The 71,629-nt window shown below is 32.0% G+C and overlaps 5 protein-coding genes and 1 long non-coding RNA gene across 12 annotated transcripts; 2 read left to right on the forward strand and 4 right to left on the reverse strand.

Moving 5' to 3' along the window:
- Positions 1 to 5,943: 5,943 nt before the first annotated feature.
- LOC125197495 (uncharacterized) lies at positions 5,944 to 7,271 on the reverse strand. The gene is made up of 2 exons (XR_007172076.2): positions 6,966 to 7,271; positions 5,944 to 6,097 (listed from the first exon to the last, which is right to left on the reverse strand). It is a non-coding gene; the product is annotated as an uncharacterized LOC125197495 (long non-coding RNA).
- Positions 7,272 to 26,997: 19,726 nt separating this feature from the next.
- LOC125196951 (uncharacterized) lies at positions 26,998 to 28,388 on the forward strand. 2 transcript variants are annotated; one of them, XM_048095616.2, is made up of 2 exons: positions 26,998 to 27,306; positions 27,920 to 28,388. In XM_048095616.2, exons 1-2 carry the CDS (start codon positions 27,114 to 27,116, stop codon positions 28,240 to 28,242), a joined length of 516 nt encoding a protein of 171 aa, XP_047951573.1. In that variant the 5' UTR covers positions 26,998 to 27,113; the 3' UTR covers positions 28,243 to 28,388. The 2 variants fall into 2 exon arrangements, with proteins under 2 accessions (XP_047951573.1, XP_047951574.1); XM_048095617.2 differs by having other exon boundaries at positions 27,004 to 27,306; positions 27,929 to 28,388.
- Positions 28,389 to 29,703: 1,315 nt separating this feature from the next.
- Positions 29,704 to 34,317, reverse strand: LOC125192435 (basal transcription factor complex subunit-like protein). Of its 3 annotated transcripts, none has more exons than XM_048090001.2 (12): positions 34,146 to 34,317; positions 33,922 to 33,966; positions 33,708 to 33,802; positions 32,983 to 33,232; positions 32,806 to 32,852; positions 32,130 to 32,167; positions 31,999 to 32,044; positions 31,162 to 31,215; positions 30,980 to 31,048; positions 30,705 to 30,781; positions 30,298 to 30,393; positions 29,704 to 30,006 (listed from the first exon to the last, which is right to left on the reverse strand). In XM_048090001.2, exons 2-12 carry the CDS (start codon positions 33,950 to 33,952, stop codon positions 29,928 to 29,930), a joined length of 882 nt encoding a protein of 293 aa, XP_047945958.1. In that variant the 5' UTR covers positions 33,953 to 33,966; positions 34,146 to 34,317; the 3' UTR covers positions 29,704 to 29,927. The 3 variants fall into 3 exon arrangements, with proteins under 3 accessions (XP_047945958.1, XP_047945959.1, XP_047945963.1); XM_048090002.2 differs by having other exon boundaries at positions 34,104 to 34,317; XM_048090006.2 differs by lacking the exon at positions 34,146 to 34,317 and having other exon boundaries at positions 33,870 to 33,966.
- A 17,486-nt stretch (positions 34,318 to 51,803) lies between these two features.
- On the forward strand, positions 51,804 to 54,092 carry LOC125196711 (E3 ubiquitin-protein ligase RMA1H1-like). Of its 3 annotated transcripts, XM_048095325.2 has the most exons (3): positions 51,804 to 51,956; positions 53,152 to 53,717; positions 53,806 to 54,092. In XM_048095325.2, the coding sequence occupies exons 2-3, from the start codon at positions 53,157 to 53,159 to the stop codon at positions 53,824 to 53,826; spliced, it is 582 nt and encodes a 193-aa protein (XP_047951282.1). In that variant the 5' UTR covers positions 51,804 to 51,956; positions 53,152 to 53,156; the 3' UTR covers positions 53,827 to 54,092. The 3 variants fall into 3 exon arrangements, with proteins under 3 accessions (XP_047951282.1, XP_047951280.1, XP_047951281.1); XM_048095323.2 differs by having other exon boundaries at positions 53,152 to 54,092; XM_048095324.2 differs by having other exon boundaries at positions 51,816 to 51,961; positions 53,152 to 54,092.
- Positions 54,093 to 55,017: 925 nt separating this feature from the next.
- LOC125191601 (polyubiquitin-like) lies at positions 55,018 to 56,944 on the reverse strand. 2 transcript variants are annotated; one of them, XM_048088990.2, is made up of 3 exons: positions 56,796 to 56,944; positions 56,227 to 56,686; positions 55,018 to 55,248 (listed from the first exon to the last, which is right to left on the reverse strand). In XM_048088990.2, the coding sequence occupies exons 2-3, from the start codon at positions 56,680 to 56,682 to the stop codon at positions 55,150 to 55,152; spliced, it is 555 nt and encodes a 184-aa protein (XP_047944947.2). In that variant the 5' UTR covers positions 56,683 to 56,686; positions 56,796 to 56,944; the 3' UTR covers positions 55,018 to 55,149. The 2 variants fall into 2 exon arrangements, with proteins under 2 accessions (XP_047944947.2, XP_047944949.2); XM_048088992.2 differs by having other exon boundaries at positions 56,205 to 56,686.
- Positions 56,945 to 57,882: 938 nt separating this feature from the next.
- LOC125196508 (protein FAR-RED ELONGATED HYPOCOTYL 3-like) lies at positions 57,883 to 59,547 on the reverse strand. The gene is made up of 2 exons (XM_048095041.2): positions 59,419 to 59,547; positions 57,883 to 58,867 (listed from the first exon to the last, which is right to left on the reverse strand). The coding sequence occupies exon 2, from the start codon at positions 58,814 to 58,816 to the stop codon at positions 58,067 to 58,069; it is 750 nt and encodes a 249-aa protein (XP_047950998.1). The 5' UTR covers positions 58,817 to 58,867; positions 59,419 to 59,547; the 3' UTR covers positions 57,883 to 58,066.
- Positions 59,548 to 71,629: the final 12,082 nt, after the last annotated feature.

The raw sequence follows: 71,629 nt of genomic DNA on the forward strand, positions 1-71,629 counted from the left end.
TCTCAATTATCTACTTTTAATTAATAATATGTACTCTCTTCGAAATAGGTCAACAAATTATTAAAGGTAATAGAATTTGGATGCCGGAACATGTTTATGAAGAAATTGCCAAATATAGACTATGTTTTAACTAGTTCTGGGTTGAGTTTAATATTTATCCACATAAATAAAGTAAAAAGGAGATTTACCCTTTGTCTTACAGTATATTTGGTGTGGACACTTATTTTAAGAAATGTAAAGAATCGTGGCTTTGAAAAAGCTAGTGAAATATGGATCCATTTTTTTATATTAATTTTATAATAAAATGTGAGTAAATGAAGTTATTGAAATGTGAGATATACTTACCATTTAAATAAAAGTGAAATGTGACTCATATTGTGAAATATGTCAATGTGATAAAATATGACTTTTATTGTAAAATAAAGAGAGTAACTTCCTCAAAACTGAAAGTAGAAAACCTTAGAATGACAATACAAAAATGATTTAAAAGAGAGTCAATAATTAAAGAAGAAAACAGCAAAATCAGCATATTAATAAAGTAAACTATATCAAAAACAGTTACAAAAGAAATACAGCGGACGAGTACCAAAAAAGAAAACAGAAATAAAAGAGCAGCATTATTTGTAATCGTCGTCCACCGTCATAGGCATATCTGCAACAAAACAATAAAGACAAAAAAAATTATAATTTTCATTAATATTTTACAAGTACGTCAACCCATACACGTCGACCCACCTAAGTTTCTATTGTAGCTAGATAGGACAAATTTACAATCCAAGTCAGCATATTTCCTATAGTCGGCTTCACATATGTTATGGAGATTAATTTCTTTCATTCCATCACTTGTAATCTTTGATCGATTAATTAACTAGAAATAAATTGGCCATAGAATTTTTTATTCTTTACTCAAGATTCCCCCCTCAAATAAATTTTCCATGGATAACTTACATTTTCTCTATGAAGGTAGCTCCATTGTTGACTCTTAGAAAACAAGATCATAAATTAAACTAAGACTTAATTAACATAATAAAAAATTTGGGACTTCGTCAAAATATAATTTGTTTGTAAGGGAACAAAAACAGCCTCGAGGTTAAGCACTTGATTAACGTTTTCCTTATGCAAATTTTGTTCACCATAGAATCCCATCATAGATAGAAAAAAGGCAGGAAAAAAAAGGGAAGATGAATGATTTTGTATTCGTAAAAAAACGGTGCATGATCGATGAACTTACTATTTATTTAGAGGCCGAACCGATGATGTGCGGGATTTTGATGGTCTTTGGAGCTCCAGACGTCGTGCCCGCAACTTTCTTGTTTCCAAAAAGATAATTAGCAGCACTGCTCGTGTTACCTTTGCCTTTGGCACTATCCATCTTTGGGAAAGATTGAGCTATAATTGATTGACTCTTTGATTTCCCACCCTTGGTGGCTTCCTTTGCCTTAGGCTCACTCTTCTTCCCAAAACCTAAAGCTTTTGCTGCCCCGACATTTTGTGAACCTATCAAGTTGTGATATTTCATCCCAACTTGATTGTTCGTTTTATAGGGCATGAAATTCAATTAAATATATTTTATTGATTATAAATTTATAATAGTCAAATTGGGTAAGTAAATTCAAAGAGGGCAGATGAGCTCATAAGCAAAATGCAACAGCATGCATGTTTGGAATCATACATTGTGACACGTATTTTTGAATTATTCATCACCCTACTACTTGTAGTATTAAAATATAAAGGTAAAAACTAAAATAACCATTTTTTAACATTATATCCCTACTCTTCATCTTAATTTTCTAGAATCCAACTTTTTATGCATTAAATCCAGCTATATATATACACAATATATGGAATAGTATTCATATGTGGGCTCGGTCTATGAAATTATGCTTACGTACGGCTAAACCATCGTTTAATCTTTTCATGACTCTTTCAAATTAAATGGTGAAATATTAATTTGAATGGTTGATATTTGATGCTGATTTTCTTCTCCTCCTTTTATTCATTCATTAATTGGTGTTAGTTTTTCATTACAATTATATTAGAATTGTATACGACTTACAAAAGTTGATTAAACTTTTGGAGACTTCCTACGACGAAATTTAATAGTAATGATTTTTTTCACATTAATCTATTTCTACATTATGGGTCTAAAATGTGTATCAGATATTACTCCATCCGTCCCCGAATAAGAGTAACACTTTTCTATTTTGGTCCGTCCCGGATTAAGAGTAGCACTTCATTTTTACCATAAATGGTAAATAGGTCTCACGTTCCACTAACTTACTTCACTCACATTTTATTATAAAACTAATATAAAAAAGTGGGTCTCACATTCCACTAACTTTTTCAACTAACTTTTCTTTACATTTCTTAAAACTCGTGTCCGGTCAAAGTGCTACTCCTAATCGGGGACGGAGGCAGTATATCGCAATTTTAGTTCACTGATCATTTTGTCTAAACATATAGACATTAGATTCCCACAACAAATATAGTTAATTGTTTAGAAAGTGTTTTACGAGAAATTAAGGAATGGAATATAGGAGAGTGAGTAATATCTCTTCCGATTTATAAACTTCTTCAATGTATACCATATACTATGTTTCGAACAAACATACTGTTTAATAAAAATCATACAGACAAATGATATTGAAATAAATTAACAGTACAACAACAAAAAAACCCATTTGGACGTTTTTTAATATGTTTAAGGATGCTAATTTGTGTTTTCAAAGATACAAGCAACGATTCAAAAAGCATCATTATTGTTATTATTGTTGGTGTCTCAACTAAAATTAGAGTACGCAACTAAAAGGGTCCTAAAAGATAAAATTAGGTTAATTTATCATTAATTTAAAGATCTTTTTTTTCATCCTTAGTTATTGTTATTTTTTTTAAAAATTAAATGCAATTAATTCCATCTCGATTTTTTTTATCCTTAAAAAAATAGTACTAAATTTTTTATAGTGAATGTAGAGAGTGAGAGGGGCAATCTAGAACAACGACATGCGTTTGACCACTAATTTGGAAAATTATATATAATGGTTTACCCCGCCACATGAGATTCATATAGATATTGCCAATAACCAGATTAAATATAGATGACTGCTTTCCTTTTCAATTCATCACACGAATGATGTGTATCTTTTATCAACCTTTTCACCAACTTTTATTTGTCATTTCATTTTTTGGGTGCTTCAGTTTTATAATTTACAGTACATTAAAAATCCTCTAAAACAAAACGATATGATATGGTTAAGATCCCCCATAACTTAGTACTTGAGCATTGTAAATGGTACTATTAGTATTTCATTGTACAAATATATATATGAAAATTGGTGGAATTTGTTTGTCACAAATGTCAAAAGTCAGTCGTTTGAAGTGAATGGCTACGTAGCAACATACCAAAAGTTCTCTTGGTCAAACTTCAAAAGTTGTTACAATGCATTAATGTGGTGTTTTTTCAAAAGCATGGAAATTAAGAAATAAAAATTTTACTCGGATAGAATAAAGTAAATAAACAATGAGAATGAAATAGATGAGATTAAAGTAAGAAAAAGAATAAAATAAGAAAAATTAAGTGTTTATTTTTTTGCTAAAAATAAAAATAACTCAATTGTAATGCGATGGACATAACAAGAACATGACTCAACATTAATGGAATGGAGCAAGTACTGATTATTGACGTTATATAAACAACTTTAAGAAACTTATAAACTCACTCTAACGTCATCGTGATCTTACCTAAAACCCAATATTTGGTCATTTTAATAGAATATAAATATAACATTAATTTTAGAATATCAATTTTGTTTTCTTTTTCCACATGGAACCCCGTATTTGGTCGCGTTAATAGAATTGTACACTAAATATCAATTTTGTTTTCATACATAAGTAAACCTATTTACGTCATCACATTTTCTCTATCAACTCTAATTAGCTAATAAAAAAGGATTCCAATTTCCATGATTGCTTTACATGTCATCCAATTAATGTCTTATAGTATATTGTTGACCAATTGATACTAATTGATACTTCTAAACATATATAGCTTGGCCAATTCTGATGGTTTTTCAAAGTGGTTGAAAGATATTGTAATGACTATATTAATAATTGTGACATTTTTCCTTCCTCAAAGATAAATTATGAATCAACTAATCGAAATCGAGAAGATCATTTTGATTATTTGTTGATAATACACAAAGCAAATTATTATTATCAATTAAATATTAGTGTAGAAAAATGAGTAATCATTCATGTTCCCGAGAGTGCATCCTATAGTTACTCACGGTGACCTAGTATTTTTTTAAAATCTTTTTATGCATTGATCATTTACTTTTTATATAACCTTTTTATATAACCTTTTTATATAACCACTAAACTACATATATTCTTCAAAAAGAGTTTTAAAAATAGCACAGTAGTATTTTACTTTTTACATTAAAAATAAACTTATACGGTAGTAATATTTACGTTGAGTCGATTTCATAAGGAACATTGAATCTGTTCCAAATTAAATTCCAAAGACTATGTATAATTAACACCCTTTTGCTACCTTTTAGTTGTTCTCAAAATGACATCAATTTTTTATAAGCGCCAAATTTTTGTTGAATCCTTGTCTCTTTAGCGACTAAAATTTTTCGGTCGAGCAAAAGGAGTGCCAGCCGGAGACGGCGCTGAGCTGTGACAGAACGAGAGTTGGCGTTTTAGGGAGATAGCTACTGTTTTGATCATTCCTTTTTCATTTTGGTGGTCGGGCCTTAGTTAATTATTTGATGGTTGGTCCAACAATGAAAAAAAGTTACAAATGGGAAAAGAAATGGACTAGATTTGTTTGCACTAAATGGACCGATGGAAATAGAGGAGTTGGGCTGAAGTTTGGGCCCGAGGAGTAGGATTTCAGCAAAATATCCAAGGAAGATGAAGACGGCGTTCTAAAGTCACCGAAATTTTTCAAGTTTACTAAGAGAGATGTTAAGGTCGGACCAAGACATTTGATTAAGGAAAATACTGAGCTGTTGAAGTGGGCTTTCTTTCAAAATATTTTGAAATATTTTGCAAATACATTATGTCCTGCCTTATTTTGGCTTTTGATGGAGCTGCCAATTTAATTGTGTATTGGGTTCGATTCCCTCTAGACTTTGATAGTTAACGAATTCGGGTTTGACTAGGCGGTGAGCCCTTACTCAGGCTAGTGTATACAGATAGGGATTGTGAACCGTCTTTTGGGTCGGCCGGTCCAGTGATTGAGTTTGTGGCCACATCCTCATTGCAAAAAACTATACTTAATTTCTCTATTATACTTTGTTTTTTCTTCGCTTTCTTTAGACATCGATTTCTTAAATCACGAGTATAAAAAACCCTAAGCTCTACTATGTAGTATATATTTTGTTTAATTGATACTCCATCTCTCTCTGTCTCATTAAATATGAAATATTTAGTTTTCATTTTATGTTTGAATATTATTAGTATTTTATTAGTAATTAAGTGAATAGAGAATATAATAGCTTAGAAAATGAACTGAAGATAATATTTCTATTTCAGTAGTTTTAAATATTAAATTATTTCTATTTCAGTAGTTTAAATATTGAATTATTTTAGGTGTGGCTGTATGCTAAAAATAAAGTATGAACTGTATAGATGAAATCATGTATGAAATGTCTTAACTAACCTTACTTAAAATTGGTTAAAAACACACACCACGTGGACATAATCTAAACCCACTTGATAGCATGACCTAAATATTTGTACTTCTAAATAGGTCAACGAATTAAGGCAGTTGAATTTGGATGCCGGAACATGTTTATTTATGAAGAAATTGCCAATATAGGCTCTAAGTTTTAACTAGTTCTGCGTTGGGTTAATATTTATTCACAGATATAAAGTAATAAAGAGGTTGTAGTTTTTTTAGTGCAGGTATATGTTCAAAACTAACACTGGAGAACCATAGAATGACAATGCAAAATCAACATATTGATAAAAAGTAAACTCTTTATCAAAAACAGTTACAAAAGAAATACAGCCAGTACAACAAAACACAGAAATTAAAGAGCAGCATACACTCTAGCATTATTTGTAATCCTCGTCCACAGTCAAAGGGCACCTGCATATAATGGAAAAAAAATAGTAGTATTAGGACTAGTATTTAACAAGTCAATACATAGGCCCACCAAAGTTTCTATTGTAGTAGATAGATAGTTACACTCCACATCAGCATATATATTACCTAATATACCTACTGACATGCTATGGTCGGTTTCAAATATTTTATGAATTTTATGGACATTAATTTCTTTCATTCCATCACTTTGATCGACTAATTAATTTGAAATAAATTGGCCGTAGAATATTTTAATTCTTTACTCAAGATTCCCCCCTCAAATAAAACTTCCAATAACTCAATTGTTAGCTCTTAGGGGAAAAAACAAAAATCAAACTAAGACTTAATTTAGAATAATAGAAGTTTCAGAATTGTCAAAATTTTCCATAACTCAATGTTTGTAATATACATTGGTCTTTATTGGAACGACTTTGCTTAACACACTGTTCTATTTATTTATTTTTTTAAAAAAAAAAAATTTATCATAACTTGACGATAAAAAAAGAGTTGAGCATCTGATATATGATCACACTTATATACCACCGATCCTTCTATTAAGGGAACAAAAATGAAAAATATAAAAGGGAAAATGGTAAGAAATAGTCCTTTTATATGTGAAACAAAATTAGCCCTTTATATTTTTCATTTTTGTACAAAAATATTCCAGTGTACAAAAACAGCCCTTAATTATATCTAACCCTGGCCAGATCCAAAATTAGCCGCTATCAAATTAAAGTTTTTCTTTTGCAAATTTTGTTCACCATGAAATCCCATCATAGATTAAAATATAAAAAATAAACAAACAGGAAAAAAAGGAAAGATGAATGATTTTATATTTGTAAAAAAAATTGTGCATGATCGATGAACTTACTATTTAGAGACCGATCCGATAATGCGCGGGATTTGGATGGTCTGTCGAGCTCCAAATGAAGTTGTGCCCGCAACTTTATTGTTTCCCAACAGATGATTAGCAGCACTGGTGTTGTTATCTTTGACTTTGGCACTATCCATCTTTGAGAAAGGTTGAGCTAGAATTGATTCACTCTTTGGTTTCCCACCCTTGGCCTTAGCCTTCGGGGCTTCTTTTGGATTAGCCTTAGCCTTAGTGGCTTCCTTAGGCTTTGCCTTAGCCTCACTCTTCCTCCCAAAACCTAATGCTTTGGCTGCCCCCCACATTTTGTGAACCTATCAATATGTGATAGTTCATCCCAATATTATAGGGCATGAAATTCAATTAAATATATTTTATTGATTATAATAGTCAAATTGGGAAAGTAAATTCAAAGAGGTAAGATAAGCTCATAAGCAAAATGCAACAATTAAAAGCATGCATGTTTGGAACCATACATACACGTGTGCGTTTCTCCATTGTGACACGTACGTCTTATTGTTGAATTATTCGCCACCCTACTACTTGTAGTATTAAAATATAAATATAAAAACTAAATTAACCATTTTTAACATTATACTCCCTACTGTTCATCTTAATTTTCTAGAATCCAGCTTTTTATGCATTAAATCCAGCTATACACATTCACAATATTTAGAATAGTATTCATATGTGGGGTCCGTCTATTAAATTGTGCATAATCTTTTCATGACTCTTTCAAATTTCATGGTAAAAATATTTTGAAGGTTGCGATTTGATGCTGATTTTTCTTCTCTACCTTTTATTTATTAATACATTGACTAATTGGTGTTAGCTAGTTTGTCATTAATCTATTTCTACATTATGGGTCTGAAATGTGTATCAGAAATTATATACTCCACTGATCATTTTGTCTAAACAATAAACATTAGATTCCCACAACAATATGAGTTAATTGTTTAGAAAGTGGTTTACGAGAAATTAAGGAATGGAATATAGGAGAGTGAGATATTTCCGATTTATAAACTTCTTCAATGTATACCAAATACTATGTTTCGAACAAACATAATGTTTAATAAAAATCTAACACACAAATGACAATGGAATAAATGTCATTTCATTTTATGGGTGCTTCAGTTTTATTATTTACAGTACATTAAAAATCCTCTAAAACAAAAAAGATTTGTTAAGATGCCCCATAACTTAGATAGTTGAGCATTGTAATTTGTACTACATGTTTTTCATTGTACAAATATAAATGAAAAATGGTGGCATTTGTTTGTCACAAATATCAAAAGTCATTAGTTCACATGAATTGATGTGATTGGCTACGTAGTAACAACGTACCATACCAAAAGTTCTATTGGTCAAACTTCAAAATTCGTTAAAATGCGTTAATGTGGTGTTTTTATAAAGCATGGAAATTAAGAAAAAAAATACTACTAGTATTCAAGAGTAATTGAACTTGAATAGAATAAAGTAAATAAAGTATGACATTAAAGTATGAAAAAGAATAAAATAAAATAAAAATTTATGTGTTGAATATTTTTGCAAAAAATAGAGATGAGTCAACTGAAATGTGATGGACAACCAAGAATACGACTCAATACTGATGGAATAGTACTAAATTATAAATTAGAGAGATAAAAGTTGAATTAGAGATATGTAATGAAACAGAAATGAAACTTAAATTAGTAGTACATAGTAATAAAAATAAGAAATCATACTAATTGTTATTGCAAATAGATTATAAGTTCAAAATAATAAGTTTGACTTAATGAACTTTATTTTGGGTCATTTAATTTTGCTAAACAACTATAGGTTGGTTAGAAATTCATTTTGCTAAAAGACTTTAAGGAACTTATAAACTCACCCAAACGTCATCGTGAACTTATAAACACCATATTTGGTCGCGTTAATAGAATATAATTCTCTATTAAATTTAGAGTATATTTTGATTTCTTTTCCACTTACATCACCTTTCTCCATGGTTGTGTCATTACATATCATCTAACTATTTTGTTGACCAACTAAATATAGCCGGAAAAGATGAGTACTATTGACATAAACTTTCAAAGTTGTTGAAAGATATTGTAATGAGTAATGACTATATCAATAATTGTCACCTTTTTCCTTCTGCAAAAATTATGAATCAAACTAATCGAACTCGAGATGGTAATTTTGATTTATGTTGATAATACACGGAGCAAATAATTATTATTATCGATTAAATATTAGTGTAAAGAATGAGAAACCACTCGTGTTCGCGAAATTGCATAAAATAAATCCTTTAGTTACTCACGGTGACCTTTACTTTTTATCCACAGTATTTTATTTTAATCATTCTAATTTTTTTATAACCTAAAATGCTTAAGTCAAAACAGGGACGACAAGCCAAAGAGTACAACAGAAAAATCCCGCAACAAACGAAACTAACAAAGACGAGTCAAACAAGAGCTCAACACCACAAAAGGAAAAACTCTATCAAAATAAAGAGGTCCTTGTAAAACGCACACCCAAACACAATGCCAGATCTACGATTTTCAATGTGGGGGAGCAAAAATAATTATAGCGACGTTGAGCTTCAATATTCGAATAAGCCTTTTTGTTCTCTGTCATTTTTCTGAATTAGAATTTTTATCTTTTTTTTCACATCAAACCCTTCATTGTAAATAAAAATAAATTATTTTTCTGATGATTTCTACTATTTAAAAAGAAGGTTCTTTACGTAGTTTATGTTGTCTTCATTTTATTTGAAATGAATGTTCTTAAATGTCTTATGGAAAATTTGCTTCAACTTTTGCAGAGTGTGTTAGCTTTCTTTTTTTTTTAAATTAAGTTTCGATTAGTTCACGTTAAAAATTCAGTATTCTTAAACAATTAATTCAAATTGAATTCATCCATTATAGACGATAGATTCTGTAATTAGATCTTAATTTGTTTTTTCTTAATATTTTTTTTTAAAGTATGAAAAAATCATACTATAGTTTTTACCATTTATTAAATAATAGCTACATAAGTATCTGTGAAAAACAAAGTAATGAAACAAAATATAACTGAAAACAAAATTAAAGAAATTACATTTTTTAATAATTTAGCTATATGAATATTTATCAATGAAAACAAATTCAAACTGAAAAGGCAAATAAAATCAGTGTATGAATGAAAACAAAAATAAATTGAGAAGGACAAGTCAAGTTAATGTAATAATGAAAACATATTTCTAAAAAAATAAAGTACATAATAAAAATATAATTGAATTGAAAAGGATAAATGGGTATCAATGAAATATCATGATGGACCAATAAATTTTCACAAAAGTTAGAACACATAATATTAAAATTTTTATGACAAGGGATTGATCCAGGACTGTGGCTGAGGCAAAGAAGCTTTCTACCGCTAGGCTACTGATGCCAAAAAGTTACTTTGTCCACTAATACCATATTAAACCGATATATTTTGGGGGCACGGTTGTACCCCTTCACTACGAAAAAAAGGGTGTTCACATAATACATATTTCCGAACACCAGTATGTGCTTGGAATTTTCCTAGCACTTTTTTGAGCACACGAGCCTGTTGTCGGAATGTTGAAGAAAATATGCATAATCCGAGCACAGTCAACGTGCTAGGAATATGTTAAGGACCTAAATCACTAACGAGCAAATAAAATGGAAAATAACAAGATAAGAGAACCCAGCGCCCGTGAGGGTCGGCAGGGATAAGGATCTGGGCGGCTGTGCGCGGGTTCCAACCCGTCGGGCAACGGCTATAGATCAGATATACGTTCCGGCTGTCCGCAGAGAGATTCCGTCGGTCAACAGGTAGCGTAGGGAATTATGGATTCAAAGCATTACGCAAGACATTTGGCCAAAATAATATATTCATTGAATGATTAAAATGATAATAAGTTCACCTATTTATAATACTAGAATACTAATACCCTAACTTATTGAATAAGAAACAAATATCTAAATATAAATTGGGAAGATATGGTGAATCAAATAGGCAACTAAATAATTGGAATATGATCGTATCAGAATATCTATTACAAATTGCGAGCATATTCCGAGCACCGTTAGAATGTGCTAGGAGACATCTGAGCACCGGTGCTCGGAATCAACATCAAAATGTTTATATGAGGTGTGCTTCCACCAACGTTTTACGAGCACAAATTGAATGTGCTCAGAAAAATTTTCTAGCAGAAATTGACTTTGCTCGGATAAATTCCTAGCACAATAACTGTGCTCGGAAATTCCTAGCACAAATTGACTGTGCTCGGAAATATTCCTAGCACTTGAAAGGTGCTCGGAAAAACGAGGATATTATTTTCAAAACAGATCTAGATCTCACTTCTATCATTTTACTTCTTCCATTTTCTCTCCAACTCAATTTCTTCAATCTCTTCCTACATATTTCCAAGCTTACCATGTTATTTCTTCGAATCAAAGAGTCTCTTTGCCCGTTGCCACCCCGCCTCGTTATCTTTTTGTTATCTAAAGGTATAATTTATATTTATTAGTTATTCTCTCTAACTTCTATGTTAAATAATTCAAAATATTATTATATCTGCTATAATTTATATTAATTTTATGCTATTGGATAGTAAAAATGGATAGGTTACTTTAATTTATTTTTGGATCTAATGACCAATATATAGTGGACTTACCCATAAAAATGATGGATTAGCTAACTATTCTATGCCAAACTTCTCTAGATAAGAAATTTGAAAATTTTAATAACTTAAAATAATATTTTTGTTCAAGTAATATTTTGATGATCAATAGTATAATTTTTATTTGCTAATTGTTTTATCTAAACTCTTTATTAATTTATTAAAAGTATTATTTTATTTGTTTTGATTTCATGCTATAGGATAGTGAAATGGATAAATTCTGGGACGAGAGTGGATGTATGCGAGAAAGTATCCCACCAGAGAATTCAATCGTGATTTTATCGATGGGTTAGATATGTTTATGAATTTTGTTGTGTCAATTCCCTCTAAAATGGACGGTTCGAAAATTAGATGTCCATGTGCACGTTGTGATAATAGCAAATTTTTTTCTACTGATACGGTGAAAGAGCACCTTGTGAGAAGGGGGTTTACTCCAAATTTCTATGGTTGGAGATTTCATTGTGATGCAGAAGCGTCGTCCAGTTCAATACCGACTGAATCTATGCATTTAGATCCATCATCGGATCCATACCAATAGATGTTACACAATGCGTGGGACAGACAGCCAGTTACGAGCCTTATCATTTCCAGACGCAACTTCTGAACAATATCTCCCGCCTACTTACAAGCCAGAATCCCCCACTAATGAGTCGCAGCAGGTTGTGATTATTCTAGGTTGTCAATAAATGTTCGACCGGTGACTATGAAGTCTGAACATCGATCGTCTTAATGAGCTATTGAATAGTCAACACCAAACGAAATGTGATAAATTTATTTTCATTCTTAAATAGAGAGTGTGCTCCATAGATGTATGAAATGCACATGCCTTTCATAATAGGCATTAAACAATAATACATGTATTATGAAAAAATACTGCATAAATTCAACCTTTCAAATAGTGACATAATTCAAGCATTTAGATGACCTCATTTTTAAAAAAAAATCCAAAATTCTGTGTGGCAACTATGCAGATTATTCAAATTGACGAAATTGGAGTATCAATTAGGATTTAGGCAAAATAGATCTGATTCTGGTCACCAAAGTATAGTTTGTGGAAAAAAATGGAAAAACAGGAATCAGATTTATTAAATTGCTGATGTTAAGATGAAAGTCTTAAACATAAAAGTGTTACGTGAGAATTAACCATAAATTTACTAATTACCAATCATAAGCGCATTTTGATGATTCAAGGCATCTATACAATGCTAATAGACTTTTATTTGTAATAGTTTAAGAATCCATTCCTCATAATTTGATGTGTTTTGAATATTTATTGTCAAACTAAATTAAATTGAGAATAAATGGAGAATGACAGAGATGAGTTACGAGAGTCCATAATATGAAAAAGAAGGAAATGGGAAAAAAAAATAGAGAAGGAATTATAGATAAATATTAAAAATAAAGGCCAAAATATCCCTTCAAATAAAAAGAGAAAAAAGGCAAAAACAAAGTCTGAAAATAATGCAAAAGTACCTCAACTATAATTAAGTCTTAATCCATAGACCCTGGTATATTTATTTTTTTTACCATCTACAATTCTTCTTAAAGCTGTAGCCTCTAAGCTCAATTAATCATGAAGGATCAAGAATTCTAGGAAGACGGAGACAACAAATATTTTTGCAAGAGTTTATCTAGTTTGTTTTTATGTTTACCATTTCTTTCCATTATTTATTTAAGCTATATGTCTATGAATTGTTAAACTTCTTGCACTCTCATTCTACTTCTAATTAATCATAGTAGTAACCTACAAAAATTATATCCACACCTATTATCTTTAAAAATCAAATAATTTCTTTAAATTCGTGTCAAATTTAAACATATGGAGTAGAATTCAAACAACTGTGAGTAATCGACTCAAGTTATGTTTCTTAATACTTGTCTAATTTACAAACTCTAATTAATAGTAATTCATAACGATTACACATGAGTTTCTTCGATTAATAATTGATTGATATTTGAGTTACCAAAGAACTCAAGAAATAAGTATTTACAATTTCAACATAGAAACTATTAACACCAAGCTAATAATAACCTAGCCAATAATAATCAAGGATGTTTGACATTAAGTGTGGGGACACAAGAGATATTAGGGGATTTTAGATAAGGTCAAAGTTATTAGATTTATAAATTGAATTACATCAAAAGGCGATGAAATCAATAAATACTCTAGAATTCCCCTTTTTACTTGAGAACATTACATGTTTGTTTTAGTTATAAAAATCTAATTCTAAACCATTCTTTTGTGATCTAAATACTACAGTACTAATATTTAATGTTTAGTTGCAACACTTAGAGCATACATTTGAGCCGATCTCCTCGTTAATTCTTTCCAACACATGAGGAGTACTCCAATATTCTGAGTTAAAAAATTGTATTAACTCAGAAACTCAATGTTTTAGAGGATTTTTAATCTTTCCAACACATGAGTAGTACTCCAATATTCTGTTAAATCTCAATTATCATTTGATCACATTAATTCTGGGTTGGGTTTAATATTTATTCACATAAATAAAGTAAAAAGAGATAATTTTTAGTACAAGTAAATGTTCAAAACTAAAAGTGGAGAACCTTAGAATGACAATAACAAAACGATTTAAAAGTAAACTCTTTATCATAATTAAAAGAAAAACAGCAAAATCAACATATTGATAAAAGTAAACTCTTTATCATAAACAGTTACAAAAGAAAACTATCTTGTGGTGAAGGAATATCATTTTTGCTCTGCCACAATCAAGGTGAACACAAAAAACTATTGTAGTAGAAGCTCCTCCATATATATATTTTGTTTAATTTATACTTCATATCTCTATCCTATTAAATATGAAATATTTACTTTTCATTATGAAATTTTATATAAATAAAGATAATATTTCTATTTCAGCAATTTCAAATATTGAATGATTTTAGGTGTGATCGTATACTAAAATTAAGGAATGAACTCTAAGAATGTTGTTGAAACACACACCACGTGGATGTCATCTAAACCAAACGATTGCATTATTGCATAACCTAAAGCTCAAGACTTGGTTAAATGGGTTAATTATGAAGCCTAAAGTATCTCCTATCATATTTACGATTTGTTTCTTTAAATATATTTTCTTGTGATAAATTTATTCAATAGAAGATATTTCCTTATGGAATATGTTTCTTAGTTTTATTAGAATTAGGGCTCTCTATTTTGCTTATAAATAGAGGTGCTCCCCCATTGTAAATTCATCTTGAAATTATATAGTGAAATCTCCGGCTTAGCATCGCCCCCAGACGTAGATACACTTTGTATCGAACTAGGTAAACAATTCGTTGTGTTCAATCTCCTTTATATTCGTGATTGTCGGTGTTTATTTTCCAACAACTGGTATCTAGAGCCTAAGGTTTAAGAGGCAGAAATCACGATGGGGATCGACAGGAAGACTGTTGTATAGAAGTTCGACGGATCTGATTTCGGATTTTGGAAGATGTAGATTGAGGATTACCTGTACGGTAAAGATCTGTGAAAACTTTAAAAGCCAAACCTGAAAACATGGAACCGGAGGAGTGGGAGCTGCTGGACAGAAAAGCGATGAGTGCGGTTAGGCTATCGTTGTCCAAGGAGGTGGCTTATCACACGACTGCAGCAAAGTCAACGAAGGAGATGATGAAGATCTTGGAGGATATGTATCAGAAACCATCAACGGCAAACAAGGTACATCTGATTAGACGATTGTTTAATTTTAGAATGCAAGAGGGAAAGCAGGTGCAACAACATCTCAACGAGTTCAACATTCATTACTTCGTAACTGAACTCGGTTGATATAAAATTCGCTGATGAAATTTGTGCTCTAATTTTGCTATCGTCCCTTCCTGAGAGTTGGGCTGGCACAGTGACAACAGTTACTGCTACAGAGACAAACCTAACAGTTGACAGAGTAAGAGATCTGATGATTGGTGAGGAAGTTCACCGGAAAGAATCAGGATCTTCTACTTCTGGTTCAGTATTGAGTATAGTACAGAGAGGCAGATTGAAGGGAAGGCAAAATCGTGGAAGATCAAAATCCAGAGGAAGGAGCCAATCCAAGAAGGATTTGGATCAAGTTAAATGCTGGAATTGTGATGAGTTTGGGCATTTTAGAAATCAGTGTGAAGCACTGAAGAAGTATAAGAATAAGGATCAGAAGGACAAGAAGACATCAAACGCTACCATGTCTGATGACGAAGGCGAGGCGTTGATCTTGAGTGTGAATAGTCCGATGAAATCCTGGGTATTGGATTCTGGAGCGTCGTTCCATTCCTGCAGCAATGTGGAGATAATGGAAGACTACGTTTCTGGCGATTTTAGGAAAGTACATCTGACTGATGACGAGCCCTTAGATATCGTGGGAAAGGGAAACGTGAAGGTAGCGACATCCAATGGATCCATGATAAAACTGAATGGAGTCAGACACATTCCTGGATTACAGAGAAATTTGATTTCGATTGGGCAGCTTGATGCAGAAGGGTACACGGTGACATTTGGTTGCAACAATTGGAAGATTACCAAGGGAGCTATGATAGTAGCTCGAGGTAAGAAGGAGGGTACGTTGTATACCACAACTAAATCCAAAGACTGTATTGATCTTGCAAGTGAAGCAAATAATGCAGATTTGTGGCATTGTCGTCTTGGCCACATGAGCGAGAAAGGGATGAAGATAATGTGCTCAAAAAGTTTTACTGTCTGGCTTGAAAACTGTTGAAGTTGGCCTATGCGAAGATTGCGTGTTTGGGAAACAGAAAAGGGTGAGTTTCTCAAGAGGAGGCAGAAAATAGAAGACACAGAAGTTGGAGTTGGTCCATAGTGATCTATGGGGACCAGCACCTGTGAAATCCCTAGGAGGCTCTGAATATTATATGACATTCATCGACGACTCCACTCGAAAGGTATGGGTTTATTTTCTGAAGAGTAAATCCGATGCGTTTGATACTTTCAGGAAGTGGAAAGCCCTTGTTAAAACTGAAACCGGGCTAAAGGTGAAGTGTCTAAGATCAGATAATGGAGGAGAATATGAACTTGCAAAGTTCAAGGAGTTTTGCGCCGAGAATGGAATTCACATGGAGAAGACGGTGAAAGGAACTCCACAGCAGAATTGAATCGCAGAGCGCATGAACAGAACGTTGAATGAGCGAGCAAGATGCATGAGGTTGAAAAGTGGATTGCCAAAGAATTTTTGGGCAGATGCAGTCAACATAGTTGCATTCCTAATCAATAGAGGTCCATCAGTTCCGTTGGAGTTTCGGATACCCGAGGAGGTTTGGACAAGAAAAGAGGCAAATCTATCTTTCCTACGTATCTTTGGTTGTGTTGCTTATGCTCATGTTAGTTATGTTCAGAGAAGTAAGTTGGATGTCAAATCTGTTAAGTGTACGTTCATTGGTTATGGAGGCGATGAGTTCGGTTATAGACTCTGGGATGAGCAGAACCGTAAGGTTATTCACAGTAGAGATGTCGTTTTCAATGAACATGTATTGTACAAGGATAGATTGGAGGCGTCGAGTTCCAGCAGTTCTGAGCCCCAAGTGGTCGAGCTAGACATCTCAAACTCGAGTGGGAGCAAGGAGAGTCAGAATGCTGAAGAGGTGCTTAAAGAAGAACCAAGCACTCCACCACCAACAATTCCGCTGCCTAAACAGACTAGGGGTGGGTCCATACGATATATCGTATCGAAAATGTTGTATCGTGTTTCGTATAGAAAATATCGATATGAAAGAATTTCATATCGTTATCGTATCGAAAGTTTCGATATATCGAACTTTCGATATGGATAATATCAATATCGTTATCGTATCAATATTTCAATATATCGTAAGATCGATACGATATATCGAAATATCGTTATCGTATCGAATACATGTATATCGAAAAATATAATTTCAAAACTGAAAAATAACACAAAAATTAATAAAACTTCAACACAATAAAATAAATAGTATTCTTATTAGGGTTTTTCATATATATATTTTTTAAATATATGAATGAATTAAATGGATTTATATATATTTATAATTTTAAACTTATATTTTTTAAATATATGAATGAATTAAATGGATTTATATATATTTATAATTTTAAACTTCAAATATGTATTGAATTTGAATATGTTTTGATATATACGATATATATCGTATATTCGATATAAAACGATATATCGCGATATAAGGAAATTCATATCGTTATCGTATCGAAAACTTATGATACGATATCGTATCGTATCGAAAATTACGATATACCAAAAATTCGATAATTTTTCGATATTTTTCAATACGATACGAGCGATATATCATTTTTTAGATATTTTTACCCGGTCCTAAAACAGACTAGAGAGCGACGTGCACCTGATAGATACTCGCTCTCTAATTTCTATTTATTACTTACTGATGGTGGTGAACCTGAGTGTTATACAGAGGCAGGAGAAGGACCTGATAAACGAAGGTGGAAAATTGTCATGGATGACGAGTTTGCCTCTCTTCTCCTAAATGACACATGGGAGCTTGTGGAACTTCCAAAAAGGGAAAAAAGCATTGCATTGCAAGTGGGTCTATCGAATCAAAGGTGAAGCTGATGGTAGCAAGCGCTACAAGGCTAGGCTGGTTGTCAAGGGATTTGAGCAACGATACGGTATTGATTAAACAGATGTGTTCACTCTTGTTGTGAAACTAACTACTATTCGTTTAGTGTTGAGTATGGTAGTAACAGAAAATCTATTGTTATATCAGATGGATGTAAAGACGGCATTCCTTCATGGTGATTTGGAGGATGAGTTGTACATGACACAACCCGAGGGATTCGTAGTAAAAGGAAAGGAAAATCTTGTGTGCAAGTTGATGAAGAGCTTGTATGGTTTAAAGCAAGCTCCAAAGCAGTGGTAAAAGAAGTTTGATGGATTCATGATGGATATTGGCTATAAAAGATGTTACGCTGACCATTGTTGTTACTACAAGAGGTTTGACAAGAGCTATCTTATCATGTTATTATATGTTGATGATATGTTGATCGCAGAAGGTGATCCAAAGAAGATGGATAAATTAAAAAGGTAAATTGTCTAAACAATTCTCCATGAAAGATCTTGGAGAGACTAATCAAATTTTGGGTATGAGAATCGAGCGCGACAAATCAATATGTATACATATTTATTTAATTAATTTGTACAATTTGATATTTCATCCCATTTTGATTGGCCATTTATAGCAAATCAAGTTCAATTATATATGTATACATATTTATTTAATTCATTACTACAATAGTCAAAATATCATGCATGTGTGTGAAACTACACATATATCATGCGTGTGTGGATGTTCCATTGTGACACCTACTTTTATGTTGAATTCGTCAGCCTACTGCTTGTAATTAAATTAAAATATAAAGATAATTAAAAACTAAAACAACAAATTTTTTAACAATATACTCACTTTATTCTAAATATTCATCTTTCTTTTTTCAATTTTTTGGTAAAACAACAACCACTCGAGCCTACAGCTGTGACGAGCTAAAATATATAGCCAACACGTCCAACAAAAAACAGTCAAGACAAAAACTAGCTAACAATCTGCCAAGAAGATGTTTTCATTCTACTTTATCATCACACTTAACTATTTCATATGTGGGCTCGGACTATTAAGTTGTGCACGGCTAGGCCAACGTATGAAACTCTTTCAAATTACATGGTCAAGATTAATTTGAATGGTTGGGATTTGATGCTATATTCTTAACCTCCTTTTATTTATTGATTGAGTGATTGAATTTTGTTCGTCATTAATAGGATACTACATGAGCATGAGGTACATATGTCTGACTCTTGACACCAGTTAGGAAACTTCCTACGACAAATTTAATAATGATTTTTTATCATTTAATTTATTGTCTACATTATGGGTATGAAATGTGTATCAGAAATTATATCGCATTTATAGATAAATTAGATGAATTTTTTAGTTCACTGTCTACATTTTGTCTAAAGAAATAGCTAGACATTAGCTAGATGTGCACAAAAATTAAAAGTAGTTGTTTAGAAAGTGGTTTACGAGAAAACGGAAGTATTATGGGAGATTTAATCATATGTGTGGCCGGGTTTGTAAACTTCTTGAATAAATATTTGAGTATATGTTATTGTTTGATAAAAATCAATCAGATCAGACTAATGGCAGTGGAAATAATTAAGCAAGTATAATTAAGCAAGTAGATAGTGAGAGAGGAATATGAATCAACGACAAGTGTTTTGACCACTTGATTGGAAATTAATTTTGAAATAATTGTTTACCCAACCACATGTGATTGTTACAGAAAAATGCCAAAAAACCAGATTAAATATACTTCCTTTTCTATCTCAACACACGAATGACGTGTATCATTTTGTCAACCTTTTCACCAACTTTTATTTATCATTTCATTTTTTGTTTGCTTACATTAAAATTTAAAAATCCTTTAAAACAAAACGATATGGTTACTATTTCATTGTACAAATATAAATGAAAATGATGGCATTTGTTTGTAACAAATGTCAAAAGTCCTTCGTTCACATGCATTGATGAGGATGGTTTATATCATTATCTTCTGTTTATCTCTATTTCTACATGGTGTTTGTCGACTGAGCTAACATGGTTCGTAAAGATAACTTAGTTAACAAGGTTGGCGAAGGAATTATAAATCAGAGAGATAAAAACAGGATTAGAGATAAAATGAAACAGAGATAAAAACAGCAATATCCAATACGCTAGAAAGCAATCTATAGTATTGTTGTCTAACGTTTATACTATTGTTGTGTAGCGTTTATAATATTGCTGGTTACGTGGTGTCACAGTGCCACTTTAAGAGATGTCATTTCAACACAAACTTATATATATATATATATATATATAGGGGAGCACTAGGGTGCCCCCTTATTTAGAGTCACAACGTACATCCAATCTGGTGCTGCCATGTGGCACAAAACATGCAATATTTTATACACAAAAATGCAATCTAGTTGTATATGCATTTTCGCAGATTGCATTTTTGTTGTATGTAAATTGCATTTTATAGTGTTGAGTTTTGCATTTTCACATAAATTGCATTTTTTATTGCTAAGTTTTGCATTTTCACATATAAAAATGCAATCCGTCTATATATAAAATGCAAATTAAACAGTCAATATCTAAAATGCAAAACTTAGCAATAAAAAATGCAATCTGCATATAACAAAAATGCAATCTGCCGAAATTCATTTATAGCTTCTACAAATGCGTATTGCATTTTTCTGTATACAATATTGCATTTTTCGTGCCATGTGGCAGCACGTGGTTGGATGTACGTTGTAACTTTAAAATTAGTTGTTATACTAGTACACCCCTATATATATATATATATATATATATATATATATATATATATATATATAGAGTCCCATTATCCACAAATCCACTCTTAAAGACCGAACCACCGAACCCTACCAAATTAGGGCTTTTAGATCTAGTTTTTTATGGATAAGATACAGAAATTTATAAATTATTTTCGCCTTCATCACGAGCCTATTTTAATTCATCCCAAGGTAAATAAGTCATACTAACATGTTACGAAGATTTAACTTCGTTACAGAATATATTACTTCATTCTAGTAGGTTTTTACTTCATTCTAGTAGGTTTTTACTTCATTCCAGTACGTAAATGTGGTTTCGTCGTCGCGTGCCGTTCTTTCTCTCTACAATATCTATCACCACCGCCATGGCGCTAATATTGGTTTAATAAACACATGGAATAATGTAATAAATTATTGGAATGAAGTATGTGTAGAAGCATTTGAAGTCCTACTGGAATGAAGTAAAACTCTTATCCAATGAAGTAATTACGTTCCTGAATGAAGTAATAAACTCACTTGAATAAATTGCATTTTTAAATGTTAATCAAGCATTGATCCAAGGGCTGAGATTAAGAAGGAAATAGGACACTTAGGGTGCAAAGGAGCCTAACGCACCCCTATATATATATATATATATATATATATATATATATATATATATATATATATATATATATATATATATATATATGCATAGGGTTTTGTTAGGTTGAGATTTATTAACCTAATTGAGAATTGAGATGCAAGCTCAGCCACTCATCCAGAATATTTGTGAAATGTCAACAACATGTAGTTTATGTCAACAGAGTGGCATAATTGTAATTTTATTTTATTTTTTTTTAATTTTTTTTAATTTTTTTTTCATTTTTTATTTTTTTTTTTCAACTACATATACAATTCATGTCAACTACACATCAAATGTCAACAACTTTATTCAATAAATACTATTTGACATGAATTGTACATGTAGTTGACATTATATTGTGTAGTTAACATGAATTGTACATGTAGTTGACATGGATTATACACATAGTTGACATTATATGTGTGTAGTTGACATGAATTGTGTGTATGGTTGACATGGATTGTACACATAGTTGACATTATATGTGTGTAGTTGACATGAATTGTATAAGTAATTGAAAAATAAAAATTAAAAAATTAAAAAAAAGTTAAAAAAAAAATTAAAAAATAAAAATTAAAAATTAAATGAAATTAAAAAATAATAAAAAATAATTTTAAAAATTTTAAAAAATTAATAAAAAATTAAAATTAAAAATTAAAAAAAATATATTTATTGAATAAAATTTACCATGATATTATCATTCTGCGCTTTCATAATTAATTAATCTAAAGATATTTTCCATGTGGAAAAATCTGGACCACTCATTTAATAAAAATGAGTGGCTGATATTGTATCTCATTTCTCAATTAGCATAAAAAATCTCAATTGATCACAATCTTTTATATATATATATATATATATATATATATATAATGTAATCAAATGCAAACTCTAAATACTGTACAAACTCTATACTATGATTTGGACTGTCAGAAAATGTCAACAGATGACAAAACAATAGTAACAAAAAATGTCAACACATCATCAACCGAGTTTGTACAGTATTTAGAATTTGCATTTGATTACTACCCTTTATATATATATTAAAAATAAGAACTCAAAATTGAATTATTTTTGCAAAAATATTAATAGAATCTTACCCTTCCATTAACTCATTTCACTCACAATTCATTTAAAACTAATATATACAAATTAGACCTCTATTCAACTAACTTTATTCCACCCACTTCTCCTAATATTTCATAAAACTCGTGCTCCCTATAAATGAGACTCCTAATGGCAGACGGATGGAGGGAGTATATGTTTAAATTATAAGTTTGAGTTAATGAAATTTATTTTCAGGAATTTTATCTTGCTAAGCAACTATAACTTGTTTGAAAAAACTTTAAGGAACTTATAAACTCACTCAACCGTCATGGTGATCTTACATAATTAAACCCAGTATCTGGTCGCGTTAATAGAATTGACATTGATTTTAAAATATCAATTTTGTTTGCTTTTCCGCGTGCACAAGTATACCTATTTACGTCATCACTTTCCCATGTTTGCTTTATTACATGTCATCTAATTAATTGGACATTCTAAACTGATGCTTTTTCAAAGGTTTCAAAGTGGTTGAAAGATATTGTAATGAGACAATTATTGTCACCTTTTTCCTTCTACAGGGATAAATTATTATTATCAATTAAATATAATCAAAATCGAGAAGGTCATTTTGATTATTTGTTGATAATACACAAAGCAAATAATTATTATCAATTAGGTAGTATTAGTGTAAAAATAATGAGAAACCATTCATGTTGAAATTGAATAAAATAAATCTTATAGTTACTCATGGTGACCTTTACCTTTTTTATCTACAGTATTTTATTTTAATCTTTCTATGCAATGATCCTTTACTTTTTATAAAATTTTCACTAAAATCAAAATAAGATATGCAATAACTTATGTACTTAATGACTAAACTACACATATTCTTCAACAAGAATTTTAAAAATAGCACAGGTACATGTAGTATTTACTTTTTACATTTAAAAATAAACTTATACAGTACTGCTATATTATTACATTGACTCGGTTTCATAAGGAACATTGAATCTGGGCAGCCACGTTCAATTTAATTCCAAAGACTATGATGTGAAATTTTAAATTCTACTAGAAATTTGGAAATAATTACGAATCCGAAACATTAAAACGTTAGATGAATTCGAAAACATTCTGGGATCCCAAGTGAGGAAATTTATAAACTTATATTTTTGGATTTTCGAGTGGAAATTTATAAACATATATTTTTGGATTTCCGAGTGTTCTAACTGAACAGTTAATTTAATGCACTAGAACATAAAATAAGTCGAAGCATGAAAACATTAGGCTTGATAAAACTCACGCACGCACGCACCTGCCCTCCCACCCAATCTTGAGTTGTGCACAGAATTATTTTAATATCGTGGTTTCAAACTAATTAATAATTGTTGTTTATTTTAGTGTTAAAGATGACAGTAACAGTTCTGACATGAACAACACGTGAATAACGAGAGATACAAGATTTGAGAATGAACAATATAAATTAAACATATATAAGATGACAATGTCGATGATAAAATAAAGAGTGAACTACAAAAATAGTCCCTGGACTATACGTTTATCTCGCCAATGAACCCTGAACTTTAAAAATATCCCCAGACAACCCTGGACTAAGCGTTTATCTCGAAAATGGTCTTTTTTCACTGTTTCGTGACGAAAATACCCTTTTAGGGGGTTTTGGAGGGTTTGGGCAATTTGGTCATTTTACATTTTAAATTTGATATTATTTCAGTTATGTACGAAATCTGATATTATTTCAAAATTATCATTCTTCTTCCCTTTTGTCATCCTTCACTTTGTTTCTTTATTTCAATATTAGATTCAATTTTATAAAATTAAATTTTAAATTTCAATTTTTAAATATCAATAAATTTTTTAATTATTAAAATTACTATTAAATAACAAATTAATAGTTTTAATCAATATTTGATAGTGTCTAATATTTAATCAATAAGGTACGACGAAACCTTAGATTTAATCAATATTTAATAGTTTTAATCATAAATAGATCATATAACACGATTTATTCCGAAATAAATATGCATCTAATGTATAGGAGAATTTGACTCAAAATATTTTGAAGTTGACTAAATCTTGTAATATGATCTATTTATGATTAAAACTATTAAATATTGATTAAAACTAAGGCGTCGTCGTACCTTATTGATTAAATATGAGACACTATCAAATATTGATTAAAACTATTAATTTGTTATTTAATAGTAATTTTAATAATTAAAAAATTTATTGATATTTAAAAATAGAATTTTAAATTTTAATTTTATAAAATTAAATCTAATATTGAAATAAAGAAACAAAATGAAGGATGCCAAAAGGGAAGAAGAATGATAATTTTGAAATAATATCAGATTTAGTACATAACTGAAATAATATCAGATTTAAAATGTAAAAAGACCAAATTGCCCAAACCCCCCAAAACCCTCCAAAAGGGTATTTTTCGTCATGAAACAGTGAAAAATGACCATTTTCGAGATAAACGCTTAGTCCAGGGTTGTCTGGGGATATTTTTAAAGTCCAGGGTTCATTGGGGAGATAAACGCATAGTCCAGAGACTATTTTTGTAGTTCATGAAGAATAGAGTTTTTTAATAAAAAATAATTCATAAATGATTACTAATATTATAAGTACTATAAATATATGCATATTTATGGAGCTAATAAATTATTTTGTATTCTTAAATTTTAAAGATCATTACTACAAAGAGAATCGGGAAGAATTAATGTGAAAAGGATTATATTTATGGGGCATAATTTATGAGATTTACACAAATTAGAAAGAAGTAAAACATGATGTTGTCTACTCTTTATCTATAATAATATTGAATCAAAATTTAAAATATCATTAAGTTGAATTGAAAATGATATTGATTTTACATAAATGGTTATAAGGCTATAAATCATATTGAAAGATGACCAACATTATTTTCCTTTTCCAAATTATCAAGTTATTTGTCCTCATATATACGGACGGACGTATGCAATAATAACCACATCTTGTATTCTAACAAAGACCGAATATGGACCACGTCACTCTAAGATCTATCACCTTTAAAATTACCCTTTAACGTCATAATTTACTCCCTCCGTTCTATAGTAATAGAGGTATTTCATTTTACGCACTCGTTTTGAAAAAATAATTATAAATAGTTGAGGTGGAGAAAAAGTAAAGTAAGAGAGAATATTATAGATAAGACTCTTCTCTACATTATTCTTTTTCTTACTTTACTCTCTTCTCACTTTAACTATTTATCATCATTTTTTCAAAACGAGTGCAGAAAATGAAATGACTCTATTACTGTGAAACGGAAGGAGTATTAAATTTGGTTCCCACATGACATCTATCCTAGTCGTTTGATATTATAATAATCTAAGATGGATATTTGGTCTTAATTTAGATATGATTCAATTTTGATCACACAGTAATATACTCCTTCCATTCCACTTTAGGAGCCATATTTAGTTATGACACAGATTTTAAGAAATGTAAAGAAAAATGAGTTGAATAAATTAGTTGAATATAAGTCTCATTTATATATATCTAATTTTATAATAAAATATAAGTGAAATAAGTTAGTGGAACGTGAGACCTACTCACCATTTATAATAAAAGTGAAATAGAATTCTTATTATGAGACAGACCGAAATAGCAAAATAAGACTCTTATTGTGGGATAGAGGAAATAACTACTAACATAGGCTATTATATACAACTAAAAAAACAAAAAAAAAACTAGAGAAAATGTAGCTCCACGTCCGCACCTGGGCCCAGGCCCACCGCCAATGCAGCTTCCAGGTTGCGGTTGGGCCTAAAGTTTAGGCCACTTTGGGCCTTTCTAATATTATCTTCAAAATATATGGCCATCAACCCTTTAATGTAATAGAGTTTAATAGAAAGTAGAAGTTGGAGGGCTAAAACTTGGATTCTGCGAGGCAAAGGTAGAGTAGTTATAACTAATTTGGATAAGCAGTATTTTAGATCATCTTTTGCTCATGTTTTTATACATTGTAGTAGTAATCAATCAATAATCATGCGTTCCGTAGTTCACCTTAATTTTAACTGACATTCACTTTTCATTATTGATTTCATTGTTTTGCTTATATGAGAACAATATAAAGCAGTACTACTATTTGTAATGAAATCATTTGAAGGTTTTTATTTCATAGATTTAGATAAGAGATTTGTATAGTAGTACTGTATTAACTCTAAGCCCAGTTCCCAAACAGACCCAATTTATGAAAGCCCAACAACAAAAACAGACCCCATTTTCATTTTCATAATAATAATAATAATAAGGCATTATACAAATAAGAGCGATAATTTTGAAGTGCAAGTATTCCTCATCCATTCATTGGAAATCAAAATATCATAGTTTCTCTCTCCTCCACTTATCTACCTCAAACACAGCCCTCGCGCAACACACATTCTGTGTGATTCTGAGTATTCGCCATGGCCGGAGTTCTAGAAACCCTAATCGTACCACGCGCCTCCGCCCTCCCCTCCGCCTCCGTCCGATTTCCCCAGCTGAGGGGTCTCAAGATGCTCCCAACTCGCTCCTCCGCAAATCTGAGGACCAATCACAAATTTGCTCCACCTCGCACTAGAATCGTATGCGAGGCGCAAGACACAGCAGCTGTTGGAGGTCTGTTTTGTTGATTTTATGCAATTGATAGAGGGAATCAACGTTATTTTTAATTGAATTAGTATCTTGTAAAACTGCAAACACTTAGGTTTCAATTCCCCGTGCTTAATTTAGTGTTTCGATGTATTAATTCCAGAATCTGAGCTCAATTTTCCTTTCTCTCATGGTTAATAGAATTGATTATACTCGAAGAATGCAAAATTAGCAGAATGCGAGTACATTAGGTGGATCTCTAGGGACCGTTTACTATTGAAGATTCACATAGATATATAAAAATATGCAGGCTAATATATTGTTTACAAGCATACATTTAAAAGCTGGGGATATTATAAGGCTGTTCATAATTTCTGCAATTTAGGATAACTTTGATTTATATCCAATTGAAAGAGGTAGGATTGGAGATATCCTAGTGACGAAGATGAAGTTGTTATGCACTTGCCCCCTTTAACTTCTTACCACTCAAGTATTGTTTGTATCGCTCATTCAAGTGTGAACATTTGTTAGATTATTCATTGCACGTCGTGGATAGGAATAGGAATAGGAATTTATCAAAAAAAGAATCATGTTGTTGTACAATTCGACCTTATGAAATGGCTTATCATTAGTTTCTTAGCAACTGCAGTGGCTGCTGTTACTGATCCGGACTGGCAATCTAATGTGATCGAATCGGATTTGCCGGTTCTTGTTGAGTTCTGGGCACCATGGTGTGGGCCATGCCGAATGATCCACCCTGTCATCGACAAACTGGCCAAGGACTATGCTGGGAAGCTCAAATGCTTCAAGGTCAACACCGATGATTGCTCAAGCATTGCAACACAGTATGGGATCCGGAGTATTCCCACTGTCATAATCTTCAAGAACGGGGAGAAGAAAGAAGCAGTCATCGGTGCTGTTCCAGAATCGACGCTGACAACTTGCATAGAAAAATACTTGTAGAACTGTAAGTGTGTGCACATTGTATGTATCTTCTCAGAATTCAAGCTCTTTCCTTTACTTGTCGACATTCCCAAAATCAATGTAACAAACCTTATGAAAATAATGTATAGTGATGCAGATTTAAAGCATCATTCATATTTGTATTATTGGATTCTTAAATCCTCTTGTAAGCGTTTGGCTGATTACCTGTTGTCTTTCAGTTTTCATATCTGTATACATAGACATCTGATGATGACTTGTAAACATTCTATTGATTCCTTAATGTGAGAAGTAGCAGTGATATTATGAGGGGAAAAATAAAAAGTAGTAAAGGTTTTGGCTGGTGAAATTATGCCAGTGTAGTCAGTGAGCATCGTGATTATGCTTCTTGATAATGACTTTGACATTTATGCAAAAAGAATGCTGATTTGAGTATATAAATTCTATACTTAGGATCTTCACTTGCATCTTTCACGTTATTTAAATTTCAAATAAGTAGTACTTTAAATTTCAAATAAATAAAGATTTTCAAGTAATCTTGAGTTTGCTGGTAGTAGACAGACTCATCTACATTCTACACCATCATGACCACCGATTTTAAGCTCACTTATGAAAACTAAATACTTGTTTCCTACGGTAACTGTATTTTACTCCCTCCGAACAGGAGTCATATTTTTCAATTTTAATCTATGTGCAAATAGGAGCACCATTTCATTTTACTTATAAATGATAAAAGACCACACATTTCATTATCCCATTTCACTCATATTTCATTTAAAACTATACATAAGTGGAACTCATATCCCAGTAACTTTTTCTACTCACTTTTCTTAACATTTCTTAAAATTCGTGCCGAAAAGAAATGGGACTCACGTGCACTATATTTCACTCCCTCGTCCACGTTTAGAAGTCTCATTTTTTCCATTTCGGTTCGTCCGCGGATATAAGTCCCAACTTATTTTGAGTATAAATGATAATAGACTTCACATTCCACTCGCGTAGTAGGACTCATCCTAATAACTTTTTTCAACCTATTTTCTTAATCTTTCTTAAAATCTGTGCTAAAAAGAAATAAAACTCCTAATAACGGACAAATAGAGTAAATTTATTTTGTAAGGTTATTTTTTCAGATTGTTTGGCAAAGACCTAGTGATATGCTTGATATCAAATTTTCAATAACTGAAGACAAGATACAACACTGCTAGTATAACGTAAAAAGTACTAATTCCGTCCACAAAAATAGACAAAATTATAAATAACACGAATTTTAATACACAATTAATAAAGTAAGAGAGAAAAAGGGAAAAGATGGTGAAAGCAATGTTAGTAAATTGTGATGTCCACATTTAGAATGTCGTACAGGGTTAGCATTTATTTAAAATATTTAGAATTTATTTAATTTTGGTGGATTGTGAAAGATGATAAAATTGGTAAATTTTTGTGCACAGAGTTAATATTACTTTCTGACTGAGCTTGAAAAAATGTGAAACGTCCAAGTAATCATCATTCATCAATGACTTCGCTTTTTTAAATGTGCAGTGGGGGCATAGCTACCTAGTACTAAGGGGGTAGGGGGAATCTATTGAGAAATTAGAAAAATTAAACAAAGGCTACAGTAGATTATGAAAACAATAACCAATATTAACCATCAAAAAACATCAAGGCAAACAACTCAATGGAAACTGAGTCGCAAAGCAGCTGAGAACCTAACCGTCAACCGGTGTCTTCATCTTCCTGTCCGGTGTTGTCGAGGAGTTCTGTGTTTGGGCCTGACCAAACACAGATCTGCATCATCAACGAGAATCAGATTAAGACACATCATACAGCCATAGATCTCCCCCTCTTGTATTAGGGCATTAGGCAGATCAGATATCTATTGAGTTACAGCGTATAAACTGAGAGCAAACATGGCTAAAATATAGCCCTTTCGATTGTTCATCGAACTAGACAGATGGTTCTATGAATTAGCACACACGCGTACGAAGTGATAGTAATGCCATTGAAGGAAATAGTAGCTTTTACAAATAGACAATAGAATTGTAAAAGGTTTATATAAATGAGAAAGCTGCAACTCACCCACAGGTCGAACATTTCTTCTGATGCTTGCAGAATATAGATAAACATACCGAACAAATGTAGCCCATATCAATTGTGTTTTTGTGGCAGAAACACCTGCACATTGATAGGATAATTAGATCATATCTCTGGTTGAGAAAAGGTTCAGCTCTGCATGAGTAATAGTGTCTTGCAGTAAACGAACGGCCAAATTCAGAAATTAATCTAATGAGCAACATGGATGCAAGAGGTACAAGGACCGAAGATTCTAGTCTATTAAGGAAAACCAAAATATAAATTTGCATATGGCATATGGACCAAAAAGTAATACGAGGAGTGGGTTTTAACTAACATCCCTTGAGATGGAATTTAAGAAAAATAGACTATGAAAGATGCAAATTATATGTACAAGACATAAAGTAACTTACGATGCACGAAAGTCTACTCCAGCAGGCTTAGGAAGTTGTAAAAAGCAACGAGAATGCAAATCAGTAGCAAACACAGTCTGCATGTGACAAAAGTCTCTTTTTTGGTTAGTTTAAGAATATGGTAGAAAAACATCTGGAGCCTGCAAATCTATTCTTTGAATTCCACAGATCTTACAATCAACAAATTGGTTAACATAAACATTGCAGTCTGAGTTAGATTTTTCTTACTCTAGGCAACTAAAAAAAATCCAAGCTAGAGAATTATATGCAATTACCGAAAGATACTGAAATAGGCCATCGAATATCTGCGGCTTCAGATATACACCACCAGTTATATAAGAAGCCTGTCGAAAATTATGCATGTTATTAACCAAAATGCCAAAGAGAAGCTCAGCATTATCATTTTATAAATGCATAAATTAACAAATAAATTGATATCATCAAATTGATACACTACCTGCTGCAGGAAAGCAGAGTGTTGAGCTCCCAGCACACATGAATCAATAGGAACCTGAAAGAGGATCGATGTAGAGAAAATTGGCCAATGATCTAAAAGATATTTTTGGTTATTGCATTGTTGGGTGATGAAAATCAGGCCAACGTACAGAGATTAATAAAGGAATGATGGATAGCTTATGATACTTGATATTTGTACATCTGATCACTTTCCTTAATTAGGCTGGTTTCCTTTTGTCTATACATGTACCTAAGGTAATAGGCTTGTACAGTTTTTTCACTCAGCATCGATGAGTACTTCTGTTAGGAAACCCCATCCAAGGTTTAGGCAAAAGAGCATGAGAAAGACCCCACTTTTGTGCTTCTTTAAATTCTTAGGTAAACGTACTGCCATCGTGCAAGTACATTACTTATTACTTAAAAGAATACCATATTGTACAGAATTTCTACACTACCATAATTTAGGTATCAATAGCATCCATATTTCAGGGGACTGATGAAGCTTCTACATCAAATTCAAAGTTATGCTCAACGCTAATGATGTAAGATAGTTCCTTATGGCCAAGAATATGAAAAGTACTGGCGGTAGGTTTTTCTGTTAAAAAAAACATAAGATATTGACGTAGGCAACCTGTAGTTGGCCTTGATTTTTATCACCAAGCAATACAATAACCATAGAGACAGATGGATTCACATGATCCACAGTAAGGTCCAAATACAATTTGCTTCTCTTGCTCTTCATATAGCAAGCAAAAGAAATTTTCTTTATTAACTTAATCACATGTTGATTAAATTAAGAATGCATTTATTAAATGAAAACTGAGAATAGAAAACGTACCATTGATCGCTGAGCAGAGAAAATTGAATTCATGATGGCTACATATCTGCAGAGAACAAAGAGTCAGCACAGGTACTAACAAAGGCAAAAGTACTCTTTTTAGATTCATTAAGAAAAAAATAAGTACATACTGTCCAGGTCCATCTGGAGATCCATGTAAGCATAATATCTGCAATAGTAGATTTACTTAGACTTTAGAAATTACGTAAGATTTGACGAAACTAGGAAATGAATACAAGATCTCAGTTCAGAAAAAAGGACTAGTGCAAACATAAATCATTCAAAGAACTAATGATGATGCATTTACAAGGCATTCAGCGACTGGTCAAACTGAGGAAGGATAAGGGATGTGAGGCATTGGACAGGGAGAAGTTACGACAGGGTGAAATGTGACTTTGCTGTCAAGATTCTCAGCTCACCTTATATCTAGTCCAACTACAGTTTGAACGGCTAATCTTGATTTTTAGTACTCCCTCTGTCCCATTGAAAATGAAACGTTATCCTTTTTCGGTTGTCCCATTAAAAATGAAACGTTTCCTAAAATAGAAATAACATCATCTCTGCTTTTTCCTCCCTCTTTCTCTTTCTTCAATAACTCACAAAATAACACTTCATAAAATTCCGTACTGAAAACCAAATGTTACATATTTAATGGGGCGGAGGGAGTATTTTTTTGTTTCCAATAAGAAAAATTCACCGCAGAGCGAAATAAAAGCTAAAGTCTTATAACTTCATCAATTTTTTATTATTCTATTATTCCCAATCAAGAATACAATGTCTTCAGTAGCTACTCCACCATACACTTACCCGTGGCTGAGGATGAAGTGGCACTGTTCGGAAGACCCTCTGAATATCTATTTGGTCTCAAGGTCATGGGAATCAAATAATACAATATTAAAATAGACAACCACTACAAGAGAACATTAGCAAAAATGAGCTGAATATCCATGCATCTCAAACCAATGAAAAGGAAGAATAGGATACAGCAAAGCGCCATTGAGAGGGAACCAGATAGAAGTGAGAACCCTGGGCCATCCACAGTCTCTTCACGACATAGTTCCTGATCATTGTCCACAAATTCCTCCAATTTATGCAGTAAATCCTCTGCCCGTTTATTTTGGTTCTGTGGGTCTGATGAATCAAATATGTAACCACAAGAATTATAACCAGCTGCAATGACAACCACTTGATTCATCTGATTCAGCAGAAGTATAGAATTCAAAAATGCAAGTACCTGCATAGAAAAATATCCCATTACCTGCTTCACCTATTGAAACACAGCACTAAACTATGAATTTTTCATAGAACTAGAAGTGAAGAAGCTACACTAAATAAAAAAAAAAAAAACTACCTCCGTCCACAAAAAAATAGACTAATTTTACCATTTCGGGCCGTCCACCAAAATTAGACCAATTCTAAATTTGGAAAGTTTTTAACGAATAATAACCCTAGGGCCTACACATCATTCTAAATGTGGACCCCACAATCCACTACCACTACTTCCACAACTTTTTCCTTCCCTCTCTCTTACTTTACCAATTGATCATTAAAACTCGTGTCATTCACAACTTGGTCTAATTTTTTATAGACGGAGGTAGTAGAATTATTAAAAGCTGCAAAGAAAACTCCATTCAAATTCGAAAATAAAAGCACAAACCATGATTTTGTTTTCATGAACTAATGAAACTACACTCAGTAAAGGAAATTACATGAGTCAAGAACTTGGAGAAGGGAAGCGTGGATTGAGCCGAGTTCCAAAAGAATGGGTTCGTGTCAATTAGTACCATTAACAGACTCACATCATCTGCAAAATCCAAATTGCTTATCACAATAAGGTCAGATAAGAACATGAAAACTGAATGCATACATACTTCATAAACAATGCGAATGATTTCCTGATACACAGATAGAAGAAAAGAGGACCTGCGTAGAGCTTGGATGAGACAGGAGTCATCTTCGCTCTGTTATCTGAAATTCAATGAAGGAGCAACAATGAAGCTTCTAGCAAATTTAAAAAAATAAATAAATCATATGAAAATCAATCACAAGCTGCATATTTGTGAAGTTCGGTAGTGCTTTGAAGATGAAAGTTAATTAAGGCTCACATTTAGGGCTTTAGGAAGTGGGGAAGATGGAAGCAAATTAACCTTCAATAGCGACGGCGGCGGCGGCCGGTGGCTATTGACGATGGTCGAAGCGCAAACCAGATTCAGACGGCGGCGATTACGCAGAGACGACGATCACTACGGCGGCAACCGGTGGCTGTGTACAACGAGCAAGGGGTAGTTTAGAAGCAAAAATACTATAGTGTCCAACCATTATGTTTTTAACAAAATATAATCACATTTTTTTGAGTTTTTATTTCTTTTATTGATGATTTTTATAAATAAATTTATTTTTTTCCCTATACAATATATAAAAGGAGAGTTTTGGGCGTATTTAGAGAAATAAGAGGAATTTTGGGGTTATTTAGGTAAATAATTTATAATTCAATTGTAATCATTCTAAAAGAATCGTAATTGCATATAATTATTTTTAAATAATCATAATTTAACACAAATTTGAATTCCATAATTATAGGGATACAATTTAACTAATTTATTTTATTTCCCTATAATTAATCCATGAATATGATTTTAAATTTAATTAATTATTATAATCTATTCCAAATAAAAGTAATCATACGATTCACGGATAGAGTTCTGTTTTAATGGTGCATTATGTTTTCTCCCTTTCATTAGTATTTTGTTTGTTACTCAATGTAGATTTTATCATCTACGTAGACATTCCCGGTGTTGTAATCACAAATTTGAATTACATAATTGTAGGGATAGAATTTAACAAATTTATTTTGTTCCCTATAATTTTGGGAGGTTTCTATCAAATAAAATTAATGGACAGTTAAAAATATTTTATGTATATCTATACAATATATAAAAGTGGAGTTTTGGAAAAATTCACAAGATTGCCATTTAATTTAAAAAATTATATTAAATTAAATATATATATATATGTATATATAACCTATATATATATAGAGATGTGATCATATCATAACCCTCAAATCACATGATAACTCTATAACCAAATCTGGACCACACATATTTTATAATCTTGTGGTTGAGATTCAAACTTAGATTTACTTAATAAAAAAAGGCGCAGAGGGTAAATATGTCATTTCGCTCATTTAATTTTTGAATTTCGCTCCAGATTCACTCCAGATTTCACGCTCTTCTCATCGGTTTCTTCTCAGCGATTTTCGATTCTCTCCTCTTCTCTACGATTTTGTTTCCATATGCTCCAGATTTTGTTTCCATATTTCTCGCTTATTTTGTTTCCATAGGCTCCAGATTTTCTTCCGATTTGATTCATTTTCCATAGTCTTCAGATTTTGTTTCCATATTTCTTGCATAATTCATTATTTTCATTGATTACTTGTTCAATTGCCGTCAAAAAATTTTGGTAAATGTCATGAGATGGGTCGTCATGATTCAAGAAATTGTGGTAGAGTCAATGAGAAGACAGATTGAAGCCATTTGATATAGTTTAGGTATTTTTGGTGTATAAAATGACATTTTGGCTGATAACATCATTCTTTTGTTTATAAACTGATAAAATGATACTTTAACCTGAAAAAATGATACTCGCAGCAAATAAAATGACAATAACCTTATAAAATGATGTATAAGCTGGAAAAAATGACATATAAGCTGATAAAATGATACTCTCAACGGATAAAATGATATTTTAATCCGACAAAATGATATATAAGCTGATAAAATGATACTTCTGACTTATAAAATTATAAAATGATACTCGCAGTTGATAAAATGATACTTTCAGCAGATAAAATGATAAAATGATACTTCTGACTGATAAAATGATACTTCTGATAAAATGACATTTTTGTTTAATAAAATGATACTTTGGGCTTATAAAATGATAAAATGATACTTCTGACTGATAAAATGACAAAATGATACTTGCAGTAGATAAAATGATACTTTGGGCTTATAAAATGACATTTTGGCTTATAACATCATTCTTTTGTTTATAAACTGATAAAATGATACTTTAACCTGAAAAAATGATACTTGGAGCAGATAAAATGATAAAATGATACTTCTGACTGATAAAATGACAAAATCATACTTGCAGCAGATAAAATGATAATTTTGGGTGATTATATTCGAAACCACTATTACAAAACGCTATTATCAAGTCATATAAGTTAGTATACAAGGGGTTTAAATTCTCTGATCATCTTTACAACATCAATTTATCCTTTTTTGCTGTCATTCTCAAACTTCTTCTTTATCATTGTATGTGTCTCAAAAGCCTTCTTGTTAGTATCTCCAATAAGCAATGCTTCAGTATATCTGGCACGGAGTTTTATGAAAGACTCTGTTCCCTTCTTCGTTAAACCTGAATTCCAGTTACGAACAGGACCACCCATGTAAGTCTCCAAATGGCGCATCACATAAATTCCACAGTCAACTTTATTTGTATCGTTCTGCCATGGCATATTCATGTATCTGTTTTTTGACAGTTTGACAGTTCTTCCCATTGATGGATTGACTCCATTTCCAAGATAAGTTCAGAAGAAATTTCTCTATTCAAATAACACAAAACATACATGAGGTTGATTAAAAATTATATTATGTTCCATACTGAATTATATTCAATGCATTTTAACTAATAAATATTGTCACTTAAGTATAACAAAACACTATTCACAAAGTATCATTTTATCATTTTCAGAAACTATCATTTTATGCACCCAAAGTATCATTTTATCAAGCAAAGGCACAATTTCTACATTTAAACATATTAACCAAACATATAGCAACACAAACACACATACAAAAACACAGAGACACACACAACAACACAAATAAACACAGCAGCAGTAGCATCAGGACACACACACAAACAAACATAAAGTATCATTTTATCCCATGAAACTATCATTTTATAATGTAAACTATCATTTTATCCCATGAAACTATCATTTTATAATGTAAAACCATCATTTTATAATCTGAAACTATCATTTTATCAAGGGCAATTATCATTTTATCTTCTGAAACTATCATTTTCTAAATTTCAATGAGTTCAAAAAAGCAGAGAGGGCATAACTTGTCACTTAAGTATAACAAAACACTATTCACAAAGTATTATTTTATCATTTTCAGAAACTATCATTTTATGCACCCAAAGTATCATTTTATCAAGCAAAGGCACAATTTCTACATTTAAACAGATTAACCAAACATATAGCAACACAAACACACATACAAAAACACAGAGACACACACAACAACACAAATAAACACAGCAGCAGTAGCATCAGGACACACACACAAACAAACATAAAGTATCATTTTATCCCATGAAACTATCATTTTATAATGTAAACTATCATTTTATCCCATGAAACTATCATTTTATAATGTAAAACCATCATTTTATAATCTGAAACTATCATTTTATCAAGGGCAATTATCATTTTATCTTCTGAAACTATCATTTTCTAAATTTCAATGAGTTCAAAAAAGCAGAGAGGGCATAACTTGTCACTTAAGTAGAACAAAACACTATTCACAAAGTATCATTTTATCATTTTCAGAAACTATCATTTTATGCACCCAAAGTATCATTTTATCAAGCAAAGGCACAATTTCTACATTTAAACAGATTAACCAAACACATAGCAACACAAACACACATACAAAAACACAGAGACACACACAACAACACAAATAAACACAGCAGCAGTAGCATCAGGACACACACACAAACAAACATAAAGTATCATTTTATCCCATGAAACTATCATTTTATAATGTAAACTATCATTTTATCCCATGAAACTATCATTTTATAATGTAAAACCATCATTTTATAATCTGAAACTATCATTTTATCAAGGGCAATTATCATTTTATCTTCTGAAACTATCATTTTCTAAATTTCAATGAGTTCAAAAAAGCAGAGAGGGCATAACTTGTCAAGTATAACAAAACACTATTCACAAAGTATCATTTTATCATTTTCAGAAACTATCATTTTATGCACCCAAAGTATCATTTTATCAAGCAAAGGCACAATTTCTACATTTAAACAGATTAACCAAACACATAGCAACACAAACACACATACAAAAACACAGCAGCAGTAGCATCAAGACACACACACAAACAAACATAAAGTATCATTTTATCCCATGAAACTATCATTTTATAATGTAAACTATCATTTTATCCCATGAAACTATCATTTTATAATGCAAAACCATCATTTTATAATCTGAAACTATCATTTTATCAAGGGCAATTATCATTTTATCTTCTTAAACTATCATTTTCTAAATTTCAATGAGTTCAAAAAAGCAGAGAGGGCATAACTTGTCACTTAAGTAGAACAAAACACTATTCACAAAGTATCATTTTATCATTTTCAGAAACTATCATTTTATCAAGCAAAAACACAATTTCTACATTTAAACAGATCATCCAAACACATAGCAACACACACACAACAAAACACACATAAACAAAGCAAAACACACACACAAACACAGAAAAACACACACCAGCAGCATACACAGCAAAATGTAAATCTAAATATATAGATTGTTCTCAATATTGTCATGCATGAACGATATTGTATAAATATAAGAAATATCTACACTAAAAACTACAGAATCTAAAAAAAATCGAGAAAATCTCCAGCAAAATGATAAATCGAGCAAAATCAAAAGTGAAATAAGTAATAAACTTCATCCAACCTTTCTTCGATGATGCTTGAGCGTTTTCCTTCGACATATTCCAGAATCGGATGATTTTTCCTTCGATTCAAATGCTTTGAAACGCGATTCAGAGGGTTTGATTGTGAGAGAAATTGAATGCAGGGTTTTGAGCATGAGAGAAATTGAATGGAGCGTTTTTGTCAAGTTTCCTTCTTTCCCACCAAATTTTAGAACGAAATGACAATTTTGCCCTTAATATATCCGAAAATGATAGTTTTATTTGATAAAATGATAGTTTTGTTAGATTAAATCTAGACCACACATTTTAAAAATGTGTGGTGGAGATTTAGTTATAGGGTTATCACACAAATTGGGGTTATCATTATAATGCACCCCTATATATATATATATATATATATATATATATATTTAAAGGCTATTAAATGTGGGATTAAGTGGAGTGAGTGGGAGGTTTTACTAACTCATGTGTAATTAAGTGGAGTGAGTGGGAGGTTTTAATATGTCTACATACACGATGCTTGAGGTCATGGAAATGGAAGAAGATGAAAACTCTCTTGTGTTTCATACGAAAGACTCATTTTGGGGCGACGTTTCCACTGGCACGCTGCCTTCTGTGGAGGCAAATGGAGATCTGGAAATGGCTGGAGCATCGGTGGAGGAACGATCAGATGATGGTGCAGGTATATTGCAATTTCTTTGTTTTGTTTCTGAGATTGCTTTGCTGAGAATTGTGTGATGTGTTGAAATGTTTGAATGTGCAATTGAACAATGCTGTTTTGTTTAGATAATAATGTAGCATGTGAGGAGGTTTCTCAGGGAAACAATGAAAATGAAGCAGACGTCTCAATTGGAACTGAAATTCCTGACTTAGATATAGTAGATGAGATGATACAAACTCAATATTCTGCTCATTCGAATGAGTGCAGTCGCGAAGGTCCTTCAACGAGTTGTGCTGGTCTTTATGTACCATATGATGATCATGGTAATTTTGAAAGTAACACGCGGCACTCTCTCTCTATCTCTTTAAATCCATTGCAAATTGATTTTATTCCTTATAATATAGTTTTAGGTGAGGTCTGGCGGCTTTAAAGATGACAAACGAGTTATTTTACCTACGAATTCTATTAAAGAGTGACGAATTGTGAAGAATTGGAGGTTTAGTTTATAATGGTGAGATTGATTTTAATTTTAAAGTTAATGTAGTGTATAAAGAAGTTTTAAAAATGATGAGTAATTATTCATTGTGTTTAATGCTTTATTGTGATGATTTTTATCTTCCTACTCCATGATTTAATGTTTACACATTATATTATGTGATTTGTTTCAAATTTATTATGCTTCTGTGCATAGCACAGGCGTGGTACTAGTTTAACGTAGAATGAAACTAAAAAATATAAGCAAAACTGTTTTTCACCACTAAACCACTATCTTGCTCCCACGTTCATCTCATACTTTAATCACCCCAAACATTCCGATTCCAAAAAATTTAATATCGCCATAAGATGATATTATATCGTATACTAACAATCTAATTGTACAAATTTTACAGGTAGTTTGTTCACATAGGGAATTATTTGGCATCATTCAAAAGAGTATCATCCACACAGTTGCCTTCTGAAAAGAAGAGAAGTGGAGAGAGATACTTCAAAAAGACGTCGACGACCGGTTGAGACGGCAAGGTGAATCGGCGTCGGTTATTCTAGAGAGAGGGCTTCTGTTTCTAACAGAGCTTTTGAATGATGGAAAAGAGTTTTTTCTCTTTCACATAGTACTTTTTAAAATTGGGATATAGGCCTTTGGCTAATAAAATGAATATTGTGTTTTATTTTTCTTCAAGAGTGTCTTTTCTTTGATGTCGTAAATTTTTTAGAGAAGATATAGTGTTTCAACTTTATGACAAAGTATTTACATTCATTGTAATTTTAATTTATTGTACCTTAATAGAAAATCTTAACTTTGTATTATGAAATCTATTAGTAAAGTGATTTATAATTCATTATTGAAATATTCTAAGTAGATAACAACTATTGTTTTTAAAGATCGTCGTTCGCGCAACGCGTCGTAAGTTTAACTAGTGCATATAAAATTGAAGTTTTCGACCACTTTTAATACATTTTTATTTCTCAATTTAAAAATTTTCAAAATTATTAAAGTTGAAGTTAATTAATATAAGTCAGATAGCTGACTTGAATATTTATAACTTTTGGTTGGACTGACAATCGGTATTAGTATATTTTTAGTGGATAATAATAATAATATTTAAGTTTGGACTTATATTAAATTAGGAATTAATTTAATTAGTAAGTTAAACTGTGGCCCAAATCTAATCATTCATATATTCCTAATCTGGCCCAATAAACAACTTTATATAAAAGGGAACAAACCCAGAAGACAGAGAAGTAATAAGCGCATAATCAGGTTCAAACGACATAATTAAAGTAGTGATTGAATTCAGTTCCTGGATTTTACGCCATGTGTTATTGGATTAATTGATTTATTATGTAGTTATATGTGTAATTGCATAATTCTATATATTATATACATGGGTGGTGATCAATTGCTAACTAATTATCATGTTCAAATTAAGACCAAATCTTAGCCATTAGATTATAAGATCTAATGGTTGAAATAATGTCACGTGGATTATAATTTATATTAAAAAATTAATAAATAAACTTAAAGGGTATTAATGTCGATTCTTGTATATGGTAGTTAAAATTAATCACTTTCTCTCTCCTCAAAATCATCTTAAAATTTTAAATTTACGTAACTCTCTCAATTTAAATTATTTTTGCGTAAAAAATATACTCCTATCAAATTAAAGGTAATTTCATAAGGATTCAAAGAGATCTCAATTGCATATGTTCCGACGATAATCGAATGATGAAATTTTATACTTTATTTCAATTTTCGTATATGTTGATAAACAGATTTTATATATCAATAAATGCATCAAACAATTTCAATATAATGCATGTACAATATCAATAAAACTGTGTTGACATTTTCTGGCACTTGTGTTGAGATTTCCATGTCCATTGTGTTGATATTTTTAATACACTGTGTTGATATAAAAAAAACGTAAAGTTTATAATGTAATAACAAATTGACTATTTTACCCTTTTGTTGATATTTTATCTACTATTTTATTGAAAGTTTTAATCTCATCCACTCATTTTAAGATCTATTAATGTAGAATTGGTATTAGTATGCATTTTAACATGACTATATGCATGTATTCATCATGTTTATGTTTTTTCGAGCATACTATCTTTTTGTACATGTGAAGATGTAAATCAATCAATCATCTAGAATAGATTTTTCACAGCAGATCCAACTCAAATCACCTAAAGGACGTGTTTGGTTAATTGGTTATCTCCAGTTAGAGAAAAGTAATGTCACCGGAACAGTGTATTTCAAGTGTTTGGTTTGCAAAATATCCTAAAGTGCAGCCCGTGTTATTAATCTGTGGCCCGTCTCGAACCGCGAGATTTCCACTGTTTAGGGCTCGTTTGGTTTCATTCATAGGTTATAGTGAGATAGTTATTCGAATATAGTAGTTTCGGGCTTCCGGTAAGATAACGTCAAGATATAATTTTTATAATGTTGTTTGGTTAATTTAGATAAGTTCACAAATTTGTTTATAGTTAAGATGAGAAATTACAGAAATATCCTTACGGAAAAAAAACTAATGTAAATATTACCATAAATATTTTTGGATTATTAACTAAATCAGTAGTTAATTTGTTGATTATTTAAGAATATAGTAGTCTTAATTTTATCAAGTTTAAGCATATTTATCATTGATTAAAGAAAACTTATGTTAATAATCAAACGGTCCATATTTGATGTGAAAATCAATGAAATTGTGAAGATGAAATAACCATATGACAAAATCATTGAATCCATAATTTTTGAGAAAAAAGGAACAGATTGCGAACTACAAACCCAACACCACAAGTTTTGAGCAAGAACAATTAATTTTATTATGAGGAATAAAAACAATTAAAAAGCAACAAAACCCAACACCAAAATTTTAAGAATTCAACACAAACTAATGACGAACTGCATTGAAGAACATAAATTTTTTGCAGACTAGATACATAACACATCAAAATTTATAAAATAAAGTAACACAATTTTTTTTTACATAAAATATCTGGAATTAAGACATGCAAATCAAAATAAAATATTGAAAAGAAAGAGACTCAGATCTTGTTTAGCTACCATCATCGCCTCAAACATTATCCAATCGAAATCTCTGGAAAATCATTCCAATCCAAGAACAATCTTACAAAGACAAGAATTTTGAAAAAAAAATGGCTCAGACTTTAGTTAAAATTTCTCTCTCCCATTATTATCCCTCTCTCTCTCTCTACTTCTCTCTTTCTCTCTACTTCATCTATCCTCTCGGCTCTCATCTCCTATAAAGTCTGAGCCATTTTTTTTTCAAAATTCTTTTCTTTGTAAGATTGTTCTTGGATTGGAATGATTTTCCAGAGATTTCGATTGGATAATGTTTGAGGCGATGATGGTAGCTAAACAAGATCTGAGTCTCTTTCTTTTTAATATTTTATTTTGATTTGCATGTCTTTAATCCAGATATTTTCTGTAAAAAAAAAATTGTGTTACTTTATTTTATAAATTTTGATGTGTTATGTATCTAGTCTGAAAAAAATTTATGTTCTTCAATGCAGTTCGTCATTAGTTTGTGTTGAATTCTTCAAATTTTGGTGTTGGGTTTTGTTGCTTTTTAATTGTTTTTATTCCTCATAATAAAATTAATTGTTCTTGCTCAAAACTTGTGGTGTTGGGTTTGTAGTTCGCAATCAGTTCCTTTTTTCTCAAAAATTATGGATTCAATGATTTTGTCTTATGGTTATTTCATCTTCACAATTTCATTGATTTTCACATCAAATATGGACCGTTTGATTATTAACATAAGTTTTCTTTAATCAATGATAAATATGCTTAAACTTGATAAAATTAAGACTACTATATTCTTAAATAATCAACAAATTAACTACTGATTTAGTTAATAATCCAAAAATATTTATGGTAATATTTACATTAGTTTTTTTTCTGTAAGGATATTTCTGTAATTTCTCATCTTAACTATAAACAAATTTGTGAACTTATCTAAATTAACCAAACAGCATTATAAAAATTATATCTTGATGTTATCTTACCGGAAGCCCGAAACTACTATATTCGAATAACTATCTCACTATAACCTATGAATGAAATCAAACGAGCCCTAAAGGTGTGATAAGGTATGTCTTTGGAAGTACTCTACAACTGACAAAACTGTTCAACAAATTCCTAAATATAACCCTCCAACACTCTTCATATGTCTGCCACTAATATAAAACGGACAACTGTAATTAAATCAATCACTAAGCCACTCTGCACAATGAGTGATTTCTACAATTTAGAACAAAATGATAACAAGAAACAAAGTAAATCAGCCACTAACATAAGATGTGTTAGTGGTTCCTAAAGTTGAGCACTAATCTTGACATTCCATTTTAGTCCAAACTTATGATTGAAAACAACTAAGGCATCAGAGCACTCCCAATGGTGCCGGCTAAAAGTCGGCGTTTTTTCACCGTCTATCGCCGAGTTATCGCCGACCAATGGGAGAGGTCGGCGATAATTCGGCGATTTTTCCTCCCGTTTTATCGCCAACCGGCGAAAAATTGCCGGATTATCGCCGAATTATCGTCGACCACTGTGGGCGATAATTCGGCGATAAATATATTTTTTGTTTTTTTTTTTTAATTTCCCCCCTATAAATACACCTTCTCTTCATTCTCTTCCCATCCTCATCCCTTTTTTTACTTTGAATTTTTTTTTCCATTCCTGTACTATTTTTTTTATTAATTTTCGTCGTTGTAATGTTTACCCGTGTTTAATACAACGAACTTTATTACTATTATTTGTTTTGTCTTATAAATTAAATTAGCTAGCTTTATTATATACAAAAATAAAACAATTAAATTAGTGATGATGTAAAAATGAAATGTTGAGTTAGGGAGAAATAAGGGAGAAACCATTGGAGCAGTTGGCTAAAAGTTGGCTAAAAAATGGGGATAAATTATGGTGCTGATGTGGCGCTGATGTGGCAGGAGTTAGGGAGAAATAAGGGAGGTTTTAGGGAAACTGTTGGGAATGCTCTCACAGAAAAAAAAACTCAAACTTAGACTTTGCCAAGGCCTTTGTGAGAATATCAACCACTTCATCGTCGGTGCAAACTCCCTATTGCTTGATCTATTGATTCAGATTTTTCTCACGGATTAAGTGATGTCAGATCTCAATATACTTTCGTTCGAGCATGAAAAAAAGTGGATTTGAAGCAAGCTTTATTGCACTTTCATTGTCACACTTGATCTACACATGATATTCATGGTTACAGTATCCCGAAGTTAACTGATAATCATTAGAGTCTCCATTCCAATTGGCATCTACAAAACTCACTCAACAAGAAGTCAATACCACTCTTGTACAAGAGCCTATGACTTAAAGTTCCTTTCACATTAATAAAGACCCTTGCAACATTTAAATGATGAATCCTTGGGTTTTGCATAAATTGAGCAACAAATCCAACTGAGTATGAAAATTTTAACTTTGTGATATTCAACTAAATTAAACTCCCAACAAGTTGTCGAAACTTCTTAGCATCCTTCAATGCCTTTCCTTTTATCTTTCTTCAACTTGAGATTTGGTTCCATAGATTGAGTTACTTTTATTGATAAAAAATATCAGTGTGTAATGAAAACTTAAAACTACAATTTATTTGTAGGCAAGATTTAAAAAAAGTTTTACATGTAAGTTGACGAGTTAATGATTTTAAAATAGAAAGCCAAAAGTCATAAAAACACATTCATTATAGCAGGCAGATTACTCATTTTCACTCGCAGCAAACTATTTATGCAGTCTAACGACTATGTGATAATTAGGGGTGTCGAAACGGGTACCCGCACCCGACGAGTAGGGTACCTGCACCCGATTTTGGCCGAAATTGTTGTCCTGATACCCGCCCCGCACTGTGTCGGGTATTACCCGATACCCGAGTCGGGTATCCCGCACCCGACACTGCGGGTACCCGACCCGACACGACCTTTTTATTTTATTTTTTATTATTATTTGTTATTATTATTTGCATTATCCTCAATTTATTGATAGACATCAAACATAATGTTGGTATTTTGTTGCATTAAAAAACATAGAATTCCATAAATCATTAGATACAGACATCCACAATTTAATACGTGTGGCGTGTGCTACTGTATAGTATAATACTCCCTCCGTCCCGCTTAAGATGACACGTTTTCCTTTTTAGTTTGTCCCAACTAAGATGACACATTTCCTTTTTTGGTAACCTTCTCTCTCCAATTAATACACTCAACCACTTTTTCTCACTCCTATTAAAATATTCATCTATCTTCATCGCTCTACTTTAATACCTACACCCACATTCTCTCTCTCCAATTAAACACTTTAACCAATAACTCCTAAAATCCTGTGCCCTAAGCAATGTGTCATCTTAGCCGGGACGGAGGGAGTACATATGTGAGTAGGCATACGCTAGTGTATATTATTAATGTACTACATATGCTACTGTATGTATATATGTACTACACTTTAATTACTCTTAATAGAGAAAAAAGATTAAAAAAAATTATGCTGAAATTTGAGTCACTAGATCATTTAAATCTTATATTAAAATTAAAAATTACAAAATGCTAAACTAAAATCGGGTATTTTTCGGGATTATCGGGTATCCCGAGCGAGTATCGGGTATACCCGATACCCGCAAAACCAAAAATATGATTACTCGATCCCGACCCGTTACCCGTTTTCGTCGGGTAGCGGGTACCCGATACCCGACGAGTATCGAGTCGGGTGTGCGGGTACCCAATACCCGCTACCCGTTTCGACACCCTAGTGATAATCATATCAAATACGACAATGGAGATAGATACAAAAACATGTCCTATAATAATGATGTGGCTATTAGTCTCCCTTCTTATCCAAAAAACCTATATTTTGATTTCAAAATTCTAAGTACTAGAATTAACTAACTTTAATTTCTTTTAAATCTATTGTAAGTATAGTCGTGTATTATCTAAGTTTAGATTAAATAGTAGTACATCGCTTTCGAGCTATCCCCTAATTTCTTTTACATAAAAAACCCAATAAATCAAAAGTTCATATTTTAGTTAAAAAAATTAGGGAAAAAATAAAATTCATCCGAATTTTTATTCATTGAATGGATCCATACTATGGTGGAGATGTTCAATTAATATTTTTATGGAGTAGTACCTTTTAATTATTCTAATGAACTCGATAAAACTAGATTTTACCAATACCTTTTTGGGATATTCGCACGTAATATCATGGAACTATCTAAAAATTGGGTTTTTTTCATAAATTTTAAAATTAACAAATAATATCATAAACTTTATTTCCAAATTTATTATTTCCACCAGTAAAATATCACAAGAATTCTATGATATTAAGGGTCAATATCCCTATCTTTTTATATCTAAGACCCTTGAATCAATCAATCTTTTTATATCTAAGACCCTTGAATCAATCAATATGTAACATGCCCCACCTTGATTTGAAGAGTTGCTGGCATTTAAATATGACAAGAGTAAAACCATCAACTGCCATTTCATTTGTGAAAACGGTTTGCGCCGCAAAGTTAGCATCATGTCGTTTCTCACACAACCACACTGCACTTTAACTCTCTTCCCAATCTTATCTAAAAAAACCATGTTTTCTGTTATGCACTCACACCTCATGCTATGTGCTTCATTCACGCTTTCAAATTATTTTCTTATATAGATAGTATTATAATATGAATACACTTATAACTTACAAAAATTAAGTCCAAAATTTTTGCAGACTGCAGCTCAAAAAAATGAGTTGTAATGCACCAATTTATTATTCAAAGTTCCACAACTGCAAATTATTTTTTCTAATTTTATAACCAACAATTATTTTACAAAAATGACTTTATTGTATTTTATATTTTTAATACATACACTTAAAGTTTTAACTTATATAGCTTAATTATATACATACTTTCACAACTTATAAGCTCTTATATTGATTGTTGTTCAATTTAATATGTTTAACCCAAAACATAGCTTTGGGATATAATATCATAAGATTAGTCATAACTTATAAATATTGATCTTTGCTGTTTAACAAAATTATTCCAATTAATATTGGAATATTAATTATTTTAAATAAATTTTATGTCAATTTTTTCTAGAATAACCTGACTAGCCATACTAACGTCTTTCCGTTCGTATGCTTCCACCACCAAGCAAGTTAATTGAGGAAAATAAATGAAATGATAATAGAGGGTACCTCGTTTTCTAAACATATTAAGGTTCAGATTTTGCTATAAATTCATCAATTATCTTTTTTTAGTGCGTGTTCTAAATAGAGGGTTTTCTCCAAATTTTGAATCCCAAGCTCTACGACTACCTCTATACAAAATTTAATTTAGATCAAGAATATTGCTTTTATTTCCACAAACATATAAATAATATATGTAACTAAAAGTCAGTACACAGAATGAGTAAATCATATCCCACATCAGAGAGTGAACATATATATGGATTAGTCACTACCCTTATTTTATTAATATAAGGTCTTTTAAAAAGTATCTCAAGAGTAAAATCGCGAGGACTGTGCCCAAAACAAATAATATCAACACGTAAAACCCAACTAATTAATTTACAGTTCGTATGATACGACATGCTCCTACATTTGATTAATTGGAGGCCGTTTGGGTTGACCTTATATTTAATTTTAAACCAATATTATAATATGTTTAGTTGTTTAGTCTATACATGGAATGAAATTACAACAAACTAGAAATAATTTATCTATTTATTTATTACTACTACTATTTAAGTATTTATGACTTTTCTCTTATTTATTTTAATTGTGATACGATTAAGATTGAATGCCTGATTAGGGTCAAATAACTAAAAATAATACTATAGTAGGAGTATGATTTATATCTATATATATCATTCGAATTTCGAATTTATTTGGTTTTGAAAATACTGAATCTGAAACCAACCGAATTCAATGTTTTTGGTTAGCTTGATTTAATTTCCCATTTTCGGATTTTTTGTTCATTCTTATGAAATAAAACTCAACCTAAGAGATGTTTGTGGAATTTAATTTGACCTTTAAATCTTCGAATATATTTTGCATGTCCACGATGTATATTTGGTGACCACACGATCTAATTAAATTGTATTTGTACGTATAAAAATTTCAAACTATATTATATATGTATAATGTGATAAAATACATACTCCATATATACTAGAGATTTACGCTTGCCTAGGAGAATGGGAATGCAATGTATATAACCTGAAACATGCATCCTGATTGAGATACATCATATACTACAAAAGTTAAGTATATGTGGCTGTGACTAATCAATGCATCATATTATCAGGTTTTGGATTCTCTAAGTTAAGTAGATATTTCAATTTAATATAATGCCTAGACCGTGATATGAAGCCATCTGTCGTGGTCCCTTTCCATTATATTAAGTTCCCTATTTTTCGACAAAGATAAAATTAAAAATAAAACAAACCAAAAGGCGACGTACATTTAAAAAATACTACACCACATAAATAATTTTTCATATTATATTATAGTGGCATGATGATGAACACCTAGCAAAACAACAAGCTTAACAACGACAATTGCAATCACATTTTCAATACATGACTGCGATGTTACTAGGTTAGTTAAACTAATTGTTAGCACCCAACTTTAATCACTTCTTTTTTTTCACATTGTTTTCATTGTATGGTACAATCTCAAGTTTTTATTTGATACCAGCATTGTTTTTATCAAATTTAAATATCATACGACCATGATAAATATTCCCTCCGTTTCGTTTCATAGTAATAGAGTCATTTTTGTCATTTTGATACATTCCATAGTAACACATTTGTCTACACCTACTTTACTCTCTCTTACTTTTTTCTCTCTTTATCACTTTACCTTTTTCATTTTTCACTTTATTCTCTCTTTATTTAACTCACCTAACACAATTTTTCTTAATCTCCGTGCCGAAAAGTTTCACCTCCATTACTATGGAACAGAGGGAGTATATTCGAACCAAATTTAATTAATAACTTGATTTTGTCACGGGAAATAAGTGCCAGGTTTGACAATCAAGGTAATTAATTTTGCCTAATTCATTAAAAAGAAAAGAAAAGGGTGACTTAATCCAGTATAAACAATAAACACCATATCCATTCTAATTTATTCCCATTATTTTACATCCACTTCAAAATATACCTAAAAATCTAAGTCCTGTAAAATACACGTCGTTTAATTTTGGGAAATTGTTTTATAATTGCTGTGTTAACATTTTTAGTAAAAAATGATGAATAGCAAAATTTAGAGATCTGAATTCTTTTCCCACTAATCCCCTACCATAAGTAAAAGTTCATTGATTTGGAATAATATTGTAGAAAGTGAAAAAAAGGGTTTCTACAATTTAAATTTAGTGTGAACTTCAAAAATGGTCCCTGGACTATGGGTTTATCTCGAAAATGGTCCCTGGACTTTAAAAATATCACCAGTAGTCCCTGGACTAAAGGTTAATATCAAAAACGGTATTTTGAGACGAAAATGCCCTTTTGAGGGATTTTGAGGGGTTTGGGCAATTTGGTCTTTTTACACTTTTAACATTTTAAATCTGATATTATTTTAGTTATGTACTAAATCTGATATTATTTCAAAATTATCATTCTTCATCCCTTTTGTCATCCTTCACTTTGTTTCTTTATTTCAATATTATATTTAATTTTACAAAATTATATTTTAAATTTCAATTTTTAAATATCAATAATTTTTTTTAATTAAAACTATTAATTCATGGACACTATAAATATTGATTGAAACTATTAATTTTTGTTATTTAATATAATATTAAGCTGAATTGAAGAAGTACAGAAAAACAATATTAATCGTGATGGAAAAATAAGAGCTATTCTATTTAGCCTTCGTTCGGTTGTTATAATTGCTTGTGATTGAATATTATGAAGTCGACTAAAAATTTTGTATAGGAGTATTTTTGTTGAAATTTTCTAGTCATTTTGATTGATTGTTTTCAAATTAATAAACGAAAATTATATTAGTCTTACATTAGACGCATATTAATTTCAGAATAAATCGTGTTATATTGTCTATTTATGATTAAAGCTATTAAATATTGATTAAAACTAAGACGTTGTTATATCTTATTGATTAAATATTAGACACTATCAAATATTGATTATGACTAATAATTTTTGTTATTTAATCATTTTTATAATTAAAAAAATTTATTGATATTTAAAAACTGAAATTTAAAATTTAATTTTGTAAAATTAAATCTAATATTGAAATAAAGAAACAAAGTGAAGGATGACAAAAGGGAAGAAGAATGATAATTTTGAAATAATATCAGATTTAGTACATAACTAAAATAATATCAGATTTAAAATGTTAAAAGTGTAAAAAGACCAAATTGCCCAAACCCCCAAAACCCCTCAAAAGGGCATTTTCGTCTCAAAATATCGTTTTTGATATTAACCCTTAGTCCAGGGACTACTGGTGATATTTTTAAAGTCCAGGGACCATTTTCGAGATAAATCTATAGTCCAGGGACCATCTTAAATTTATTGAAAAATTAAAAAAGTAGACGATTTACTAATACTATTTCTATAATCAGGAATTTTCAATTCCATAACATAGATAAAAGAATTACAGTAATTATTTTGACTAGTCCTATTCATTTCCATAACATAGATAAAAGAATTAATTACTACTTATGTTAAATAAATATTGTAAATCAGTGGAGCGGAGTGATTGACGGAGAGCGTGAAAGAAAGGCGCGTGCATTCGACGCAAGGCACATGCTCCGGCAAATAATTATCCAGTGCAACGCGGTGCAGGTGAGCCATTTCCCAATCAGCTGTCTATATAGGTGAAAGCGCCCTACGTTTATCCACACTCACATCGATTTCTCGTTTCCATCAAACCGCCAATTGTTTCTGCTTCTCCCTCCTCTCTTTCCCTCTCTTCCTGTAAAAATTAACCTGCTGTATCTGCTTCTCGCTCTACATTCCGCTCTACCTTCATTTTGGTAAGGTTTGTTACGGGAATTTGTTTAGGTTTACCTTATTTTTTTTAGATCTCAAGCATTTCATTGTTTTCAATTTTTTATTTATTATTTTGATTGAAGGTGGGCGAATTTTGAATGGATACCCTTGTTTCTCAATTAGGCTTCCGTGGTTTTGTTTTTGTTTTTGTTGTTTTTTGTGTGATTAGTTATGAAATTCATTGACCGATATAATCTGGTAGATTTCTGGGGAATGTTTCAATTTTACCAAACGATAAGAATTATAAATTTAAATTGTCATCCAACCATTGTCTCTGGAATTGATTGGTTTAGTTTTTAGTTTGTTTATTTAATTTCAGTTTGGAATTTTCTAATTTGAATAGAAATTGTTTGAGAAGTTTGAAGGATTGAGAGTCTTGGAATGGGGAGGATTTTGTTTGAAAGGGCTGATGTGGTAGTAAAAAGTCAGGTGTTCCTTTACACCTTTTAGGGAAATTTTTTAGAAAAGGTGCTGGACAAGATATTTATGTGAAAAAGTTGTTATTTGTTTTATAAAAGGTGAGATTGATTTCATTTTAAATGTGAATCAGGCATGAAAGTGAGATGTAGAATTAAAAGAGAGTTTTCAAAATGGAACGGATGGGAGTTTAAAACTGTGTTTTAAGTTTCTTGGATCATCATCTTCTTTTCTTCTAAAATTGTTTACATTTGTCGTTTCTTTTCTTGAAAAATCTGTTTAGCACTTTTTAATTGACACCACTGTAAAATCCTTACAATTCTAGTGGCACAAGATCAGCTTTTATGTAATCGGTTTGAAAGCTGTTGAGTGTCTGTTTGGCTATATCCAGAAAGACTAAATTCTCAATCTTGGACCCATCATCTATTATTTTCTATATTTAATAAACCAAATAAAAGCCTGTGATAGTTTATGAGATGCCCCAGCCCAGGCTGGAAACATTACTTGTCTTGTTCTTTTCCTGGAAGTATCATTGGACTTGGCCATTTTATCTGTTAAAAAATCTCCAACATGATTCAGCTTCAACACGTTTTATGGTTAATTCCATTTTCCTTTGTATTCTTTCATGTTTTGTGTGATTACAAACTAATATCTTTTGACTTGAGATGTTCTTTCCTGGAGATGCTACCAAAATGTTTTTCTATGATCTTTATGTATGAAAAATCATTCCTTTCCCTAATATGTTTTGTTACATGTGTGTAGTTATCATGGCTTATGAGCAAAGCTTTAGTGCCCCAACCATGCATTTGGGATCCGAGGGTGATGTCTCGCACAAACAAAAATGGAGTTCCGTTTCACAGGTGGCAGAAAACCCGAATGGAGGGTTTGATTGCAACATATGTCTAGAGTCGAGTCATGAACCTGTGGTAACTCTGTGCGGTCACCTGTACTGCTGGCCATGCATATATAAATGGCTCCATGTTCAGAGGTCATCGTTCGAGTCAGATGAGCGGCCTAGATGTCCGGTCTGCAAGTCATTCATCACTAATGCTTCTTTGGTCCCCCTCTATGGTCGAGGCAGGTCTCCGTCCGAGTCTGAAGTCAAGAAGTGGCAGTTGGATGCAACTGTACCTCCCAGGCCACCAGCACTCGGGTTGAATACCTTGCTTGCTACTTCACCATCAGTTTCTTCCGATTTGAATCAGCAAAACCCTCCAAACCCGTTTCATCAGGAGAATCAACAGCAGTACTTCCCCAATCCATTTGGCAACTATTCTTCGATCCCTCCACCCATTACAACCAGCTTCTTTAGCCCAACAATCAGCATGGTCAGTGAAATAGTGTTTTCTGGTATGTTTGGGAGCACAGACACCAACTTGTTTGCTTATCCGTATACAAATTCTTACCCCTTAATAGGAAATGGTAGCCCGAGGTTGAGAAGGCACGAAATTGAGCAGGACAAGTCGCTGAACAGAGTGTCGATCTTTCTTTTCTGCTGCATTGTTATGTGTCTTCTCTTATTTTAAGTTTGTAATTCTAGAATCAAGTGTTGTATAGCTGTGTATAGATCATTTCTGGGAGAGCAGTAGAGTACATATGAGCGTGTTGGAGATGTTGATGATGATGATGAACGGGTGGGTATATCCTTCCGTACATGATTTTTTCTTGTTATGGACAGGAATCAAACTCACAATTATCTTTTACAGAGATTTTCTCTTGTTATGTTTGTTTATTTGGTCCTCTGGTTAGGGTTGTGTGTTGATGTTCAACTGTAAATTTTGTCAATGATTTTGTCGTGTAAATTCCTTAAGTTTGGACCAAACACCGACAGTTGTGGTCTGCTTCGAAACCTCACGCAAAACTGTCACCAAGGCACATAATTATAACACTTCTATGAGCCTTTTCTCTCATCTCTGCAAGTTTACGATTTCTTTCCCTTCTGACTTAGAGCATCCACTTCTGACTTAGAGCATCCACATCAATGCTCTTGCCAAGAGCATGATTGTGGGTCCGATCTATTTTTATTCATTTTTTACTTTCTGCTCTTTTATCGGCAAGAGCATGCTCAAGGTCCCACCATTTTATTATTAAATTTAAATATTTCAATTACTAAAAACTTTCCACAATAATAAATGTATTAAAAATACCTGAAAATACAACTCCATTAAAAATTATTAAAAAATTAAAAATTACATAACTAAAATCCTAAAAAATATGAGAGAGGTATGAGTGAGAGATAATTTGATGTGGAAAATGGATGATGAATGTGTGTATTTATAGTTAATTTTGGGATTAAAAAAATTTTAAAAAAAATAAAAAAATTTGAAGAAAAGGTAATAAAACGGCTATATTTTTGGGAATCCGAAAATATTTTTTTTTTATTTTTAGGATTATTTTCGATATTTGTTTAAAAAAACGTGGAAATTTCAACCATTGGCGAATAGGAGAGCGCCACGTCAGTGTGCTCTGCAGCACGGCAGTGCTCTTACTATCGAGCATGACCATGCCGTCGGCAAGAGCATAGTGGCGAGCACGGTACTCGCCGCGCCGCTGTGGATGCTGCTCGTCTAATTTGATTTCATTGTCTGTAATTTTTGAAATTTTAATAATTTATTTTACCATTAAAAATATCACAATTTAAATTAATATTCTTTAATCATCCATAATTTAAATTGAGATTTTTTAAGTACTACATTGACACTTGATGAATATTTGTTTCATGTGATGCAGATCCAAATAGATTTAGACTTACGAGACAGACTACATTTGGCAGACGCCATTCAAATTGCACAGACACGTCGATTCAGCTCTGGATAGTAAGTATTTCTGCTGGCAAAACCATTTTGGATGAACGAACACCTGACACCAAAATGCAAGGAAGCAGATAAAGAAAAAACTGTCCCATGCTCATCAGTTGTAGTACTATGAAAGCAAGCTTGAAAGTGGAAAATGTGTATCTCTATCTAACAAAATTCCAATTCCACCCACTAACTACATCCCAACCATCTAACTTTATCATCCTTCTTCTACATTGTGAAACCAATTCAGCAGATATCTCATTTGAGAAAACTCAGAAGTCGATTGGTTTGCAAGATTAGGAAAATGTAACCTCTCGTCCTATCCCGAATGCTCAAGTGAGATATAGGAAAAACTAATGTTTGCAATAAGAGCCATATGGTGTAGCAAATATCAAATGATGGGTATTACAGTAACATTTTCCCATATAAATGGGATGATTTATTTTTGCATTTTCATAGCCTCTAATTCAATCATTAGCACAGCAAATGCAATGTGATGATTCTAGATGACATATGAGATAACCTAGTGACAACATTACCCAACCAAAATTCATTTGGATGATGAAATGAAAAGTTCCACGAAATAACAAGCTGGCAAGAAACCTGGAAGATATGTTTTAGTAGTACAGTTGTAAAATTCTTATTTTGCATCAACTTTGACAAAGGCCACGGTCCCCTCTACCTCACTAGCCACTTTCTCCTTATCTCATCGTCTAGCCTTATTTTTACCCTCTTTTCAAGCTTCAGGTGAAACTTGAATCCTAAGGGAGATTCTAAATGAGAACACTAGAAAGAAGCAAATTCTAGCACTTCAATATTTTAGCAGCCCAGGATAATGCAAAATTAAGCATGAAACTGAATATCACAATATCATCAAGGAGTCACAAAAATTGCATAGTCATCAGAATTCAAGGCTGAATTGCATACCATAGGAAAAGACAATGCTTGTTATTCAAGATTCGATATCAGTTCAAAATCTCTAAATTCCAAGAGAAACGAAGTTTTAAATGTATAAACCTCTTCCGCAAGAGTGGCTTACTTGAACCTCCTTCCGGTTGTGGTTGTGGTTGTGGCGCCGCGGCTTCAATTCCCCCAATTTATGCCCCACCATATTCTCAGAAATACGAAACGGCACGTGTTTCCTCCCATCGTAGACGGCAACGCGGTGCCCGACCATTTCCGGAATGATGGTGGAAGCCCTAGACCAGGTCTTGATCAACGAGGACGAGGTCTCGTTTAGCTGGGTGATCTTCTTCAACAAGTGATTGGCCACGAAAGGAATCCCGCCGAGGTGCAGCGTGGATTCCTTCTGAATGTTGTAATCGGCGAGGGTTCTGCCGTCCTCCAACTGCTTCCCGGCGAAAATCAGGCGCTGCTGATCCGGCGGAATCCCTTCCTTGTCCTGGATCTTCGCCTTGACATTGTCGATTGTGTCTGAGCTCTCGACTTCGAGAGTGATGGTTTTGCCGGTTAGGGTTTTCACGAAGATTTGCATCTCTCTGTTTTTGGGCCAAATTGCAATTGAGTCCTTCCTCTCTGATGATATTCCAAGAGGTGCGCAGACACGGAAAAATGGAGAAGAAGAATTAGATGAAGAAAACGACTTACCTGATTATGGAGAGTGTGAAGAAAATTTGGAGATGCAGCGCAGCCACTGAGAAGGCGAAAATACAGACAAGATTGAAGAAGATTAGGTTTAGTAGTAGTTAATTAATTATACAGTATGTAGTACTATTTGTTTTTGGATTTGAGATGGGCTAATTAATTACAGTACATATATGACAAGGCTAATTAATTATTATAGGTACTATGTAATGATGCCGAGTATTTATTTGTTTTAGGATGAACACGGTTTCATCAATATTTAGTTCAAAAAGTTAATTCATATTTATTTATTTTATACTCCATAAATTATTACTATTAATTATTTAATTTGAAGTTAGTGTACTCCCTCCGTCCCGGCTAAAAGATGACTTAGCCGGCACGGGGTTTTAGGAATTATTGGTTAAAGTGTTTAATTATAGAGAGAAAAAGTGGGTGTAAGTATTAAAGTAGAGGTAAAGTTCATGATTTTAGAGACCAATTTCCCGGGAAATTGGTCTCTAAAATCATGAACTTTGTCTAAAATTTGGTATTTCCCATGAACTTTGAAATTGGTATATAATATCACGAACTTTGCATTTTGTTTGGTATTTCCCACGGCATGTCTATTACTATATTTGACTAACTTACGAGGCTTTTTCATCATACTTCACACAATTAAATCAACGTGATTTTCAACGTAACTTTTTATCCTACATGTTATGAACTTAAAAAGTGGTTCAAAATATTATAAAACATATCACGGTTGCCTACGTTAAATAAGATTTTGATGAAAATATCTTATTTGAGTGAGTTTGGGAAATACCAAATAAAATGCAAAGTTCGTGATATTATATACCAATTTCAAAGTTTATGGGAAATACCAAATTTTAGGTAAAGTTCATGATTTTAGAGATCAATTTCCCTTTTTTATTTAATTTCTAATATTACTTTCGTCCATGGAAAACAGTTTTAACAGTGGAACCCATATAAAATTTGGTAAAGTATGATTACATATTACAGAATCTGTTAATCCAAAACACTGATCTACATCAGTACAAATAATCACCGAGAGAGAAAATGTCTACTTACCAAAATTTGAATCCACAAGACATGCAAAAACTCTTAATTCATATTCAATTGATAGTGCGCACAATTACACACTTTGAATCACCATTCCTACAGCAAATGTACGAAGGACTAAAAAATTTAATGCAAACTAGTACTATATACTTCATATAACAGAAATCTTGATACTGTTTTGTTTCTCCTTGTATTCTGGGTAAAACATGATTTTGTCAACATAATCTAGTATCTAGTTGTTCTTCCCTCTCCATCTCCCTCACACTGTTCATAATGTCATGGATCTTATTTCCGAGAGATCGATTCTGTTCCTCGATGTGTTCGAATACCATTTCCAAATGCCTTTTGTATGCAGCAACCTTCTTTTTCTCGGTAGCCAGCTGCTGCGATAGTTCCCGAATTTTATCATGCTCGTTGGGGTATTGATCGTAAATGAGATCCTTACGGCCCTTACCGGGAGTTAGAGCGTGACTATGCTCCTTGACGAATTTTGTAACGGTCCATTTACCCAAACTCCCTTTTCTAACTAAAACCATGGCTCTGCAACCAACCCTCGTCTCCGCCCTTTGGCGTACCATCTTCTCCCGTTTCTCACCCATCCTGAAGCCCTCTCTGTTGCAAACCAGTGCCCGGCCAATGGCAGTTCCATCACGCCTTGATCGAGAAAGCTTGCTGACACGGACGACAAAACCAACTCTTGTCGCGTACGAGTTGTAAAAAGCATGTGCTGCAGCTTCAGACTCAAACTCTTGGCCGATATATGGTTCATCGGTAGGGGTGTTGCAATCAACATCCTGCAACTCGAACAATTCCATCTCGGAGGAATCTTCGTCCACTTTAATATCTAGTCCACGATGGAGCACCCCATCAGCAGAACTCCCGACAATCGCATCTGTTCCTCCTTGGTAATCAGTAGAACTTCTAACTACCTCACCATTTACATCACCATTTATCTCACAATCCATCAAAATCTTGAGCAATCAATAACTAGCTCCTAGCTACTTCAAGATCCATAACTGCAAATTAGGATCGCCTTCAGTCGAATTCTACGATCCACAATTCATCCCAAACTTTGGACTTCTATCGTCATATAAACACTCCTGGATCATTTTAGGGGCTATTTGGTTTGCAAGATTATATCACGAGATTAAATATGTACTATTTGAATCCTAGATGGATAATTATGTGATAATTAGTCATAGTCACCTACTCCAACTAAAATAATCTCGAAACTAAATCCTAGACTACATATCATGATCAGTTTGTCTAACAAACCGAACCGTCACTAAGGATACTTAAAGCCATAGTATAATCTATTTGATGCCAATTTCAGAGTATAAAATGCTAAGGAAGCCATTTATTGTATTTACACAGTTGAAGACCCTAAACATACAATAGAATTCCAAAAAACAAAAAAAAGAGTAACAGAATTCAAATCAAATGTTAGCAATCGGCGAGATTACACGATTGTCATATTAAAAAAAATCTCAAATTCAATATACAAATAAAAAAAATGAAAATGAGAGGATTCAGTAGATAGCGCTAATTGACGGAGAAGGAAGCGTACCGGAGGGATTGGCGTGGCCGCCGCTGCCGCTGACTTTGAGGAGGCGAAGTGGGGCCCCGGCAGCACCAGCAAAAGAGAGAGTTGGGGTTTTTCGTTTTTACGAGATGGAGTGAGTATATAATTCATGAATTTTAGAATTTGGTATGGCGGTACACGTATACTGGTCCGAATAGCCCGCTAAATATATAGAGTTACGGTTGAAAATTTCTAGTTCGATAAAATTACAAGCCTATTACCCCGTGCACGATTAATCTGCAACCCGTTAGGGCTAGACCCAAAAATCAGATGGACTGGTCTGAAAACCCAATAAAAGTTTTGTTGTTCGATATCTATTTGTTAGACTTTTAATTCGACACTTTATTGATTATTTTTATAATACAGATAATTAAAAAAAATAACTTTCAATTTTATGTTGAATATACAAATTATATACTAAATTTTTATTAATATAATAATAGATAAATAAATTAGAAATTTCAAATGCACTATAAAAATATTTAAATTTCTAAAATATGCTTTAAAATTTCTTTATGTTTATGGTTTTATTTTGCACAAATCTCAAATATTAGTATTTGATCAAGTTTACGTTTGAGTTTAACCATATATATTAAAGAGGGAATATCTTTATTAGTACATCAACTATCACAAATGAGTAAATTTAGTCCGTAACATTTCATAATATCTTTTAAGGTCCACCAACTATAAGTTAATATCAATTTTACTACTTTTTGGTTATTTCCGATATTTTCATGATCAAAATACCCATAAGGCTATGAGGGCAATTCAATCTACTAGTATATCCCCTGCGCGTTGCACAGCTGAGAAAATTCGTAGTAAATCATATAATTCGTGCGAGATATGAATAAAGGAAATTATTTAACACACATTGTGCCCAAAAGTTTTGTACCAACTCAATTGGGACAAAGAGAGTACAATATTTAAGAATACATATTTTCTTATAAATTTATAAGAAAAACATACTCTCTCTAGTTAAGACTAAGAAGATTATTTTAAGATTTCATACCAAAAAATTATGTACCAACTTAGTTTGTACAAACAGAGTACAATAATTAAGAGAATCTAAAGTGTTAGTGCATCCCCCAGCGCGTGGCGCAGCTGACGACATTCGTAGTTAATTACGTATTCATTTAATTACAATTGTAATTAGTTATTGAGTTGTCAATGGAGAATGCATGTGTATAAAATATTGAATACAATTTTAAATATTTATGTATATCCCTATAATTATGCTTGGTTTTCGGTCAAAAGAAAATCTAAATTATCCCTATTGAAAATATGAGATGCACTTTATTATTGCGTATAATCTTAATATATTATTTAACAACCCAAGTGCAAATGAAAGTAAATCTTATGCGTAATAATTGTGAAAATTTAGAGGTAATATTGTATTTCCTTATCCATTCTCCCTCAGCCACTAAATCAATACAATTTTAAACTCTTCATTAATTATTTTCTTAAATACACTACAAAGAATTCAAATCCTTTTAACCTACCAATCCATAAAGGCAATAATCAACTTATACTAAAATCAAACAAAATACTTTAGCAATAACACATCTTTCAAGTTATATTACCCTATTAATAATTCCTCACAGAAAATAAATAAACACTACTCGCTCCGTCCTGGCTAAGATGACACATTCCTTAGCCGGCACGGGATTTTATGAGTTGTTGGTTAATGTGTTTAATTGGAGAGAGAAAAGGTGGGTGGAAGTATTAAAATAGAGAGAGAAAGAAAGATGAATATTTTAATAGGGGTGAGAAAAAGTGGTTGGGTGTATTAATCAGAGAGAGAAAGTTTCCAAAAAAGGAAATGTGTCATCTTAGTTGGGACAAACTAAAAAGGAAAACGTGTGTGACACCCCGGAAATTTCGATCCTTTCTTTCGAGATAAATCGGATTTAGTAGCTTAATTAATTTCCTCTTAGAAGTTGTGTAATCGTACTTTTCCTCGTTGTTTTCGACTTTGGAGTAATTTAAGTATTTTTCGTTGGATGAAATAAAGTGCAAGGAAATTATGTGTCAAGGATAAAAGTAAAGCTATGCTTTTATTAGATAAATAATTGAGGAACAAATTACACAAGAATGTTGGAGATACATCTAGCACATGTTACATATGTGAGGGTGACACACACACATCTTTTCTACACCATTTTCCTACACTAGTGAGCAAGTTGGAAGCTAGCTATTTTGGTGATGGAGCCAAAGGATCTCTAGAGGAGCATCTTCTTTCTTTCCCCCTCAATCTCCTTCTCGATTTTCAGCCCATAAGGCTCCAAAATTTCCAGCTATGATACCTGCAAATTAGCACAAGATTGGGGTTAGAAGATGACTCACAAGTAAAGAGAGAGGGAAGCACAAGCTAAATAAAGAGATGGAGCATTTAGTGATAATGTAGCTAAGTAAGCTACAAAGTATAGCATGAGGTAAGAAAATCTTGATCACCATCTCCTCTAACATCAAAAGGGAGTCGAGACAAAGGGGCATTGGAGAGCGAGCTCCTACACAAGCCCAAAAATAGAAGATGAGACAAACTCTCATCTCCCCGTCAATCGAGGCCGAGAAATCAGCCAAGGGAATCAGCCACAATCACCAAAACGGCAAGAATCTCACAATCATCCAGCTCGAAAGTAAGAGAGCTAACAAGCCCAAATTAGGAGTCTTTGGCTCCAAGTCTCAAACCTAGCTTTCAATAGCTTAGCACCATATAAGCAGCCTCTCCTCACCTCCTCCACCACCACATTCCATCACCACAAATTCTGCAACACCAAGCGCGAAGAGCAGCGAGGGAGGAGGGAGAGGGCAGCGAGTGGTGACGGCAAGGACAGCCACCACCGATACAAGTTCAACAAGTGAGGTAAACAACCTCAACACCCATCTCCATCGCATCATGTAGAACAACGAATAACTAGAAACAAGAACTTAGATTTTTCATAGGATCCTCACAGCAAGGATAAAACAATAGCAATCATGTAACACTAAGATGAAGCTCAAGAGCTTAGAGCTATGCAATTAGAGATAGCCGCATGATACCCCCCTCCCTAAGATTTCAGTGGCATGGTATCATAAGCAAGAACTTAGCAAGGCTTCAATTTGAGCAATATATCACCATAAGCCACACAAGACTCCAATAGAGAATTTCTTTTCAAGAGTAAGCTACTGCCATAACTCGAAAAAAAAAAAGAGTAAGGGGTAGGGGGAGGAGACTTAGCTTAGGCGGAGGGGCTGCCGGGCGACGGCGAGCGTCGACGGAGCCGAAGAACCTCCGCGGAGAAGCTGCGGATCACGGCGGCAGCAGGGGCGAGGCAGCCGGCGACGGCGGGACTCCGAAAACCTCCGCGGAGCAGCTGCAGGTCGCGGCTGAGAGAGGGAGAAGGAGGCGATGCCTCCTCTCTGCCGCTAGGTTCGCCGAGGAAGCCGGCGCTGGACGGAGAGCGCTCGTCGGAGAACGCCGAGGCGAGTTCGCCGGCGACGCAGGTGAGGCGCGATCCCGCCGAGAGGAAGGGAGCAGAGGCGGTGCGTGTTATGCGCTGCCGGCGACGCAGAGGAGGCGCCGACCGGAGCAGCGGCGAGCACGAGAAGAAGACGCCGCCTCTGTTGTTAATTTAGGGATTTTGTTTTGGAAATTAAGGGAAGAAGGAGAGAGCGCGACGCCGAGGATGGCGATCGCCGGAGAGGTCGCGAGGAAGAGACGGGGGCGGCTGAGTTCCGCCGAGAGAAGAAGGAAGAGAAGGAGGCACCGGCCTTTCTTCTCCAAGCCGATTTTTCCCCAATTTGATTTTGAGAAATGTGGGAGAGAAAGAGAGAGTTGACCGATGGGTGAGGGAGTATAATGTGGGCTGCCCATTTCTAAATTTTGGAATTGGGCCACTCTTTATTCACTTGTTGGATCCTTGAATAATATGAGGATTGGGCTCAAATAATTAAATCAAGCAATTGGGCCATTCTAAGCTAGTAGGGAGTGTTGGGCTCTAGCATTTAATTGGTAGATTGGGCCAAGGATTTAATTATGAGAAGTTGGAATTTAATTTAAGAAATGAGTTGGAGCTCAATTAATTAATTCCCGAATGATTTACTAAGTTTCCAAAGATGGAGAAAAATAGAGTTGGAGCTCGAAGGCCGAGGAATAAATTCCCAAATAATTTATTTAGATTCCGGGAAAATAAAGTAGTAAAGTGGGAGACGCGAAAGCCGACCGGCGTCGCCCCGCGACGCCATGGGCGGCCTTAAGAAAAATCCGAAGAGAAGGATTTTTGAAGAGACTTTCCAAGAATTCCTATTCTTGTTAATAAGTGCCCGAATATTTAAGTTAGAGAAAACAGAATTTCTCCAAAGTTAATAAAGAGTAGTGAAGCCGAGGTAGGATTAAGAAAAATCCTATAGGCCGAGACTGAGACATAGGTGCTATCCAATAGGATGCATGCATTCTTTCTAAAGAGAAGTAATTCAAAGTATTAATTAGCGTGCTACGCTATTTATTTTCAAGGGATAAATTGCTCGAGGGCGAGTGAGGCCAAAGCGAGTAATTGAGTTGAGACATAAGCATATCAGGTGGGCTTTCTTTTAATATCCAGCACTATAGTGTGGATATAAAGCAAATACTTTTGAAGTTATGAAAAATCATTTTCTAAAAAATGAAGCAGTTATTACTTTAAAGTTGTTGGCATGCCATAAAATGTTTGTTTTGAGGCCTATCTGTTGGGGTTGTAGCCCGTGGGTTTTGGCGATGCCAGCCCGAGTTTAAAGAATTCGGTTCCCAATAGGACCGCAAATCCTGTTCGGAATAATGTGCACGAGAGCCGTGAGCCATCAGCTGTTGGCCGGCGATGTGTCCGCTGAAGGTGGCCACCTTCACGGTACACGATTCACATATATGGTAGAAATTTTGAAAGAACTTAGACTGCAGTCAGACTTTTAAGATCACAGAGAATTTAGTATGCTCGGGCCTTTTAAGAAAAACCCCCGTGCGATACTGTGGATGGATGACAACTATATATATTGTATGTTTTGTTTTCGGCATGTGTCCACTGAGTACTCCTGTACTCAGCCCTGCATGTATTTATAAATGTGCAGGTTGAACGTCAAGAGGAGGGAGAAATGATCAGAGTCGATGCTACTAAATAATCCAGTGGATCTTTCACGATTCGTGTCTTCATACACGAAGTCGTCTAGTATGGACTTATTCCGCTGCTCTTTTGTGAAGTGAGACATCTTAGAGTCTCACCTTCGAACTCTGATTTATTGATGTAATATTCATTCTAGTTCTAAGACCATGAAATGGTACATTTGGCTTCTATTCTATGAAGTGTTCGATTTGGCCTTCGAGTATATTCACAAGTTCTTTCCCCCTTTTTCTTTCCCCGTTTCTTTAATCCCCCATTAGTCGCGATTTACCCGCTTTCGCTATCCTTAGCAAAGTGCGGTCGTGACAACGTGTCATCTTAAGTGGGACGAAGGGAGTACAATATAACGACTCTAAGAATAAAAATCAAAAGCAGAAACCTAACTTCAATAGATATGCAAATCATAATATACAAACACCAATAACATAATATCAGTTTAACAAATACATTTATCATCAACAGAAAACAAAAAAAATGCAGCTATATATTAAACATTAAATATCGACAAATAAATCCTATTATGTAAAACAAAATATAATAACCATATTGCATGTACTCATATTTTATTGCATAGATTAAAGCACAACATATTAACAATTATAGGAATCTCAGCAAAGGTAAAATAATACGATATCATTGTATAATGCAATTATAAATTATAGGTAACAAATTAGTAAATAAAATCCAAACAAACTTCGAACTAATTTAAAAAGTAATCTAGCATGCATTATCCTTTTTGACTATTATAAAAACTAATTTAAAAAGTAATACGACATACATTATGTGTATATAAGTGTAGTTTATAAAATTGTACGTTTATCAATCACTTTTCTTTATTTTCACTCAGAAACAATTATACATACAGATGTGAAAACACAAGTTGAAGCATAATGTTATTGCACATATACTACACGTCTATTAGTCACTTTTAGGAATATTTTCCTTATATATCTATATAATAAAATGGAGTACTATATTATTTCCTCTTATTAAATTTACAGGAATGATGGCATTAATTTATAGTATTTTATTATGTACTTGAAAAGTTGAAATAAATAAAGAGACCATCTCATCGTATCTTTTAATGTTAGTAATATTAATTAGTGATAAATTTAGTTGTAATTTAATATATACTTCCAAAACCTATAGAATATTAATATACTCCATGTATACTTCCAAAAACTATAGATTATTAATATGCTCCAAAATTATTATTACTAATTTCCATCTTTTTAGCACCAATTGTGTATTTTCAATTTCATATTTCAATTACTGTAATTTATGTTGTTTATTTTATACAATTTTAGTCTATTATTTATCGTGCTTTTTATCAATTTTTAGTGTGCAATAATAAATTTATCATGTAATTTTTTATTATAAAATTTAACAAAAATAAATATATAATGGTGTGGTTGGATAGTCACTAATAAATTACAAAAAAAGTATAGTTGAGTTTGTTGAATATTGAGCATATCTTAAAATATTATAATTTATTATTTTAGGTTCTTTATACATATATGATGCAAAAAGTAAATTTCCCATTGATTGATTTAAACTCAATCAAAGATAATAAAAAAGTCCAAAAGTTACATAAATTATATAGCTTCTCTAAGAAGTTTTGCACACAAAATCTTAATAAAGTGCAAATGTATACTATGAGTCAATCTTTGTATGGTTTTTTAAAATATGAGATAAAAATACACTATTGATTAATGACATAAAAAAATATTTTCTTCCAAATTGATAACAAAATTTTATATAATCCATATATCAGTATGTTGTACGATTCTTTCTTTGCACAAATGAAAGGAAAAGTTGAATTAGCAATTTATGATATTGGAATAGGAATAGCCGTTATAGCCTCTACAGTGTGAATTGGGAATATGAGAATGCATTGAGAATAGAGAAATTTTTTGGAATATGCATTTATATAATTTCTCATGTATTTTACATCTCTAATATACACATACACACTTTGTGAATAGTTTAATAATTTTACTATCTATGTTATTTTTTTCGTATAATTATAAAAAATAATAACTATAGTTTATAATAAAATGAAGAGTGATATTAATGATCATGGTCAATCTAATAATAACTATATGTTATAATAAAATAAAGTTTGCTATTAAATTTTAGGGAAATTAGAAGTTAATATCGAATAATTTGATTTGGGCTTATAAAAGAATAAATAAATAGAAAAAATATGAATTTTAGTCTGAATAAATTAGAAGATGTTACAACTATACAATGAATTTTAGGTAATTAATTGTAGGTATAGTTATTGATATTTTAAATAATCTATTGAGTAATAGTCTGATAAATTGAATAATTACTAAAAATTAGTATTTTATTATGATGGATGGTAAAAAGAAAATATAATTTTTTAAAATGCAAGAAGCACATGTTCTTAACTCATCTATTTAATATTTTAAATCTATATAGTTAATATTTTATATTTCATATAGAATATTACATAGAAAAAAAGATATTGCAGAATGTTGTTAAATTGTAAACTATGTTACTAAGTCGGTACTACAACCTAACCCTAAGGATTACTAAACCCTTTGGAGATGGATTTAACTTCGATCACATAGCGAACGCTATTTTATTGAGTTGGTACTATACCCTAACCTCATGTACTACTAAACCCTTGGATTGTTGGATTTACACTTCAGCCTCGGCGCGATGCGCAACTGACGATATTTTTAGTAATTAAATAAGTACATAATCATTGATACATGTGAACTTTAGATTCGAATCGTTATATGCTCCATCCATCTAATGAAATATTGTCCAAATATTCAATTCCAGGACGATGCACTATTTTATTAATGGAATAAGTATATATTTAAGTATTGTTAATAATGTTACATTTTGATATCACTATATATTATTAAGATTAATTTTTTATCCACAAAAATAAACAATTAATGATTTAAATGGATAGAGAAAAAGAGCCTGATATTTTAATTGGAATGAGAAACATGGTTAAGTGTATTAATTGAAGAAAGAAAGTTTTCAGAAAAGATAAAAGTATCATCTTATTTGGGGCAAACTAAAAAAAAATGTGTCATCTTAAGTATGTGATAAAATTTACTAAAACTAATACTCCTACATGGCCATAATTAAAATTTTAAAACTAATACACCTACGTGGCCATAATTAAAACTTTATATTATATTAGTATGTGGAACGATTTTTAATTTACATGACCATACCTGATATAAAGTACATAGCATTACACATAGTTTACAAATTTTTACTTGTTTTCTTAATTAATTTTTGACAAAATTTAATAAACTATTTAAACGATTAAAATCTAAAAAATAGTTTGATTAATACCATCATTATGATCTAATTAATGTATATTTTTTGGAGTATTTGATAATGCCATCAGTATTAATTACCTAATAATCTTATGTTTAATTGATTAATGTACACTAAACAATAATAAAATTATTAATGAAGGAGTGAGACGGTAGGTCAGGCTAACAACATATATAACAATATGGATCTCATCCCAAGAATCCAATCTCCCTTACCTTTATCCCAAAAAAAGTCCAAAAGTTACATCAATTATACAACTTCTTTAAGAAGCTTTGCATAAAACCTAAATAAAATGCAAATCTATACATTGTACCAAATTGATTAATTGGTGACAAATTATGCATTAAGAATAGAGAAAACTTTTTGGAATATGCAAATGTATACAATGTGAATTGGGAATAGGAAAATATGCATTAAGAATATTACTTGCTAATCATATAAGCATTACTACATATATTTTGGAAACACTCTTATCTCTATTTTATTCTATCTTACTTTACTCTCTTCACTTCACATACAAAATAAAATTATATAAAATTATCAATTTTAATTATGCAATAATAAATATTTCATGTAACATTATTATTATTATTATTATAAAAATTAATAAAAATAAATATATATAATGGTGAGAAATACTCCCTCCGTCCGCGAAATGGAGTCCCGTTTTTCTATTTTGGTCTGTCCACGAATAGGAGTCCCCGGTTCATAATTACCATAAATGGTAAAAAGGCCACACATTCCACCAACTCATTTCACTCACATATCATTTAAAACTAATATATACAAGTGGGAGCCCTATTCCACTAACTTTCTTCCACTCACTTTTCTTAACATTTCTTAAAACCCGCACCGATAAGAAATGGGACTCCTATTTGTGGACGGAGGGAGTAAAATGCAAACATGCATTGAGCCAATCCATTATTTGTCATTATAGCCTCTGCAATATGAATTGGGAATAGGAAAATGCATTGAGAAATTTACTTTACAAAAGTATAGAATTTTAACTTATGTAACCTGTTAAATGCATTAATTATTAATGGCTGAATTTGACTTTAAAGAACTGCATCTGAAGTAACTTACTTTTAATACTGCAGTCTACTCAATTAAAAAAAATGGGAAGCAACTTGCATTCTTTGCACAATCCTCAATGTAGAAATGAAGGTTTTCAATCTTTTCAATCTTTTCATCTTTTACAAAGTAAAATGAAACAAAATAAATTTGCATGGTGGAAATAATTTGATGAATTAGAATTTTGGGATATTTAAATCCCTAAAAAATCTCTTACCTTTTATAAGCAGTCCAACTGTAAATTTTGGTGGAAATATTTTTGGAATAAGAAAGATATAAAATAAAATCTATCAAAAATAGATTAAGTAGGAAGAGAAAATAATATATCAAAAGCATAATTAAATTGTGGAGTAATAAGAAATAGTACTAAATTTCCAACCCCTCTGACCCCCTCTGATTCTTTTAATCTCACCTCCACATCCTTGTTCTATTTTCTCTCTCTCGAGATATATATGAGCATACATATATAATTTTAGCATTTATATAAAGTGTCGAGTTGGTCATCAATATTGTCCACCAATGAAGTACATTGGAACTTGCAATTACAAATTATGACTATATATATATATATATATATATATATATATATATATATATATTGGCTTCAACTAAAAATGGGTATCATTGTTCTTAATTAATGAAGTTTAAAATCTATTGCTTCACAATAATCATATGGCTACTAAACTTAATCTCAACTCTTTGTGCCACCTATTTCTAATTGTATCTCTCATTCTCTCTCTTCCTTGCAATATACTGTACGAAGCCAATGGTGAAGAAATAGAGGATTCTATTTTATGTCTTAAAGTATATTAAAATAAAAGAAAATATATTATATTAAGACAAAAGAAAGAAATGACGTTGATTTATTGATCAATAAAAATATATAATCATTTACCTAGAGTATTGTTCAATAAAAGAAAAAAATGACATTGTAAATGTTGTTTATTTTAGATAAGTTGATTTATTGATCTGTAAAAAAATGTACTTCATTTAATACTATTTGAAATTATTTGATTAGAATATATATTTAATGGACTTATGAGAATTAATACAAATAAATAGAGAAATAAAACTCAAAACCCATTTTACAGTTGAAAACTAAGATATTTAATCCTTTATAATTATATAGTACTCTATTGTATTACAAACTCATATTTTATGGAAAATGAAATGCATTCCATTTTATTTTCTGTGCAATTATTGCTTCACAATGTTTATACATTTATTTCCTATTAATCGAAACAATAGAAGAGAAAAACCTCTTCGTCATTTTTTCTCTTCCCTTCCTTGTCTTTGGACTAATCATCTTACACAAAATATATATAAAAAAAGAAGAAGAAGTGCATCTGACACTCAAATGTACAAAATGATAAAAAAATATTACTACTCCCTAGGAAATTACTCTCTCTCCTCTGCTCCTTTCACCCCTCTCTATCTCTCACTCCTTTCATCTCTATATCCCTCCTTTTTCAGCTATTCAGTTTCACTTCCTCTGTATAAATGGTTGGACAGCTCCGGCAAGCCATGACCTATGCTGATTTCGTTAGTGCCTTCATCTGTTCTTGGTTTTATGCTTTTTCTCTGCTGGATCTGTACTTCTCTTATCATTCTCTAATTTACTCTTCTTTTGATATTCAATGCTTGTTAATATCTGCAAAAACCCAGAAGATGTTGTGAGATATTAGATTTAATAGGACAAACAATGGTGAGTATTAATAGAAGTTAAAGCTATTGTGGTTTAAAGAGTTAACCTATGTAAAAAAAGAAAAATGTTAAATAATATTCATATACCTTAAATATCTGCAAAATATAAATGGTCAAGATAAGCAACAAAATATTAAAATAAAAAAAATATAAAGATGAAGAAAGATATGAAAGTAAACGTAGAGAGAGAGAGAAGAACCTGACTTATGTAAAAAAAGAAAAATGTTAGATAAAATTCACATACCTTAAATATCTGCAAAATATAAATGGTCAAGATAAGCAATAAAATATTGAAATAAAAAAATATAAAGATGACGAAAGATATGAAAGTAAATCGTAGAGAGAGAGAGAAGAACCTGTAAGTTATGAATGTGTGTTGTTGCAACTGATATTTATAGAACAACTTTCTAAATAATCTTGGTTTTTAAATTTCAAATTTCAAATTTTTTTTGCTCTAGAATGAACAGATTTCCCCCATTTTTTAGCTCCAAAAAACCCCTCCATTTTGGAGGGGGGAAAACCCACATTATTTTTGGGAGGGAAAACCTACGTTTTCTTTTGGAGGCAAAACCTACTTTTTATTTGGGTAGGAAAACCTTGTTATGCTATGTGTTTCGTATGCATACAAAATGTATTTGTATATATATATATATAGATGATGTGATGTTTAGTCAGCTTTACAATTAAAAATGATGCTATTATCTTATGGTTTTAATGCATGAAGGTGGTGGAGTCATTTTAACTATTGGTCAAAGCTTGGAAGTATGAGTTGGCGGATGACATTTGCAAAATTCCCCACAAATCGCAAATTTGAAAACAGGGGGGAATTCCCTTTGATTTCCCCCCAAAAAAACCCCAGCTTTTAATGATAGTATACATTTATCCTCTCATTTTCATTAAAGTATGTAATTTATTTTTCTTTCTTTATTCATCTACTTTCTTCTTTCTTCTAATTTATCTGG

Source organism: Salvia hispanica, chromosome 4 (genome assembly GCF_029641045.1).
Source record: "Salvia hispanica isolate PSC_SH4W2 chromosome 4, Shi_PSC_v1, whole genome shotgun sequence".
NCBI lineage: Eukaryota > Viridiplantae > Streptophyta > Magnoliopsida > Lamiales > Lamiaceae > Salvia > Salvia hispanica.

What these genes read in the sequence shown, in the direction of transcription:
- LOC125196951 (XM_048095616.2), top strand. Translation starts at nt 27,114, where the DNA reads ATGGCCGGAGTTCTAGAAACCCTAATCGTACCACGCGCCTCCGCCCTC. An exon ending in AGACACAGCAGCTGTTGGAG is followed by an intron (nt 27,307 to 27,919) that starts GTCTGTTTTGTT and finishes TTAGTTTCTTAG; the next exon opens with CAACTGCAGTGGCTGCTGTT.
- LOC125191601 (XM_048088990.2), bottom strand. Translation starts at nt 56,682, where the DNA reads ATGCAAATCTTCGTGAAAACCCTAACCGGCAAAACCATCACTCTCGAA. An exon ending in ACAACCGGAAGGAGGTTCAA is followed by an intron (nt 55,249 to 56,226) that starts GTAAGCCACTCT and finishes TTTTGGTGTCAG; the next exon opens with GTGTTCGTTCATCCAAAATG.
- LOC125196711 (XM_048095323.2), top strand. Translation starts at nt 53,157, where the DNA reads ATGGCTTATGAGCAAAGCTTTAGTGCCCCAACCATGCATTTGGGATCC.
- LOC125196508 (XM_048095041.2), bottom strand. Translation starts at nt 58,816, where the DNA reads ATGGATTGTGAGATAAATGGTGATGTAAATGGTGAGGTAGTTAGAAGT.
- LOC125192435 (XM_048090001.2), bottom strand. Translation starts at nt 33,952, where the DNA reads ATGACTCCTGTCTCATCCAAGCTCTACGCAG. An exon ending in ACTCTGCTTTCCTGCAGCAG is followed by an intron (nt 31,049 to 31,161) that starts GTAGTGTATCAA and finishes AATTTTCGACAG; the next exon opens with GCTTCTTATATAACTGGTGG. An exon ending in AAGAAATGTTCGACCTGTGG is followed by an intron (nt 30,007 to 30,297) that starts GTGAGTTGCAGC and finishes TTGATGATGCAG; the next exon opens with ATCTGTGTTTGGTCAGGCCC.